Source organism: Indicator indicator, chromosome 32 (assembly GCF_027791375.1).
Source record: "Indicator indicator isolate 239-I01 chromosome 32, UM_Iind_1.1, whole genome shotgun sequence".
Classification (NCBI taxonomy): Eukaryota; Metazoa; Chordata; class Aves; order Piciformes; family Indicatoridae; genus Indicator; species Indicator indicator.
The window spans coordinates 525,450-578,138 of record NC_072041.1 but is presented as its reverse complement, the minus strand read 5'-3'; the positions used below and the strand labels follow the sequence as shown (position 1 = coordinate 578,138).

Below are 52,689 nucleotides of genomic sequence, written 5' to 3'. Positions count from 1 at the left end.
CACCTGCGGACGACCCAGTCTCTGCGAGGGGCACCAGGAACATGATGGCCAAGACAGGCTCAGACACAGGTGCCCAAGGAGCTGTGCCAGCTCCCCAGCCAGCTCCAGACACAAAGCCTGACAAGTCCTGACGGCCGCTCTCCATCCCTGGTTGGGAACTGCCAGGGAGACAGACAGATGGACAGACAGACAGACAGGCCACACTGCAGTGCATCCAGGCACTGCCTGAAGGCCAACTGGATAGACAGCACTGTGCATGGCAGCAGATGGACAGACAGGCAGACACAGGGACAGCCGCTCACTGTCCTGCGTCCTCCCAGCCCTGCATTGTCTGCCCGCAGGCTCCATCTTGTGGAAGATGCTCCCCCAGGAAGCAGTGGGAAGCTGTCCCTTGGCATGGGAGCTGCGTGGGTCCTCTTGGTACCACCAGCATGCAGGAGGCTCCCTTGCAGGCTGGTGGTGCTGGGATCCAGCTGGCACCCAGCTGGCACCATGGCTCCCCAGCTCTGCCTCCATGGGCTTAATGACACAGGACACCCAATCAGCTAATTGGGTAAATTAACACATTGGAATTCACTCCACAGATGGAGAGCAACCTTCTGATCTTCTTCTGATCTTCTGACCATTTAACCATCACATGAGCACATCCCTGCCCAGGTGCTGGTGTCCTGCATGGTGCTCGTCCTGGCACAGGGAGAATTTATTCTCTCTCCATTTGGGAGAATTCCAGTTTGGCAAACAAGAGCAAGGAATGAAACCTGGTGGCAAGTCCTGCCATGCCATAACTGCTCACAACATGCCACAGCAGCTCTGTGGCTCTGCCACAACAGAATCATAGAATCACTGAGTCTGGAAAAGACCAAGATGATAGAGTCCAACCATTGACCCTACTCTGCCAAGTCCCACATCAGAGCAGCCTTTTGCTTCTTGCACCTCTCAGCACAGAGCTGTAGGATGCTCATGGCTGCTGTGCAGCCTGCTGGCAGTGCCACCTTCCCTGGGGTTTATTCGCCACGTGCAGGACACAGAACTGTCACAGTGTGACATTTGGCAGCACGTGAGGGCAGAATTCATCACTGGCAGCAACACTCGCTGAGGTCTGGCACGAGGAGCCCTGCTCCATCCCTCACCACTTGGATCCCAGGGGATGCAGCCCCTCAGGGGGTGAGGATTCAGGGAGCAGAGGCAGCTCCTGTCACCAGTGGCTTTTGGCACCCCAAGAGGCTCCTTTGCAACCCGGCTGTGCCCCGAGGCTGGGGACACGCTTGGAGGGATGCACTCAGAGGCCACACTCAGCAGGAAAACAAGATCTGCAGAACTCTCCAGAGCACCTGCAGTTTCCACTCATTAAGACATAATTTCCATCATTTTAATTACATAAAAGGCAGATAAACGGCGAGTTTGCTCCTGCCTCTGCCTGCTCTCCTCATCATTAGTCCTTCGCATGGGCTGGGCGGCAATGAATCAGCCTCTAAGCCCAGCTCAGTCGGAACAGGTTCTGCTCTGAGTGATCTTGTTGGGCAATCGCTCCCCAGAGATAACAAAACAAACATTAATTAGCACTCCAGCGGGTGCAATCTTCTCGACAGCACTCGAGGCCACTCAGATGCGATCGCTGCCTCTTGCTCAGCTCTCGGAGGGGTCGGGGCGAAGGGAGCTGCACAGGTCGGGATGTGTAGACAGAGCCCTGACAGGTGCTTGGGAAACACTGGGAAAAGGTGTAGACATGCAAAGGGGAGAGCCAAGCCTGCTGCTTGGTGGCAGATCTGGTGCTGGGTGAGTTGCAGCAGGGGTGAGATGGTGTTGGACCCACAGGGATCCTGGCGCTGGGCTGGGCTGGACTCGAGGCTGCCAGTGAGCAGCTGCAGGCAGAGTGACCATTGCCAGCTTGCAGAAGGCTTCTTTGGGTCTTGCCTTGATCGATTTGGAACATCTTGTGTACCTGCAAAAGGCAGCTCCTAATCTCCAGGGCATTTCCAGTGCTGTTACTGGAACATCCTGAGCAGCACACCCCACCGGGGGATGATGCTATTGCGTCCCACTGGTGCCTCTCGAGAGCATTCTAGACCTTCCCTGCCAAGGGAAGGGAAGAGTAGCCAGGGTGACTCCCTGGTTTTCTTCATGGGTTGTAGCTGAGGTGCTGTGTATGGCCATAGCTTCTTCCTGCACCCCTGCCCATGGGAACATTGGTCCTGGCCTGCTGATGTCCCCAGGACAGGGGTGGGCACTGGGCTGGAGGATGCCAGCCCTGAGAGCCTGTGTTGCCTCTGGTGTTTGGGCTTTTCTGAGAGCAAGGAGGGGTTCAGCTCAGTGTTTTAGCTGGGAGAGGGAAGAGGCATGTCTAAAGCCAGCAGCAGAATGACATTTTTCCAGCCAGTTGAAGTTCAACATCATTAGACATTCCTCCTACACACATCGAGGCACAGAGACGCTCCGGCAAGGTCTCTGCCTGGCACAGTTGCCTTCTCTGAAGCTGCTGCCCACCTCCCTCCCTCTCCTCCACTGCACAACTCCAGCCCGTTGGGGTTTCTCTTGAGTTACTCAAAAGCTGTAAAAATGAGGGCAATTTCCCTGGCCACAGCCCGGTGCCAGCTGCCTTTGCAAGAGGATTGCTGCTTTTCATTAGATGCAAAGCTTCTGTCTGAGAGAAATCAATTCCTGAATCTTAAAGACAAAAATCAATTGTGCTCAGCTCTGCCAGTGTGGGCTCCTGCAGACAGTGCTGGAGTGGCTCGGGCAGCCGCGGCGTCCGGAGGGACCCTCAGGACCGTCGTGATAGGCATCTGCAAGCACCGAAATCAGACAGGAATGCAAAGAACAGGCAGCTCCGCTCGAAGGTGCAGCTGCTGGAGCGGCCAGTTCCCGTCAGCGTGGGAATGTGCCCCAGGGTAGTGAGAAATGCATCATCTGGGCAGGTTTCCATGGAGAGCTGCAGGATCCAGGCTCACCCTGTGTCACCAAGTCCCAGGTGGCTGCTCAAACACAAGTACCTGCCACAAAGGAAAGCTTTGAGCTGCCCAAATGTTCCTTACCTGTTCTTTATAAAGCCTGGGCTGGCATCTGAGCAAGAAAAAGAGAATCCAAATAAACTTTTATATGAGAAAATGGCTTCATGGCATTTCACTAACATCCCACCCACCCCACACAGACCCTTTCCCCTGAGCATGTGCCCATAGCCAGGCGAAGGGCCGAGGAGGAGGAGGAGGACACAACGCTCTGTGGATAGAGCCATATGTTGTCAAGTTAATAAAAGACCTTGAAAAGCATAAATCCTCTGTATGCTGGCTGCTGGCCCAGGTGCATAATTTCCTTGCCATCGGGGGAAGCAGGCAGCATCTGTACAGCTCCTGGACTGGGAGCTAATGAAGAACCCCTGGGATGGGAGTGAGCTCTGTGCTCCTCATGAGAGCTGTGATTTCTGTTGGCGTAGAGCCTGGCAAGCTTGAGTGAGGCTTCCTCCCACTCCCTGGGCCAGGGAAAGATGATTCCTGCTGCTCCCAGCGCAGATGAGCATCCAGAGGTCCTACATGGCATAGTATGGAGAGAGGTATCTCCATGGGGAGCAGGAGTGATCCAGGACCTCACCTGTGGCACAGAGGGCAGGGAGCTGCTCCTGCAGACCGGGAGGAAAGGCCATGCTGCTGCTGCAGGTGTCTGACCTGCAACCCCCCACTGCTGTGGAAAAAAAGCTTTGGATGCAGTCAGTGAGATAGGTGAGGAGGGGAGGAAGCAGCAAGGGCTGCAGGACCCCAAGACCATCACTGCCCCTGCTGGCTGCTGCTCCAGGCAGCCCTGGGCTGTGCCAGGCTGCCAGATTTATTCTGAGAAACTTATTTTTGTCAGTAAAACAGATTCCCAATGACCCACCTGAGGCTCAGGAGGAGCAGGGAAGCTGTTGTGTCTGACTCAACCCTGATGCAAAGCCATTTCCTTCCTCCTCTGCCTGAGAACTCAGCCATACCCAAATTAATGAGGGTGATTATGAAGCTCATTAAAAGAACTGTTCTTTAGGGGAACCATCTCCCCCACTCCCAGCACCATGTTCTGTTTGCCAGCTATTAATCGATGCCAAACTGTGAGATCCTCCTTTCTCTGCGATGAGTTTGTGCAGCCTGATGTGCCCCGGCTGGTGGCCTCTGTGGGTGCTTCATGGGATGGTGGAGCCAGAGCTGGATCTTGCACCCAGCCTCTTGTTCAGCTCCATGGGGACTGAGTCCCACACACAGCTGAGGCTCCAGCTTTGCTCAGCCATCCAAGGGCAGCATATCCACTTTGCCTCCTGCAGCTGCTGGGAGGATGCTAGACTCATGAGAGAAATAAACACCAGGCTGTTTTTTCTCTCCTCGTCCTCATGTGGCTTGAGCCCATCCAAGTGTTCATCCCTGCCTAAAGTAGAGAGCTGCTGCCGCATCTCAAAGCCTCATTTTGCCTTTTGCCATTAAATTACATTAAAAGGGCTTTCATGTTATCTCCTAAGTAGGTGCTTTTCATTCCAGCCACATTTCCCCCTTTACTGCCACTTTTCTCTCCTCAAAGCAAGAGCTTCCCTTGCATCCTTGCAGAAGACATCTCAGCTCTTTCTCTCACACAGGTCTGGGACACACCGGGCTGCTCTGACCGAAGCCACCACCTCTTTCTCATAGGAATGCAAATAGGGCTGCTCTGCTCTTACCCCACTGCTGCAGCCTAGGGTGTCCCCCTCTCCATCCCCTGGGAGTTCAAGTGCTTGAGATGAGCCAAACACCAACGTGTCTGGAGCCACGTTTGCTTCCTCAGGTGGATGCTTTCCTGTCACACCATCTCCAGCAGCAGTGCTGCCAATCAGGAGCTGGCTGTGCATCTCTCTACATCTCCCTAGGAAAGGCTCTACTCTCCTTGCAGGCTTTGGGGAAGCAGACAGCGAGCAGAAGGGTCCTGGTGGGCTCCTGGTGGACTCCTGGCAGTGTGTTCGTCTTGGTCTTGGATACTGGGAGAAAAGGGCAGATTCCCTGGCCTCTGACTGTGCCAGCACTGTGCTGTGCTGCAGGGCTGTGTCCCCATTACCTGCTGCTCCCAGGGGATGGTGCCAGTGGGGAGACCAAGGCCACCACTGATGGAGTCAGCAACTGAACAGGTTGAGGAGGAGGAATGGCTGAGATGGTGACCTAACAGCAGAGAAACCATCAAGCCAGTCTCCCTGGTCCCTCAGTTGCCCAAGAACATCACCAACTAATTGGGAGTGATGCTTGGCCGGAGCCCCATTTGAAGCCTCAACAAGATTTTTTTCTTTAACAATGGACAAAAAAAGTCAATTTTCAAGAAGTGCATCAAGGCCTTAATTGGGATTTTAATTCCTAAATGGCAGCAGGTCCAGCAAACCTGGCTCCCCAGGCTAATGCATCCTGGTTATTAGAGAGCAGATCCCCCTTGAATGAGGAGAGGCAGCCACATTTGCATAGCAATGAGGTGTTCTGGCAGCTCCTGGAACCAAAGTTGATTTCCTTCTGCATCTAAAAGCAGACATGAGTGGTACTTATTAATCTGAGTCCACCTCTGAATGCACTTAACGATTCAAGTCCAATTAGTTTTCAGAGTGGCCAGGTAGGAAGTAATCATTAAAAACATGTAAATTAAGTTACTGGGGAGCTTAATAGATTAGTCATTGACTTTCTAGCTTATGTTGGCTCTTAACCTTCAGCTTAAATTAATCACCAACAATTTCTCTGAACTGGCTACAAAAGGTTAGAGTCTGGGGGCTGCAGCATCACCCAAATGAGACCTGACCTTGACAGTGGGCAGAGCCTCCCCAGGGCATCTCCCTTGGCTAGAGGAGCCTGTGCTGGGGACCCCTCTGCTCCCCAAAGCAAAGACCCTTGTTGCTGGGAGCACTTCATTCATGGGTAATCAGCTTCTGTCCCCCAGCGAAGAGGCTTTCCCTGGGCAACAGAGATCATAGAACCACAGAAGTGTAGAACCTGGAAGAGACCTTTGAGAGCACCAAGCCAACCACTCACCCAGAGCTCCCAATGCCACCACTGCTGCTAAGCCACCACCAAACTACATCCCTCAGCACCACATCCACCTGTCCTTGACACACCTCCTGGGATGGTGACTCCACCAGCTCCCTGGGCAGCCTGTGCCAGTGCCTAAGAATCCCTTTTGGGAAGAAATTTTTCCCAATATTCCAACGTGAACCTCCCCCGGAATGACCTGAGGTCATTTCCTCTGGTTCTGGCACTTGATGTATGAGAGAAGAGACCAACCCCCACCTGGCTCCAGCTTCCTTTCAGGGAGTTGTAGAGGGCTGCTCCTGTGCTCTGCCCAGGCCCAGATCCCTACTCCATGTACTGTATGCAGGAATGATCTTTGTAGTAAGTTATGGACAAGGACGTGCATCCCAGCTCAGTGCCTCAGGGATGAACTGCTTCCAAGTGCAGGTCCCTCTCCCATTCTCCCACTGCCATCCCTGCGCTATTTTCCCTCTATATCTCACTGGTTTCTTTCCCACCCTGCAACAACCAAATCTCACCGGCAACTGGAATTAACCAGTTTTAATCTGACACCGTCTGGGGACCCTCAGGAGAGTAGGAGCTGCAGTTTCCCAGGGTGTCACAACCCTCCTGGTCTGTGGTAGGGCAGCAGCTGCTCCCCCAGGGCATCTCCCACCACCCCTGTGGGCAGCAGCTCTGTCACAGGGTAGGGAAAAGGAGGGAAATGACTTCTCCAGAGACATCAGGCTGTGAGCATTTGGCAAAGCTATTTCTAAACTTGCAATTACCAGGAAAGAGAACAAATTACCACTCCAGGGCCTGTCACACATGGCGAGGCAGGGCCTTGGGAGACAATCAGAGCAATGTACTCCGAGAGCATTACTGCTGCTGGAGCACTCTGAAGGAAAGGGCACAGGGAGAAGCTGGAGGTTAGTAAATAGGAAAATGCAAGGCTCGCTTTAGTGCCCTGCTGATTAGAGTCCCTTTGCTTACCACCACATCAGTCACCAAGACACAGACACTGCAGAGCAGCATCCAGCACAGGCTGCTAGGAGTTGAGGTGATAGGAGCTCCTGAACCCCTCAGCTGGTTCCTGCTCCAGACCAAATACTTGCACTGCTGGCCTGGGAAGCAGGAGCTGGGCACTCCTCTCCTCCTCATGCCCTTGAGAAAGCTTCACCTCTGAGATGTGCCTCAACTTGTGTCTGCAGACCTGGACATAGAAGCATTAAGTTTGGAAAAGACCTCTGAGATCAAGTCCAGCCCCCATGGCTACAAGGTTCTGGGACCTCAGGGGTCCCACAGCTCCTGGGCACAGACTCTGCATGTGCTGCCTTTCTGCTGCTCATCTCACTTTGCATCAAGCTCTTGATGTTTACTGATGGTACCAACCACCTCTAAAGGCCAGTCCAAAGCAGGAGGAGTTTTCTCTCCCCCAAACTCAGCGCGCGTGTGACACAGTGGGGCTGGCAATCACCTTCCATTCCAAGCCTTACAGAGATGACTTTTTGTATGGCAGGGGTCTCTTTCCTCCCATTTTGTTGTTGTAGATCATTTGTAACACTGTGCCAAGCTGTTGAGCTTCCCCTGGCTCCATCCAGGATGTTTCCAAGGGCTTAAAACAGAGATACAGTGAGAGACCTTCCAGTGTGGTGCAAAAACCTGGATGAGGCAGGAGGTGATGGTGCTGGGATATATCCTGAGCCCCTGTGGTGCTGAGTAGTGCAGGCACAAACCTGGGGCTGGGGGGAGACACTCAGCCTCTGCTCCCCTGAACATCCTCAATGGGATACAGGATCCAGCTGAGCTGAAACAGGAGGCCAACCCAGCAGCACCCAGCTTCACCAGCAGCCCCCAGCTCCCGTCCCCCTTCCTCCCTGCCCTGGGGAAATACTTGCCTTTTAGAAACAGGGGAAATGGGATTGGTTTAGTGCAGTGACATCTCAGAGCATGAAGTGGCACTTTCACACCCCCAGACATCTGAAGGCATCAGCACAGCCCATTCCATTTCCACAGGCATACGGAATGCTGCAAGGAGGCCGTTTGACATCCCCATTCCAGCAGCTATCATTGCTGCTGCAGATAATACAAATGCTTCACAGGAGCCATTCCAGGCCCTGCTCCCCCTCCCAGCTGTGCCACTCTGCTGCTAAAGAGCTGCTGGGGGTTGCTCTGGAATTTCTCTGTGTCACAGCTGAAGATGCTGCCCTTGGGCAGCGCACTTAAACCAAAGTGTCAGCCACATCCACAGCTGATGTGGTCCAGCACCTTCTGGGAGATGTTGGAGCACCTTGTGGAGGGTAGGTTTAGGCTGGACATCAGGAGGAAGTTCTTCACAATGAGGGTGGTGAGACACTGGAACAGGTTGCCCAGGGCTGTGGTTGAGGCCCCATCCCTGGAAACATTCAAGGTCAACCTTGATGTGGCCCTGGGCAGCCTGCTCTAGAATCATGGAATAGGTTGGGTTGGAAGGGACCTCCAAAGAGATCAGGCTGCCCAGAGCCCTGTCCAGCCTCACCTTGAATATCTCCAGGGATGGGGCCTCAACCACCGCCCTGGGCAACCTGTTCTGGTGCTCCTTCAGTTGGAGGTGTCCCTGCTGAGTGCAGGGGGTTGGACAAGATGCCCCTGGAGGGTCCCTTCCAACCCAATGCAATCTGTGTAAGCTGGGGAACATTTTCCATTGCTGCTTCCGCTGCTGCCGTGCTGCCGTCGTCATCTTTGTGCAGTTTCCTTATTGTTCCTCGGGGCCTGCTCAGCGTTGCTGCTCCTGCTTCCACCCAGCTCTGGAGCTGTTTTCCTGCGTGTGAATTATTCCCTGACACGGATTTGCAGTGCTGGTTATATTTAGAGAGCTCCCTGATTGGGCCAGGCCTTCTCATTTTCCGTGTGGCTGGCTGAGCTCCTCTGCTTCCTGCGTTCCGAATTTCAGGCTCCAGTTGATGTTTGCTTGCTAATTACACCCTGGGATGCCAGATGAGGCTGGCTCCTGCTTCCTCCCAGCTTTTGCAGCAGTATTGGGTTGTGATAGCGCAGGAGGCAGCCGTGGGGAGATGCAGCCCCTGCGTGCTCATCATAACTGCAGCTGCTTGTGCTGGGTCAGCTGAGAGAGGCTTTTCTGCCCTGCAAAGGGCAGAGCTGCTGTGCCAGGACCCAGGTGGCTTCATTGTGCTCTCTGGCTGTTAAGGGTTCAGCTCTCTACTGGCTTCTCTGCGTTTCACATCCCCAGCCAAGCACAGCTCTCTCCAGGGCTGGCCAGATGGATTTGTGGGATGTCTGGAGGTTCCCAGTCCCTGGAAGTGTTTCCCTGGGGGCTTCAGCAGTTTGTGTCCCCATCCTCACCTGGCTGAGTGCTTCCCCTCCATCCTCATCCTCCTTGCACAGGCTCCCATTTCCCCAGCCACATCTCTCACCTCTTTACCTTGATCTATTTTTAATGCTGCTCCTGTTTTTACCTCTCCAGCCTTCTGCCTCCTATAAAACGCTTGACTTTTCACACTGAAATTGGCATTTTATGGGTCCTTCTCTTGCAGGTGCCCTGGTTCCCTGACCCCCAGCCCTGGGCTCTCAGGAGCATCCCAGCAGCCCCCCACTCCCATCCCCAGCTGCTCACCCAGCATTGTGTGCAAGGTGACCTTGCTCCTGCCAGCAGACCCTGTCACTTGGTGGTTTTTGTGACCAGCCCCTCTCTTGGAGCTCCTCATCTGGGCCCAGCAGCCTTCAGAGAGGATGGCTAAGCCACTGGAGCCATGCCAGCTGCAGCAGCTGGAGCCTGGCTGAATTAAAGTCTTAATTGCCTGTGATAATTAAAAATCTGAGGAAGTTTCCCCAAAACATGACGCTGAGTCCTAGCCCCATCCAAGCCTGCGCAGAAAGAAGCCTCATTTGCGCCTCCAAAGCAGCCTCAGGAAGGCTTGGGGAGGGTTTGGTTTGTGTGTCTATCGTCTCCTGTGACTCATTAATGACTCTGCAGGCAGGGCAGTGCCATTGGGGCACAGGTATCCAAGTCCTTTGCCAGCAGTTTGGCCCCAGGTGCTGTCAGGAGCAAACCGAATGAGCCATGGCCTAGGGAGGGAGGGTGGGGATGGGGATGGACCTGGAGCCATGCTGGGGCTGACTCTTTGCTAGCCAGGACCACTCTTGGCTAGCTGTGAGGGAGGTGGTGCAAAGAGGGCTTCAATAACCATCTTCAGCCGTGTGCCTGCAGTTAACTGCAGCAGCAGATTTATGACTCTAATTAATTGTGTGAGCAAATTAGAGGCACCCAGGTGAAACCACAGGCAGAAGACATTTCCTTCATGGTTTCCCTTCCTTGGTCCTGGTCCATCCCTGCACAACCCTTGCAGGGGAGTCCAGGTTCCTGCACAGCTCAGTCTTCCCATAGCAAGGAAGGCATTGGATCATGCAGAGAGGTGGGAGATGCCCCAGCCCTGGAACCACTCCAGGTCAGGTAGTTTGTGGCTCCAGTTGCAGATGTCCCTGATGACTGCAGGGGGTTGGACTGGGTGACCTTGAAAGTCATCCTTGGGATTTTCTGACACTGCTGTTTGTCCCCAAAGGCTGATACTGCTCCCCAGGATGAGTCCCCCTGGCCCCAGCACCATTTCACCATTACTCTCCTGCCTTTCCCACCGCAGGAGGGTGACCTTGCCCTCCATGCTCCTCACTCCCTCTCCATGCCGTTTCTTCCCGGGAGAGAGCTCCATCAGCGCTGCCGACAGCGCATCCCAACTCCCAGCCACTGAGCAAATCTCATCAAGCTGCCTCCTAACCTTTGTGCAAAGGTTGTGGGAAATGCCAGGGTCATATTTCACCAGAAATACGAGGCCGAGCGGTCCCAGCTCGTAAAGTCTCCAGCAGGAAATGGGGCGGCCGAGCTCTGCCCGCTGCAGGGTGTCCCCAGCCCCTGCCGATGCCGCAGCAGCCACGTGGGCACCGTCGGTTTGGCAGAGGCCGGCTGGCTGTGAGGGATTAGAGGAGCCAGGCTTCCTCTGCCGCCTTATCTGCCCAATAATTGAAGGCAATAAGCTCCCTTATCTCTCCGGGCGGCTTTTCCCTGACAGTCCTCTTATCTCACAGCCCTTGGAGATTGTCAGCAGCCCTCCATGCCTCTCGTCAGGGTGCTGCAGCCATTCACTCCTGACGGGTTTGGGCATCACAGCGCTGTGGGGAGCAATGTCCTTCATCCCAGGGCTGGTCCTGATGGAGGGCACTGGCTGGTGGCATATGCTGGGCTCTGTGGGGGCATCCCCACTCGTGTCCCTGCGGCTCTCTAGGGACATCCCCAGATGATAAGGGCACTTCAGGAGCAAGCTGAGCCCCTGGGCTGAGGTAGCCCAGTGCCCCCACACCTCCTGCCCTCCGCTGAGCCGTCCCAGGAACCAAAGGCACAGGACACACCATTCTGCTCTCTGTTTGTGCCCCGGAGCCATGGCACGGCTCTCCTCCAGAACAGAGCTCTGCAGTGGTGGGCATAGGGGGTGTGGTGGCACCGCGTGGCATCAGCCCGCTCGTACTTGAGTCCCTCAGGTGAACGGCGCCGGATCGAAGGTGCCTGCAGCTGCGCTGTCTGATGGACCACGAATGAGACAGCAGCGTGAGAGCTGTTGCCCATTAACCTGATTGAAGCAAGGACGCTGCCGGCTTCGTCCTTGTACCGGAGCCGCTTCTTCCCCTCAACGGCTGCTGAGGGATTTTGGTTTCCTTGTGCCAGGAGACAAACAGCCACGGGAGCGCTGGGTAATCGCGGGGCAGGGCTTCTCCGGGCCGCCCTAATCCTGCCATGGATTTAGCTTCAGTGCGAGGGTGGATTTTCCTTAAGAGCAGGAAGGAGAACGCTGCCACGCGTTAGAGGCAGAACAAACGAGTCCTGAGCGCTGGATTTTCGGAAGCTTTCCTTCCGTGATGCCTAACTCAAACAAGCCAGTCCCGGTCCTAGCCATGGGATCAGGGGATCAGCCGTGATCCCGACCGTGCCGTGAGCTCTTGAGAAAGTGACCGCGCATGGGAAAACCTCTTGGCCGGTCCAGCTCAGGGAACCTCCGCACTTGGGAAGCCTTCTCTTGGGGCTGGCTGGGCAGCAGCCAGGCTCGCTGCTGGGAGGGATTGGACATCCCCAGGTCCCTGGAAAGGGCCATCCAGCAGGGTTAAGCAAGGGTTGCTCCTCAGCCAACCCTCCAGCCCTCCCTCCCCGGCCCTGGCACTGGCACAGGTCAGCCGGGGCGCTGCGGGAGCAGGCAGATGTGCTCGTAATTAGGATGCATCAAATCAGTAAAAGCTAAAGACAAAGAAAATTAGAGAAAATGAAGAGGAAATGAAACGGCTCGCACAGATGGAGGGAAAATATTTTTAGTCCTTCTAAGTCCACGGCGTCTGTTGTTTTTGAAGAGACCGCGCCGGAGCCTCCCGGGACTTGCTTCCTTCCAAACGAGGTTGCCAGCTCCCAGCGCTGCAATTAGCCGTGGCCGTGCAGCTCCTCTTTGCACAAGCCAAGCACTTAATTTTCATTAAAAAGCTGACATTGGAGCGGTGCTGAAGGGCGGGAGGAAGCAGGGCTGCCCGCGCCGCCGGGCACCGAGCGGGGCTCCAGGTGCATAAATTACTCAGCTCCTCTGCCACTTTGCTGCTGCTGCTGCTCCGCAAGAAGACCGAGGAGAGGGTGGGGAACTCTCCTGCTCTCCCCCCGTGAAATCCCATTTACATCCGTGTTAGCTAACTCGGTGTATCCGTGCGTTAGTGTTGCACAGGAGCTGGGTTTAGGGGAGTGCTGAATAATCTGCTCCTCATGGTTATTCATGTCCCAGCCCGGGATCCCCATCAGAGGGAGGGGAAGCTGCTGAGCACTCACAAAAAGGACCCCAGTAAGGTTCCTCCAATTTGCTGTGGGCTGGTGAATGGTCACAGAAAGGACCTCACCATCCTGACACACCTCACTGGGGTCCTATCAATTCACTGGGACCCATCACGAGCTGGGCACTGCCCAGGAGGCAAACCCAAAGGGCACTGACAGAGCCCTCACTCTATTGTAGCTCCCTGTAAGGTGGGAGGTGGTTTAATGGCCATGGTGGTGAGAGGTTGATGGTTGGAGTCGATGATCTTAGAGAGCTTTATCTACCCAAACAATCCTGTGGGAGGTACCAGGGCTGCATGCAGTTCCCTCAGCATGCTGCCAGCATGAGTGCTGCTCTTGCTCCCAGAGCAATTCCCCATCCTGGAGCAAGCCAGGGATGCACTCAGACCATGGCTGCCACACACCAAACCCACCCCCATCCCGCCACTGTGTACCAACACAGCCACACTCTTACTGTGCCTTTTCTTGCCCCTGCCAAGCCATTGCTGGTTTGCCAAGCATGGAGCCCTGCCTGGCTGCTTGCCTTGCCAGGGCAAACTGGCACCCCGCTGGCTCACCCAGCACCACAGCAGGTGCCCAGCTTGCTGCATAACACATATGCCAAGCTGCAAACCACGGCATGGCCACACTGCCCACACAGCCACGCTGGGCATCAACAGCAGCCCTGGGGCTGAGAGCAGGGCTGGATGAAATCAGAAGCATTTTTATTTCTGGAGTTTTCCATGTTCATGGAAGCAAAGATTCATGGGGCTGAGCCTGAAGACAAACTGCTTCAAAGAGCAATTTTAATTGAAATGATAATGATGGAAGTTGTGCAACCAAAACTGCAGCACAAGTGTCCCCCCCACACTGCACAGAGCACCCACGAGCAGCACTAATAAAAGCATGCTTCAGTGAGAGCCCTCTGGCCTCGGTCTGTGAGTAGGGACAGCTTCCTCAATCCATGCATTATCTTGGATAATCCCTGGGAGAATCCCGGGGCTGCAGAAACACCTCCAAGGTATCTTCAGCTTTGCTTTTCCTACAAAAGGCTGCAGAAGGGGCGGGGGGAGAAGGTGAGAGGGAAGCCTTCGTCTGCCCCCGGGAGGGGAGCAAGGGAAGTGATCCTGAGCCGAGCAGCTCTCAGCTCTCCTCTGATTTTGTGAATAACCATCAAAGCCAGCAAGGATTCCATGCAGGGCTGGCACTGGGGAGTTAGGACTTTGGTTCTAGGGGATCTGCATCCAAAGGATGCTTCTCCTGCCATCCTGTGTGGGCAGCTGCCCTCTCGCTGCCAACATCCCCCAGGGATGCCCAGCACTGCACTGCTGTGTGGTCACTTCTCCAGGTAATCTTCGCTGGTTGAAAACTACCCCCAGCCTCTTCCCTCCACACCCCCCCCACACACCCACCCGCCCCCCCCCCCCCCCCCCCCCCCCCCCGGTCCCTCATGGTGCCACATTCATGGCACATTCCTGTGCAACATGTGGCTGTGCCCTGGCAGGTTGTGCTGCTGCCAGGTTTAGCACCACTCTGCCCGGTTGGCAGATGAAGGTGCTGAGCTGCCCAGGCAGGATGCTCTGGGATGCTCCCCTGGGATGGGCTGGCTTCCAGCAGGGTCGGGACAGAGCCCCAAGGCCGTGCCCCCTGGCTGCCCGCGGCCCTGGGGGATGAGGATCTCCTCACCTTCTCAAGCAGAAGGCAAGGGCTGGTTCCCTCTCCCCAGCATTAATCTCTGTCCCTCCTGGGAAATTCCGCCACAATCAATCCTGATTGCTGCTGATGGCTTGCCAGCTTCAATAACGGCACCGCGGGCGACGGGCGAAGCCGGCCAGCAGGAGCGCGGCCGCGGGAGGCTCCGCTCCCTCTGCAAACATCGGCGGCCGGCGCTGGTTTGTCCTCCTTCCCCAAACCCTGTTTGCCCATCTGTGCTGTGGGGCCAAGTGAATAACGACTTCCTCACCAGATTCAGCCTCCTCTTCATCTTCGGGCATGCCCTGCTTTCTGGGATTTATTTGCTACCCACACAGATCTGGACGGTGAGAGGTGCAGGTCTTAGCCCTCCCTTCCCAGCGATGCCCAACTCACTCTCACACCCACAAACAAGGGCAGAAGAGTAGGTCCCTGCTGGCAGAGTTCCTGAGCCCTGCCCTGAGCCAGCTATATCCCACCTCCAGCCCCGGCACAGCCAGGCAGCACCAAGGGTTGGCAGCTGCCCAGTGTCCCACCGCGGCTGGTGGGATGCTCTGCCACGGAGCTCAGCGATCCCAGCTGGCCGCTGGGAGGACAAAAGGAGGCACTGCAGCTCCTCACAGGGCTGCTCGGTTCCTTCAGCTCCCTGAGGGTCTGGCAGCACGGCGCCGGGGTTTGATTGTTTGCTAACTCAATACAAACCCTTCGCAGAGCTGTGCATGAGAAAAATGGAATCTGTGCTGCACTCCCTCCACACCACCTGCAAAGGGGAATAATTCTGTTTCCCCTTATTTGTGGAAGTGACTGAACAGCCAAATCCAATTACTCCTGGAAATTCTGCTGCTATGCAGAGAGCAGCCAGAGCCCAGAGTCTGTTTTCTGTGGAGCAAGGTTCCCACTGCTCCTGGTGAGCCTCAGGCTGCTCAGAAGCCAGGCTGTACTCAGCTGCCCAGGTCCCTCCTGCTCTTCTTAATGGAACTTAAAGGTCTTTTCTAAACAAGGTGCTCCTGTGATTCTCTCTCAAGAGGAGTGCAGTAAGGATATACACTTATGGCCAATGGAAATGTGACCTGGCACTGGAACAGGCTGCCCAGGGAGATGGTGGAGTCCTCATCAAGAAACCTGTAGCCATGGCACCTGGGGACATGGTTTGATGGCAATGGTGGCTTTGGACTGATGGTTGGACTGGATGAGCTCAGAAGACTTTTCCAACCTACACAACTCTCTGATTCTGTAGATGAGGAATAAGGCAGAAAGATGATGCAGTAGGAGGAAGAAACATCTCACCAGGAGGGCCATGAAAGTTGCACTGAGCTGCTGTGCATCCCCACGCCGAGGGTCTGTGCCTCCTTTCCCCTACACCCACCAACACAGCTTGGAAAAATGCTGCCAAGTAAACCCCAACACTGAGATGCTGCCCCCCTGATGGATCTGCAGAGTGCTTGTAATGGCTTAAAGCACATCCCATGATAGCTCACAGAATGCCAGGTTGGAAGGGACCCTGGAGATCAACCTCAGTGGAGTTGAAATGAGCTGGCCAGCAGCCTGCCAAGCTGAGGCCTGAAACTGCCCAGTATGGAAGACTCCACTGCTTCCCCTGGGAGATGATTCCAGTGTCTGACTGTTCTCATGGGAAATGTTTCCTTCTGGAGGCCAATGGGAATCTCCCCAGCAGTAACTTGTCCCCATCACCCCTTGTCTTTTCCATGGGACTCCTTGAAAAAGGGAGTCTCCATCCTCCTGGTGGCCTCCCTTCATGTACATGGAGCAAAATGGGCGCGGGGACCCCTCACCCAGACCCCTGCCCGAGTGTCAGCCGTGTTGGTGGGGAGTTACTATAGAAACTATCGCAACTCTTCTTTCTCTGCAGCTTCACTGCTGCTAATAAATAGCCTCATTATTGTGAAGGAAAAAAAAAAAAAAGAGTGCCTTGGAAGGCAGCAGCAGGGCCTGGGCCAGCCCAGAATTAATGATGGAGAATGGTGAGGCCATTTCTCTGGTGCTGTGTGAGGGGCAGGCTGGGGCTGCCCTCAGGCAGAGCTCTCCCTCACTGCTCCCTTCCCCTCTCCTGATGCTTTGCCCATTCAAAAGCCATTGCAGCCAGCACTGCAAACCTGATCCCCACCTCACACGAGGAACCAGGAATGTGGTTCCAGCATCCCAGCTCCTCACTGTTTCTCCCCCACCCCAAGAGGTTGGGGTGCTGGAGCATGTCCAAAGAACAAAGCTGGTGAATGGTCTAGAGCACAAATGAGGGTCTGGAGCGGCTGAGGGACCTGGGATTGGTTAGCTTGGAGAGAAGGAGGCTCAGGGAGACCTTCTGGCTCCTGAAAGGAGCTTGGAGCCAGGTGGGGCTTGGTCTCCTCTCCCAAGGGGCAAGTGATAGGACAAGAGGAAACAGCTTCAAGTTGCCCCAGGGGAGGTTTAGATTGACCACGAGGAACAATTGCTTCCCCAAAAGAGCTGTCGAGGCCTGGCCCAGGCTGCCAAGTTGGGTGGTGAGCTCGTTGTGCCAGGCAGCAGGTTCCAGAGCCATGCTGGGGAGAGGCACCACTGTGCTCCAAAAGGGTCTGGGGAAGGGGCAGCTCTGGGCAGTGCCTGGAGCAATCCTTGCCCTGATTTCTCAGGGCATGAGGCTTCCTCCATGGCTGGCCCATGTGGGAGGTGCTATTGTGTGGTGCCTCCAGCATCCCCAGCACCTCAGGTGAAGGATGCCACACACGAAGCCAAATCCACTTCATTCCTATTATCAAGGGACTTCAGTCCCTTTCCAAACCTTCTATTGCTGACAGCAAAGCAAGGAGCTGCTGACACTCCAGCTGCTCTGCAGAGCCAGCCTGTGCCCATTATAAGCACCCCAAACATGCCAGCATGGCAATGTGCCCTCTGCTCTGCCCCCATGCTCCTTCTGTGCCTTTTGCTGGCCCAGAGTGGCCCCAGGAGCAGCAGCAGCAGCAGCTGCTGGATGCTGAGGAGTTAAGGGCCTGGCTCTCCACTGCCACTCTCCCTTCTCCAGGGAAGACAAATGCTTCATTCTATTCCCCATCATTTTCTCTGCTGCCTGGCTGCCTCCCATCGAGATGTTGGGGCTGCGCTGCCACCACTCATTACCAAGACCACCACCGAGAGCCACACAGCTCCTCCGTGCCAGGTGATTCATGCCAGGGGCAAACTGGGGTGAGCAATTCTGCTTTTCTTTACAAAAATGCCTACATGGAGACACGGCCTGAGAACACAAACCACGGCTGCAGGCTTGGCCTAGGCAAAGGATGGGCAGGTCTGTGGCCAAGAAAGGCTTTGCAAAGGGGTAGCAGGGAGAAGACGCCTGCAGACACCATAGGGCATGGTGCCTGCCACCACCTAAAGTGATCCTGAGAGAGGGACAGCCTGGACTGAGTCCTTGTCAAGCAGCAGCTCAGCTCCTGAGCCAGGAGGGTTTTTGTCATGACCTGGATGGGTGTAGGAGAGGATCATTCATTCATCCCTGTGGGTTTGTGTTTGCAAAGCCAGCACCAAGGTTGCTCCTCAGGTCCCTTTTATATCCTGACTACCCTGAGTCACCCAGAGCTGCTTCACTTGCTTGGTGAGGGTCAGCATGGGGGAAGACCATGGACAGAGAAGGGAACTGGACTGCCCCAGATGGCCCCAAAGTTTCTGAGGGTGCCTGAGCTGCTGATGGCTGGGAAGGAATTAGCAGCTCCCATTTAATCAACTCTGCTCAGTGTTTTGCATTGAGAGAATTAAAAAGCTTTCAGCAGCACACAAGAACCATGGGCCCAGCTCTGCTGATAAATGGTCCTTGGAACCCTGGCACAATAAGGGAGACAATTAAACTCAGAAAGGTTTTAATTGTATAATGTCTTTAAAATGTATCAGCTGAAAGAGAAGGGAGCAGAGGACTTTCTCCTTTGTTATTTTCTTAAGAGGAGTTGATGCTAGAGGCAGATAAACACCACCTAGCAAGCTCACCTCTGATGTGTCTGCTCCAACCAAGTCAGGGAATCATGGAACTGTTTGGGTTGGAAAAGCCCTCTGGGATCGCTGAGTCCAACCATCAGCCCAGCGCCACCATGGCCACTAAACTATGTCCCAAAGTGCTACAGGTTTCTTGAACACCTCCATGGATGGTAACTCCACCACCTCCCTGGGCAGCCTGTTCCAGTCCCTGACCACTCTTGCAGCTAAGAAATTGCTCCCAATCTCCAACCTAGACCTCCACTTGGGCTGAAATCAGCAACTTCCAGTGAAATCTGAGGCTCAGCCAGGTGGGAATTTCCCTAAGTTTGGTGGTATCAGAGGGTCCCATGGTGGAGCAGGCAGCAAGAGCAGAACCAGTGGCTCTGCAGCAGTGGATTTAATTTCTGGTCCTGGCTCCTCAAATCCTCAATCAGAGTCAACATTGTCCCTGAACAGCAGAGACCTGTGGGGCTGGGCTTGGGGCTGGACCATGCTGCTTCTCACAAGGCAAAACAGACACCTCAGCTCCCCTGTCTCTGACGATTAAGGCATTAAAGCTGCTTCCCTGCACTCAAACACAAGAACTAATCAGTCTGGAGCAGTTTTATTAGCACAGACACCAGTGGCCTTTCTTCTTCTCAATCAAATGTGACTTGGCTTCTTGCAGTCCCCTTCTGCACTTTAACTCAGCCCATGCTGGGATGAATCAGTCTGAGAGCAGAGCTAAGATTTGCAATTTAAATAGGGCAGCTGCTTGAGGAGCATGAACCCAGCTCCGCTCCTGGCACTGCCACCATGCCACCACAGTGCCCACCACTCTGCCTTCACCCCAGAACCTGCCAGCCCAGAGCTTCCCAGCCCTACAGATGGGTGCCACTAACCACCACACATCTCGAGTGGGAGTGGCAGGGGGCAGCACAGCACATAACAGCCCAAGGATCTCCCCTGATTATTGCTCTTGCCCTAATTACCAAAGCCATAGGTGCCGAAGAGCTGCCGAAGGTCCAAGCACTGATGAAGGAACTGTCCCACAGGCTGAGCGCTGGGAAGAGCGCTCCCAGTTCAGAGCCAGGCAGTACTGACTGGGATGGCAGCATGGGAAGGGGGAGGGTGCTTTGGATGCCCAGCACGGGGGAAAATCAGCATGAAGCCTGGAGCAGAGGCTGGGGGTGGCCATCACACTGACGGGTGGAAGGGAGGCTTCAGTTCACCAGCCTGAAAAAGAATTGGCACAGGCTGCCCAGGGAGGTGGTGGAGTCCCCAGCCCTGAAGGTATTCAAGAAACCTGTGGCCACAACACTTGGGTTTGGTGGCTATGGGAGTGTTGGGTTGGTGGTTGGACTGGATGACCTCAGAGGGCTTTTCCAACCCAAACAATTCTGTGATTCTGTGAAGGAAAAAGACCAAGAGTTTCCATTTCCAGGCACCTACCACAGCCCATAGCAGGGATGTGGCCAAAATTCCCTCCTGGCAGGCTGCTGGGGGAGCACATCTCTGCTCGAGCTCAGGGGGCTCCCCGGGAGCCATGCCTGGCTTTGCTGCTTTCCAGCCCAGTTGCTGCTGGGGCTGTTCTCACCAGGTGCAGGGCTCCCCTGGGAGGTCACCCCCACGTTAGCAGGCAGCCGGCACGGCCAGCACCCAGCGCTGCAGCAGCTCTCATTAGCCGCAGGTCCGACCTTGGCTTTAAACTTGGCTTCTCGATCTTTTTGACAGCTTAATCTTTATTTGCTGCTGACAACAATGTCTGTAATTGCAGCCCTTGACAGCCCAGATGGAAAGAGCACTCAGGCTCAGTGAGGAATAGAGGGGACCACGTGGAGCAAGCCCAAAGCTCTCCTCTTGAGACAGCCACGAGGCCTGCTCCAGGGGCAGTGAGTGGGCACCGCCACAGCGTGCCCCTTAGCCCAGACCCCTCCACGGGGGCTCAGCTTTCCCAGCCACGGGAAACTGGCATTAAATCCAGAGGTCCCACTGGATTCCCACATGCCCCATCAGCTCCAGCAGTGCTGCAGAGGTTCTGAGTGGGAGCCTGGGATGTGCCTCGGGATGCCGAGCGGCCGCTGCCTTCCCCGGGCTTTATGGCTGTCTCCTGATCGATCTTCCTGCCAACAGCCATGCCAATAACCCTAATTCCTGATAAATGGCAGGCATGAAACTGAGCTATTGTGTTGCTAAAAGAAATTTAATTAAGGGTGAACAGAAGGGATCCATCACTCGGCAGCGTGGCTGTTGGAGGCAGCTGCTCGTCCAGCCCCCATCAGCTCCTGCTGGTGCTGATGAGTCCCCAAGCGTCCAATGACTCACCCCTGGTCCCGAAACCCAGCCTGCTCCCACCCTATGCCTCCGTGCCTTAGGCTGCTGTACAGCTGAGCAGGTCTGAAGCACCCCCAGCGTCCACCCCAGAATCCTCCTGTGCAAGGGCACATCCCAGCCCTGGGGACTTGGTGCCACCCACGGCCACCTCCAGCTCCCCACAGCCACAGGTCCCTCAGTCCATGCCCTGGAGGTGCACGGGAAGGTTGTTGTTTTTTTTTTTTTTGCTGAGTCTTTAATTCCCTCCCCTTTTCCCTGGGACGCTCTCCGTGCCTGATTGCTCTGGTGACACAGTCAGGGTTTCCTCCTCGCACGCAGGAAGACTTCCTCCGTTAGTTGCTAGATTTCAGCCCCCAAAGAGCAAATTAAGAGACATGAATATGCAAATCCACTGTTGCTAAACTGATGGCGCTTCCTCCGAAGGGGATCAAAGGCACAGTGACATTTGGCTCCCAACAACTTTCATGCCAGGGGTGGGGCTTTGCACTTCCTTTAATTTGTTTTTTCTTTTTGTTGTTGTTGTTGTTGTTGTTTGGGTTTTTTTGTTTGGTTGGTTTTGGTGGGGGTTTTGTTGTTGTTGTTGTCTTTGTTTTTGTTTGGTACTGGAGAGTGCTAAAAATAAAACTTCCCTCACAGTTGCTCCTTTGGCTGCCTGCTTTTGTCTGTTTGGCCTTGTTTGAAACAACACTTGCACAGGGCTGACAAAGCTGGGCAGGGCCTGCTGGAGGGGTGGGGGAGCTGAGGCTCTTCCAGCCTGCACTCAGCAGCCAGCCCAGTGATGCTCTGCCCAGGCCCCCTTGATGCCACAGCAGGTGGAGGTTGGTGACACAAGCAGGGCCACCACAGTGAGTGGCTGGAGCACTGGGAACAGCTGGGGGATGGGATAGATGGCAGGGGCTGGATGGCAGGGGCTGGCACAGCATCACAGATGGTGTCACTGTGGGCTGCAGCTTCCCCAGCTGAGCTGTTTTCCCCCTTTAAGCTTTTCCAATTCCATCCCTGGGAATGCTGCAGAGGAAAGAGAGGAGGCAATTCAAGAGAGGAGCCAATTCAGACCCTCACAGCCCACGCAGGCTCAGGCTTCTGTGGGCCACTGGCAAGCTCCAAATCCAAAGTCATTCCACAGCTCAGGCTCCCAGATGGAGCTTTTCAAACCCATGTAGGTCAGAGGTGGGTTCTGCCACCTGTCAGCACTGGCACAAACACCCAGTGCCAGGCTCAGGTCATACCCACAGGCAAGGGGCAGGGTCTGTCCCAAGGTACAGCCACATGCCACCTGCTGTCTCCATGTCCCTGCTGTCCCCACATGCCCTCTGACCAGTGATGCTCCTCCTGCAACTTTAAGCACAGCAATAAGAGCAAACACCTCCGGAGGGAGCAAACAAGGGAATGCTGTCAGGAGGGGAGGGGGAAAAGATGGGGAGGAAGGTTAACTTCTGCCCCTGGGGACAGAGGGACATTTCTAACTCACCCTCCATTAGCCACCAGTAGGAGCTGGCATTTATTTTTAGCGTGCAGAGTGCTCAGGGGGCTCCAAACAGCTCCTCACACCCCTTTGAGCCATGCTGCCTGCAAATTAAGAGCTCTGCCAGAGCAGCCCCCACCTCCATGAACCTCTCCAGAGCCCCTCCTGAGCCTCCCACATTCTCCCAGCTGGTGGATCTGGTGTGGTACCCACTGCTGGGGGGGCTCAGGGAGCCTCTGCATGGCCCTGCAGCATGTGGGGAGCATCCTCACCTACCCACAGTAAAGATGGGGAATCAGGGGGGAGCATCAGGAGCTCCATCAAACTCCCCAGCAGAAGCAGCTCCTGGTTCATGAACCACCCCCAAGGGTTGGAAATGCCCTTGGCTGGTATTCACCCTGCTCTGTGCCAGCCCAGCCTCTGCTAATAAGTAATTAGGAGATAATTAACATTTGTAGCATACAGAGGGAAACATCTGGGCCTGATAATGTCTGAGGAGCCTTCCAGGGTGATTAATGGGGTCAGGAGGAAGGAGAGCCGTGGGTGGCTCAGCAGAGCATTTTGCTGGAGGGGCCAAGCTGGGGATCATCAGGGACAGGCTGGGAGAGTCCAGGGATTGCTCTGAGGGTGAAGATGGGGATGGGGAGACCCCTTCTCACCTTCCTTCCAAGCAAGTGTGGGACAGCAGCATCACTGCCCCTGTAAAGAGGGTTTGCCAGTCAGAGCTGATCCCTCAGAAGCATCCCAGGTAAAGCAAAAGGCATTTGGTGGAACTGGAATTTATTTTGTGTGACTCCCACTTAATTAAGTACTTAATTTGCATAACCCTGTGCAGCTCCTCACTCCTGGCATCAGGAAATTCAGCCATGTGCAGACAGTTAGCAACAACAACCTCCAGAACTCAGACTCATGGCTGTACACAACATGGTCAAGCAGCTCTGAGGCACAGCCCAGAGCCATTGCCCATCCCCTTCCAAGAGGGCAACAAATCTCTGCCCTCATTCCCTGGCAACTCTCTAAGGCTTTGCTTGGCTCCACCAAAAAAAAGCTTTCCCCTTCTCTTCACTCCACAGAGCTCTGCAGTGAAGGGGATGCTGTCAGGCTCCCCACAGCCACTCACACCCTTACTTCCCTCTAAATTAGCACAGGGCCAAGCCAAGGGGTCCTCAGGGGCTGCTGTGACCTTCTCAGCCCCTCACAAAAGTCACCTGCAGCCCTTCCACCAGCAGTGCCTGTGTCCAGTGATGAAGCAGGCCAAAACACAAATCTGCTCTTACAGAGAGGCATTTTTAGGACTGCTCTGACCTTCTGCAGCTTGCTGCTGTCCTCCTGGTGTGACAGCAGAGAAATATCCCTGGTGACACTCGGCAGCCACTTGTGCTGTGCCAGCTTGGTGGCTTTCAGGTGGCTGCTGCAGCCAGGAGGGTTTAGTGCTGTGGGATGCTTGGCAAAGGCAGCTGACAGCTCCCAGTGTGACACTAACAAAGGTAGGCTTGAGCCATGAAGGGACTCTGGAGGCACTGGGGAAGCAGCTGGAGTGTCCCTGAGGTCCATCAGATCCTGCCCTGCTTTTTCCTTTCCTCGCCCACAACAGAGTGATTGCAGCCTCTGTCCCGGGGCACCATCCAGCCCCTGTCCCAGGGCCGCAGCACATGGCCCTGTGCAAGCCTCCTGTTCCCACCCACTGCTCCCCAGGCTCCTACCACCCACCAGCAAGCAGCCATGCTCCAGCCTGGCATTTCTAGGGCACCCGTGGCTGCTAAGGACTGACCACCTCATGGACCAGTGCTGCAGCTGAGCTCTCCCCCAGCCTCAGGAAGGGCACAGCATGGGGCACAGCTTCATGCCAGGCAGCAGCTCTCACCCATATCTGGAAGTTTCCAAGGTGTTTGCAGTTTTAAGGTGCTAAGCATGAGTAGGGTCTGGTTGCCAGCCTGTGCCAGCCCTGCGTGGCTACAGGTTAGAATCACAGAATCGTTGATATTGCAAAAGCTCTCTGAGAGTCTCAAGTCCAACCTTCTGCCCAGTGCCTCCACAACCACTAGACCATATCCTGGTGTGCCACGCATTTTCTGAAGACCTCTGGGGATGGTGACTCTCCTGGGCAGCCAAACACAGGCCACCCAGGACAGCTCATCTCTGGCTTCACTCACCTGGAGATCCTGCTGGACCATACTCTGGAGAGCAGCCAGGCCTGAGACGCCTGATGGGATGCATTGATGGTGCTGCACATGAGCTGCTGCTCTGACTCACCTCAGCAGAGCCACAAGCCTCCTTCTGGTCTCCCTCCTGCTCCTCTGCCCAAGGACCCACAGGGCTAGAGGGTCCCACAACCTCCTCTCCAGCCAGGCTGGATTCCTGCAGTGGAGGAAGGAGAATTCAGAGTGTCTATGAATACCCAGGAAGGCAAAGGCATTAACCTCACCCTGCTTCCAGTGTCATTACATCAAGCCTGGCTCCTAAGCCAGTGAGTACATTAATAACAATTTTGTGCAGTAATTACCACAGCTCTTAGCTCTGGCAGCTCTTTGCCAGCCCAGCCGCAGGTGCGAGGGCACTGCCACCGCCGGAGCCCAGCCCAGCCCTGGCCACAGCTCGGGGCAGCGCCCAGGAAACCTGCTCTGGGACTGCCGAGATGAGCTAGAGCTCAAATACAGATGCTACAAACGAATCAGCCTGAGGCTTGTCCAGTGGGGACAGTGATTGCTGCTGTCCAGGCTCCACGGGGAGCCAGGCAGGATCAGCTCCCATGGGTGAAGACAGCACCAGCCAGAGCCTGGGCCGGGGGGATGTGCCTGCAGGAGCTGCCCCCCTGGGACGTGCTCGTGTGGAGCAAAGCACTGGGAAAGGGGCAGTGATGCAGACAGCCCTCGCAAGGAGAAAGCCTGGGAGCTCCTCTCCATCTTCCTGACCTCCCTCCTGCTCACGCACAGCTCCAGTGCCGGTAGGGACAGGCACCAAGGCCAGCAAAGCGCAGGCGAAGCAGAGGAACTGCAGCAGCACTGAGACCTCAGTGGCAAACGGGGCTTTGGGGCTGCTGGATGCTTGGGGACACCTCCAGACCCACCCCCAGACCATCCCCGGGAGGGTCCCCCTCCATCGCGAGAAGGAAGGAGCATCCCGCTCGGATCTCCATGGAAACGCAGGGAGCAGGGGAAGGCTCTAATTGGAAGTGTTGATTTGGCTGTGACCTGAGAGCCATGGGCAGGAGATGAGCCACATTAAGCAGCAATGGGGGCAGAATGCTGCTCCGAGATGGGTGCCAGAAGAGTCTCTGACACCATCAGGCTCAGGAAACCTGCTGCTGGCAGCAGGGAGAGCCCCCACAGCCAGGGACTGATTCATTTAGCCCTCTTTCTCCTGTGCCCAAATTATCCAGGAAAAGAGATGATTTTTTCCTTTTTTCCCTGAATTTGTTCATGAATCCGAAGCGTGGCAGAGCTGGATAGATGCTCTGTGGTACATGGAGCTGCACAAAGCGACACTGGCAGAGCCCTGGCCTGGCCCCCTGGCATCTCCTGTGCCCATCTCCCACTGCATGCTGGAGATAAGCAGGAGGCTGCAGCCTCTGAGGTTTTTATCCCAGGACTTCCCATCTAATCCAATTACTGGAGCCTGGCTCCCTGCGATAGGGTCTGGGTGACATTTGCTGAGCTGTGCTCAAGCAGGCTGGGAGGTGAGGGCCGGCTGGCAGCACTCGGCTCATGGCAGCACTCAGCTCATGGCAGCACTCGGCTCATGGCAACACTCGGCTCATGGCACCCCTAAAACCGGGTACCCTCCAGCTCTGAATTCAAGGGCCACTTGTGCACATTTGCTTTGGAGACCCCAGCCCTGGCCTCCCACCCCTGAGCCAGGCAAGCCTGCCTCACTCCCACAAACTTCTCCAAATCCCAGAACCCAGCATGTGGGGTTGGAAGGGACCTCAAGAGCTCACCCAGTCCAACCTCCCTGCTCCAGCAGGGCACGTACAGCAGCTTGCCCAGGATCCCAATGTCCAGGTGGGGTTGGAAGCTCTCCAGGGAAGGAGACTTCACGACCTCTCTGGGCAGCCTGCTCCAGGGCTCTGAGCCCTCACAGGGTAGAAGTTTTCCAGTGGGAGCTGCTGCAGAAGCAGCCCCCCCAAAGGTGCTCTCCTTGCCCACAGCCCCCACCCAGCTTGTTTAAAAACCTGGATGCTGGGAGCAGAGAAGCTTGGAAGTCACAGCAAGCCCCTAGTGCCTCTGATCTTCTTGAGGGTGGCTGCTGCCTCCCACTGCTGTACAATAAATTAATTGGTAAATGAGCACCAAGCCTGCAGCCCTCATCAAATGTCAAGCCTGGGACAGGAAGAGGAGAAGTGATTTAGAAAGACCCAGCTCTGTAGATGCTACAAATGGCTCATGATGGAGCTGCAGCCCTGCCCTGGACCCCCCACAAAGAGTAGCCAGGGTGGAGAGGCCTCTGATGGCTGCACAAGTCCCACCAAAGACCCCAGGCCCTTTGGAGCACTGCAGACAGGGAAGCTCCACTCGACTCCAGACCCAAGCAGGAGTAGAGCTCCGCAGGGAAGCAGCAACATTCCTCAGGGAGGGTCCTGAGGAGGATCTGTGAGCACTGCCCCAAGGGCAGCCACCTCCTTCCAGGCAAGGCCACTCTTGTGGTGTTCCACCTCGGAGCCCAAAGAGATGGCTGTCAGCAGCCTCCTCCCAGCAGGACACGGTGGGGAGCAGGGACAAGGTCTGGCATTGCCCTTCACATCTCATCCATCCCGGACGCAGCTCCGAGGCCTCTCCTCTGCCAGCAATGCTAATGAAGAGCATCTCCTGCAGCCACTGCTGGAGCCTGCAGTCAGGCTCTGATGGAGTGCCCTTAATAAAGTTGCTCTTACTGGAGAAAGGATTTTGAGCCTGGTATTTGACAGCCTTGATCTCAAAGAAATCCATGAAGAGCAGCTTTAGCTGCAGGGTTATAGCCATTCAATCCGGGGTTCAGCAAGCTCCTGTGGTGCTTTCAGGGATGTGTGTGGGAGAAACAGGGATCAGCCTCCCAAAATCCCATGCCAGGGCTGCTGTACCACACCTGGGCCACATCTGAGTGACCCCATGGGGATGTTCTCTGGGGATGAGCATCTTGCACCTTGGAGAATCAGGGGTCTGAACTTCGGGGTGACAAGAGGGAATCAGAACTGGATTAATAAATATTCCTGAACAGATTCCCTCTAGAAAGCAAACACCAGGGATCACATCTGCCTTCAAACACCCACTGGGCAGGAGCAGCTGCTTGGACAAGAGGTTCATGTCCTGCTGGAAGCACCTTTCCTTCCTCTCAGACAGGAAAATCTGTGATCCTTGGAGCTAAAGCTGCTAACCCACAGATTGTTCTAGAAGACCAGAAGCTGGCACCCTCCCTGGGGTGAGCTGGAGCCAGCCATGGGAAGCTGGGATCCTGGTTGCAGCCAATGGATCCTTTCCAGATTTTCCTCTGGAAAACCCTCCCGAGGAAAGGGGAGGGCACAGCCTGGGCTCAGTTTGCCCAGCCCTGCCCAAGAACCAGCACCCCCTGTGGGGAGCATCTCCTCTGGGGTCATTTGCTCAGCCTGAAGCCCTGGACCCTTCCCTGTCAGCAATGAGTTCTTCGCCATGAAGACCAACAGCTCCCTGGAGGAAGGGTCTAGGGGTTCTCTAAATCATTTTTTGAAATAGAGAGCAAAGAGATTCCAGTGATGCTGAAAGGCAGGCTGCAAGATCTCACCAGCACCCTGCCAGCTGCTTGGCATGGGAGCTGGTAGGGCTGAACAGGTCACCTGTGCCACTAACAGCAGGAGAACATGGAGATGATCTTAACACTGGCCAGCAGCCCCCACACCTTCCCCTCACTTTCTGGCACATTTCTGCACTTCCCTTGCAGTCAGAGGCAATGGGAGGGTGATGGGGAGAGGCACAGCCAGCAGAGCCCACTGCCTGGCACTGCCCACCACAACGATGGCCCACACCAGCAGGTGAGTTACTCTCTGCCTGCCAGAGCCAAACACTAATCCATCCCTGGCAGGTGAATTAAAGTATTTCATTTAGAGCTTGACCTTTCCAAAGAAAATGAATAATGCATTTCAAAACAAAAACTCATTTCAGGCTGCAGAATCAAAACAGCTCCTCTGGAAATGCCAGCATGATGCTTTGCAGCACCTGGCACCCCTGGCTGCTCCTGGGGGCAACCCTGCAGGGAACAGATTCAGCCCCAGAGAGGCTCAGGGTGGGGGGATGCAGTTAGGGGGCACCTGGGCTCCAAAGGGCCCATGCCAGCCATCCTGTGCCAAAGCCAAACCTCAGCAGCAGGTTGCAGAGCATTTGCTTGGTGCTGTGGTGCCACTTTCAGACGTGCCCAGCAGGTTCCAACTTGGCAGAGACCCCAAGTGCTCATTTCAGCCAACAAAGGAAGCTGGTGCCACCGCAGTGTGAGTCTGGCAAGCTCCCAGCACAGACTATGGTGAGCCTGGCTCTAACTAGAGGGTGCTTAGGCAGTTGTAATCCTATCCTCACAAAGGGAAAGTCAAGCTGGGTTTAAAAGTTTGAGGCTGAAGCCTGGGCAGCTCTGGCACCCATCTCCCAGCCTGAAAGGGGCACTGGGCTGCTGCAGAAGCCTTGGCACCCAACTGCCCTCTTCCTTTCCATTTATGTTCTTGTTTCTTTGTCAGTTTTCAGCAGTCCCTCCCTGCCCTGAGCACAAGGCCAGGAGCTGAGGGGGCTGCAATTCATTCATCTGTCCTCCTCCACTGCTGCTCTTGCAATGCCTCCCACCTGCCCCTCACCTCTAAGTCCTGTGCCAAACGTTGGGGGCCAGGCAGCCAGCCCTGCTCTGGGGGAAGGCAGCTTCCTGCCTGCTCCCAGCATACCCCCACACAGGTTGTTTGCTCTGAGCATCAGCAAAGTTCAGGCACTGCAGCAGCAGCACAGGTCCTGTCTGGGTAAGCAAAGGGCTTTGGGATGAGGTTTTTCCACCCACCCCAACCAGGGTGGGAAATGCCAGCACTGGCTTGGCAAAGCAAGCAGCAGGAAGAGGAGCCAAGGGGGAACCATCCCAGAACAGGTCCCCTGGTCACCTCCTCACAGCTAGAGAGGGCAGATGAAGGTGGTGGAGCAGTGCCACACCTGTCAGCACCCCCTGGGCATCACTGAGGCAAGGGCAGCCCACACCCCACAGTGCTGGATGCCTCCAAGGGGTCCTGAGAGTTATGGAAACCCCAGGAAGTGCTTCCCAGCCTTTCCTTCCCTGCATGCTTGGTGAGGAGATGGAAGCCAAGATTTTGAGGGTGAATGAATTATATCTGGAATCCAATATTCATCCTGCCATGAATGAAATGGGAAGAGAAGAACAAGCTGCATGCAGGGCACGTGGTTCTGTTTGTCATTAGTGAGATGACTTCACTAAGCAACTCAAGCCCAAGAAGCAATTCCAGCACAGCCTCTGCTCCTGCAGCAGCAGCTGCAGATGTTCCAGGGCCTGTGGACCTCATACTGTGCTGCTGGGCTCTGGGGAGCTCATGGCACACCTCACAGCTCTGGAGGGTCTTTGCTGTCCCGCTGAGATCTCATTGCCCCAGGACTGACCATGCCCTGGGAAAGATGTCCTGGGCTGGAAAAGGTCACAGAGCTCCTGCCTGTTCCATCCCTGGAAATGCAGGGAAAGGGAGAACTCCAACTGTGCCACCACCTCACCCTGAGCAGCTCCTGGTTTCCTGCACCTCCCTTTAGCTGCAGAGCTGCAGTCACCCCACAGCAGCATCACCTGCAGCTCACAGCAGCTCTGCAGTGGTGTGGACCTGGGGCTCTGCAGAGCACCTTCCCAGCCCCTCACACCACTGCATCCTCACCCAGCTTCCCAACCCAGCCCTGCCAGAGGCTTTAACTCACCAGCCCTTGCTCCTGGCAGCACCATCCAGGTGGAGTGCCATGGGTGCCCAGATCCCTCCTGCAGGAGCTGGACACAGAACACCTCCGTTCCCCATGCAGAAGTCTTTGCTCCTTTTCTCAACAGCCAGGCTGCAGGTTTTGAGCCCAAGCCCTGCTTTGCAGGGCGGGGGGGTGGGGGTGTATGTCACATTTAACAGCAGCATGGCTCAGCTCAAGTGCCCAGGCCCCCATCCCCTGCCCCTGGCACATCATTTACCAGCAGCTGCAAACTCCTGGCACTGGAGCTGCCTCCCCAGCCCGGGGTGCAGCAGCAGCTCCCTCAGCAGCCTGCAGAAAGATCCTGCCCTGAACACATAATAAGAATTATTCAGCTAATCCACTTTAATCACCCAGCACTGCCACAACCAGCACTGGTGAAGGAGGAGCTGCCAGCTCCCATCAGCACAGCCGGGCTCCGGCTCCCAGCGCCCCAGCCATGGACCTGCCCAGGGGAGTGACGTGGAGCTCCCAGGAGCACCAAGCTGGGGACCCACAGCCCAGGCACAGCAGCAGAGGGGCAGGGAACCCCTTCATGGAAGAGCCTCCCCCTTTTGCCTGACTCATCTCCCTTTATCATGGAATGGATTAGGCTGGGACCTTAAATCTCATCCAGTTCCAACCCCCTGCCATGGGCAGGGACACCTCCCACCAGCCCAGGCTGGCCTTGAACAGCTCCAGAGAGGGGACAGCCACAGCCTCCCTGGGCAACCTCTTCCAGTGTCTGCTTACCTGCACTGTAAAGAATTTCTTCCTCATCTCCAGCCTAAATCTCCCCCCATCTAGTTTTTTTCCCCGACCTCTCTGTTTTTTCCCTCTCCCCCCACCGAGCCAAACACATCCTGGTGTGAGAGAACAGCAAGAGCTGTGCTTTGAAGCAGTGAGAGAGGGGAGGACCTTTTAACACCCAACAAGTAAGACGAAAACATGGTGGGAGAGGCAAACATCCCTCAGTCCCAGAGGTGTCAGCCTGCAGCTCATTTTCCCATCACTCCCCTCCTCAGTCCCGTGCCCTGAGGTGACACAGGGCACCCCCAGCACTCCCTCACCACAGGGACCAGCGGCACAGCAAGCTCAGCTCTTGTCTCTGCAGGATGGGGACACCAAGGGGCTGCCACCTCCCCTGGAAGGAAATGCAACCACTCTGTCAGCTTTGCACAGCAACTTTAATTGCTCAAGAATGAGTAAAAAGTACCCAAAGCCTCCAAAGCTGCCTCCATGGTGCCAAACTCTGCAGAATACAAAATGCTTAAAAAAATACTCTGAAGAATATCGGCAAACAGTGAGTTAAAAAAGATTCTCAAGTGCCTAAAATACTGCAAAACCTTTGCAAAAAAAAAAAAATCAGAGAGCCCAGGGTCATGGCACCAAACAGTGGCTCTGCCCAGTTTGTGCAGCTGGAGCCACATGGCACTGCCAGGACTCATAGCATTGCTGGGCATCCCAACACCTGCAAGGGGAGCAGGCTCCAAGCCCTCCATGGGAGAGATGCTGGCATCCCCAAGGGGGAACTGCCAGCAGAGCCCAGCAGGCTCACTGGTAGAGGACCCTGACGCAGAAAGTTTCCTCGTTCTTGTCCTCGTGGTCGTTGATGTGGATCAGGATCTCCTCCTCGCCCAGCGCCTGGCCCGGGCCAAAGCGCAGGCCGATGCTGTACACCTCCCCCCCAGCCACCTGCAGGACAATGCCAGGGGAAGAGAACACAGGGCAGGACCTGGTAGGGACTCCTCCTCCTGCCTGCCCTCCCCAGCCCAGCGTGGGCCTCCCATGGCAGCTGTGAAGCCAGCACCGCGTGGGCTGCCTGGCTGGGGGCAGCAGCTGGCAGGGGGTACCTGGAAGGAGTCCTCCCGGAACCGCAGCAGGTCAGGGCGGTTGGTGCCCAGAAAGTAGAGCCGGGGCGAGGGGTAGGGGTTGGTGTAGGTGATGCGCTTGTTGCAGCTGCCTCCCAGGGGCAGAGAGATCTCAAACACCTGCAGGGTGAGCAGAAGCCATAGCAGAGGTTGCCCAGAGCATGGGGGAGCCATAGGCACTCCCCCAGACCAACCAGAGCCACCCCTGCAGAGAGCTATGCCAGGGCACCTCACCTTACATGTGGTCTCTGCCAGCAGGTAAAAAAAAACACCTGAGCCAAAGCATCCTCCTGGCACTGCCACCAGCACAATTGCAAAGCAATCACAAACCCAAAAGACAAAGGGCCAGGGGAACAGCTGGCACAGGGCAGCTCATTCCCCAGCTACTTCATGGACATCCATGGAGAGAGCTGTGGTGCCCACTCAGAATACCCCATGGCACTAGAGACAGGCTGGCAGTGGATAGTACATTGGTTTCAATGCCAGTCTGAACTTCCCCAGTACCAAGGGTTTCAGCAGAGCATTTTCAAAGCAGCTCAGCAGCAAGGCCTTCAACAGCAGTGCTGCAGCTTTAACCTTACAACCAGGAATGCTTTAGTGACTCTCAGCATGGCACTGCCCTCCAAACAGCTTGGAAGATGCTTTACTGTGACCCTCAGATTACTCAATCACCTGAGAGCTAAATGTGTGCCCAAGGTAGGAGGCACCAGAAACCGCACAGGTGTGAAGAGCAGAATCAACAGGAGCCAGCCCCAGGGCATCAGCCAGGCTGCACCCTCCAGTCTGGCACCATCTGAGAGCAACTGCCACTGTACCTTAGAGATGAGAGGCCGCCTGCAGGAGAGGCAGAGCAGCCAGGAGGACACCAGCTGGTGAGACTCCACATCCACCAGGTTGAGGTAGATGAACCTGGTGCCAGCCCTCCGGGGCCGCACACCCAGGTACAGCTCCTGCACTGCATTGGCAGGGAGCAGGAAGGCACCGCCTGGGTCCACCTGCAGGAAACACCACCAGGAGCTGGGATGGTTCCACCTGGAGCACGGAGCAGACCTGACCGCTCTTCAACGCCTGCACACCTCTGGAATTCCACTGCCATGGAATCCCACCCACAGGAACACTCCACCACAGGCTTCAGACTTCATGTCCAGAAGGACAAGACCCAGGTCCCACCCCTGGCCTGGAGATTTCCCTCTCCACAGCTCTGCCCAGGGAGACTTTAGGTTTGCAGGCCAGGCTGGAGCTTTTGTGCCCTCTCTTCACACCCAGGGCTCCCCCAGCTCCCAAGCCAGTGCCAGCCTGAAGCTGCTCTCCTTAAGGCAGGGAATTTGCCCTTAGGGGGCTTGCTGATGGCCCTAGCCAGACCATCACCACACCCCTTGGCACCAAATCCTTCAGTGGGCTGCCTCTCCCCTTCCTGTGCTGGTCCAGCACAGCTCCCAGTTTGCCATGCAGGGCTCTGCCAGCCCCATGCCCACCCACGGGGGTTACCTGCAGCTCGTGGGGATGGGAGGTGAATGCCTGCACCCTGCGGGGGGCCACGGTGCCACGCAGCAGCAGTGAGAGGCGGGCAAGCTGCCCAGCTGTGCCACTCAGGTCCAGGCGCTGCAGGGAGTGCAGGTAGAACTGCCAGATCTGTGTGGGCACTGCCAGCCAGGCATCCCTGTGGCACAGGTGGATGGTGCTCACCCATGGCTCACCACCAGCAGGCAAACAGTGAGCAGGTAGCTGAGGGAGGGAGCCTGAAACTGGGGTGAGCTTCTGAGGAACCCATTTTGGTGTCACGCATTCCTAAAGCATCATCCAAGGCAGAAAGAGCCCAGCTGGCTCAGGAGGGGTTGGGCTGGGATGCTGGGGAGGCTCTGGCCTCATTTGGAGGAAAAGAGAGGAACTCCATTGAGAGGCAGAGAACACTCTGAACCTGGCTGTTTAGAGGGGAAGAGGAAGGGGCACACCCTGATTACTGAGAGGGAGAAGGAAGGCTGCAAGCCTCTGTTTAGAGGAACAGAACAACCCAAACCTGGCTATTTAGAGGGAAAGAACAGTGTAAAGCCCTAATTATTAGGGGGGAAGAGAACAGTCAAAAGCAAACAGAATGATGGAAAACACTAAGCTGCAAACATTTTGGGAAGCCTTCTGCCCACTTCCTGCAGTCCAGCAGAGCCAGGAGCAAGGCAGGGGCAGTGTGAGCTCCCCCCCTGCCCAGCTGCACGCTCAGGGTTGGTGTTGATCCCTTTTTGGAGTCCTACTTACATATAAATAGCAACGAAGAACTTCTTGATCTGGGGGCTTGGTCCTCCAGCCACTTTTAAGAAGATGTCCTGCGGCTCACCTGGGCCCTGTGTGCAGAAATCAGAGCAACCTTCCACCAGTCAAGCTCCAGAGCCCACCAGCCAATGAGGACCCCCAGGGGCTCCTCCTCACCCACGCAGGTGGGCAGGCAGCTGCACCAGCCTGCAGCTCAGCTGTCATTAACTTCTCTCACAGCCTGGCTGAGCTCCGCCACTGCTTTTAATTACAGCAGGGGACAGGAGTTTTGATGCCTTTCCAGGTCTGCATCCACCATCAAACTTTGGCAAATTCTCCCCCAAGTTTTCTAACCAGCCCTGACCCACTCCCCCCAGGCACCTTTCTGCAGTGGCAATCAGCAGCTACCCTCCCTCACCATCTGCTCACAGGTGCCCAGGTTTAGGTGTCCTTCCCACCCACCTCCAAAGCAAGCTCAGGGACTCTGTGCTGGGCACAGAAAGCTAAGGCTGTGCTTGGGCAAGAAGCTGAGCAATCTGGGCTAGGCCTGGCCCATGGCGTGGCCATTCCCACTGCCCCAGAGTCACCCAGCACAGATCTCTGGCATGGGGAACAGGAACTACCCCTAGCAGGACAACACAACAGGCAGAGTGATGCCAAGGCATCACCAGTACCATGTTCTTGGTTTCACAAATTATGTTGGGGTCACTGCAGCGAACAAACAGCTGGGGCTCCTCTCCTGGCATCCCCACCGGTGCCCCTGCAGAGAGACCCAGGGGAAAGCCAACTCAAGGTCTGCCCTGTGCCTGCTGCCCTGAGCCCCAGGCAGCTGCAGGCCAGAATCCCTTGTGCTGGGCTACCAGGGGAGTGGAGAGGGGATCAGGTATCCAATTGGTGCAGGGAGGCACATGAGGAGCAAACAGGAGCCCAAGGCAGTGAAAGGGCAAAGCAGCAGGGATGTGCTCCAGGAATGCCCCCACTGATGGGCATCAAAGAGGAAGAGCCCAAGTCCCTGCTGGGCACAGTGCAGGCTCACCAGGGAGGGTGTGCCAGGGGGGCAGCCGAATGGTCTTCTTCAGGAAGGTGAGCTCCGGGTGGTAGAAGCGGAAGGTCTGGTCCACCACGTGCAGCTGCGGCTCCACCTGCACCCGCAGCAGTGCCAGGGGTTTCCCCCTGCTCCCCTGGAAGCAGACCTGCCCCAGGGGTAGCAGAGGCTCAGGAGCTGGCAGGAGTGATGCTGCTCCTTCAGGCAGCCCCCTGAGTGCTGCCACCCCATGCCCTCACCTGGATGTGCTTTGTCTGCCTGCCCTCCCTCTTCCCCAGGGTGGCCACATTGGCACCAGCCTCCAGCCTGGCTGGCTCCTGTGGGGTGAAAGAAGTCTGAGGCACAGCTGGGGCTGCACTTTGGTGGTACCACCCTGGCCTTGGCAGCAAACACAGCCGAGGACAGGAGCTCGAAATGGGGTCCCTGACCCACCTGTGCCATGCCGAGCGCAGGGTCTGCAGAGAAGGTCTGGTACTTGAAGGGGATGTGGAGGGTCTCGTGGGGGCGCAGGTAGACCTGAGGCTTGAGGTCCTCACACAAGTGGAACATCTCCTCCTCCACTGGAGTTGTGCTCTTGGTCAGCTCCTTGAAGTGGCGCCACTCCCTTGGGTCCAGGATCACACTGCAGGGGCAGCAGCAGAGGGGGAGCACTGCCAGGGGTCAGGTGCCACCTTGACATCTTCTCACACGCATGGAGGCATCGCTTCAGCTCCCACCTGAGCTCAGGGTGGTCGACCTCGATGGTCACAGTGTGCTGGACGCTGCAGGGGTTCTTCAGGGCAAACTCGAAGAACTCTGCCGTGCCCAGCACTGCGTGCACGGTGTGGGTAGCAGTGATGGCCTGGCTCAGAGCCTGGGCGATGCTCTCGCCCTTGGTGTGGTCCCGGTAGGCATCGATGATCTGCAGGTCCTGCATGTGCTGGGCACGCTGCTCCTGCCAGCCCTGCCAGCCAGGAGAAAGCCATCATCCCAGAGCCAGCCCCGGCACAGCTGGCCCCTGGCACCTCTCCTCACCGAGAGCTGGGGCATCCTCCCACCACTGGCATCCTCCTGCTGCCGCACCAGTGCCATACGCCGCAGCTTGCGCCGGCGAACGCCTGCGGCCTCGCCAAGAGCAGCTGGGGATGGCAGCCGTGCCCCTGCCTGGCGGCTCTGCAGGGCAGCTGCCAGCTCACCGTCCACCTCCACCAGCCTCCGTGCCCGCAACACCTGCCCACCTGTGGGCAGAGAGCAGCATGGCACTGACCAGGGACCCCCATGCTGTGGGGCAGGGAAAGGGAACAGATGCCCCACAGCTAGGGGTACAGCACAAGCACCATAGCGGCAGAGACTCTGCCAACCCAAGCCCCAGCCCAGCAGGACTCACCAGCAGCAGCATACCGGGGTAACCAGCTGCCAGCTGAGATGTTGGCAGCACCAGACACATAGTAGGAGCGGGACGGCAATGGGGATGGCAGCTGCCCTGGGGTCTCTTCATATGGGTGGCCTGCCACAGGCAGAGCCAGGGGTGAGGGGAAATCCCTGGATCTCATCATAAAATCCATGGCAAGATTTATCCCCTTCCCAGAGGGTGTGAGAAGCAGGAGCTGCTGTCTGCCTGCTGGTGGTGCTGTGCAAGCCCTGCAGTGCCCCCCTCCAGAGCTCCACAGCCAACCACCCAGACATGGAACAGCACCACAAGCATGGCATCTCCTTGCCAGCCCTGGGAGTCACTTCCATGTTCTCATCCCCAGCTGTGCCACAGACACATGCTGCCAGACCTCCACCCTCCTGCTGCCACCCACTCTCCTGGCAAAGGCTGTGCTAAACAGAGCTCTAAACCTGCTGGGTACTGACCCAGCCCTCAGCTCCCATCCCCAAGGGCTCCAAGCTCTCAGTGCTGGCTTTAAGCACAGCACTTTGGTGCTTAAAAGAAAGAGGAGAGGGGATAAAAATCCCAACCCCAGGGCAGCTGCTGTCCTGGAGGAGCTCCTCTGCTCCTTCTCCTTTGCAGGGTGAGCTGAAGCCTTCCCCAGGCTGTGCAGCTCAGCTTGTCCTTCCCTGGAGCTTATCAACCCTTTGCAGGCAAGGCAGGGCCAGGAGGGTTTCAGAGCCCTTCGAAAGGAGCTAATCTCTGCTCAGGAGATAAGATTTTGAATCTGGAGTCCCCAGGCTTTATAGGATAGGGAATTAGAGAGCTAAAAGCAGCTAGCAGGGGCTAGGGAGAGCAAGGTCCTCACAGCCTGGGTGTTTTGGTTGGGAACAGCCCTGGGCAGGTCTCTCACCATCCCATACCCAGCGAGTGCCTCAGTATGCAGAGCCTCAGCCAGCACTGGGGATACTCAGTGAGGGTGGCATGCTGTAGGGGACTGGTGCCAGCAGCCAGGTGTCCTGACCACGGGAGCCCTTACCAACATTGGCCAGGCAGAGGTGGAGGTAGCCCCTGACCACCACACGGACACCGAGGGGCTGCAGGGCTCCGTGCCACAGAGCCTCCCTGCCCAGCACCGCCACGTCCTGCTCGTACTCTGTCCTGGTCACCTCCAGCTCATGGTGGGTCCTGACAGCCTCCTGGCCCTGGCGCAGCAGGGGCTGGGAACAGGCAAGGACAGGGGAGAAATGACTTACTGGGGAGTATGGTCTGAGAGGTGAAGGGTGGCTCTGGGGGGTTTATCTCAAGAATCCCACAGGAGTTCCAGGGAAGTGGGGGTAAGTCAAAATTTTGCCATCACTGCCAAGGAGAAGACAACTCCCACCACAAGGAGCCTGTCAGGCTGACAGCAGCCTGGGTTACACAGAGGCTGAAGGAAACTCCAGCACTAGAGACAAGGGCAGCACAGAGGCACTCAGCAGGGCAGCAAGGGGAAGGGGCAGCTCCTGAACCCTCCTCACACTAAAGAGGGTCTCCTTCAGCAGCTGTCCTGGGGACTTAATGGGGAAGAGCCCCAGTACCTTACCTGCAATTTAACAGCAGCAGACCCAACGAGGAGCAGGGAGTCTCCATCCCAGACGTCGATCTGCAGGCTGTGCTCTGCCAGGTAGCGCAGGAACCAGCGCTGCTCCCCGGGCCGCAGGGACCCAGGATCCACCACATACCGCAGCTGCAGCCCTGGGGGGCCTGAGACCCAACAGAGATGGAGCTGCCACCAGCACAGCAACTGGGACAAGGACACTTCCTGCACCAGAGCAGCCTGCTGGCTCACCCAGACACCCTCCTTCACTTGGTGAACCCAACAGTCAATTAGCAAGGTCCAAGGTCCCCTGGGACTGGCACCCTCCCATGGAAACACTGCCTGGACAGACTCTCCCAGCTCCAGAGCAGAAGGAGCTTCACCAGCTACAAGAGATTGCTGTCTCTGGGGACCAGAAGTACAACACAGAAAGGAAGAGCAGCACTGAGCCGGGAGGGCAAAGCTGCTAGCTCCGGGCACTGCACTCCCACCTGTGGCCTTCCTTCTCCAAGGGCTGAGCTGCAGCAGGAGCCAGCAGCCTCCTGGTGCAAACCAGCCCAACCCTTCCCCTTGTCTGGCTTCACACAAGGCAAGGCAGAATTTGATGGCTGCAGAGCAGCCCCAGGAGGTTTCCAGGGCTCACCAGTGCTGAGGGTCCCATCCTTCTTGATCTGCATGAGGAGCTGTGCTGCACCCCCCTCACTGCTGACCAGCTGCAGCCGGGCAGTGGTGACTGGTGGGAAGCGATAGAACTGGAAGGTGAGGAATATATTCCCTGGCCACGTCCCCTCCATGCCATCACTGGTATCCCTTGAGGGAGAGGGAGGGTCAGGTGAGCTGCTGGAGCAGTGCTGCCTCCCCATCACGAGCTCCCCAAGAGTGTGGCACATGTGGGGAGGCAGAACCAGAGCAGCTCAGCGGCATCACAAGTGCCTGCAGCTCTCTGAAGGCAGCAGGCATATGGCCCTGCTCTGCCTTTCCAAAAAGCTTCATCATTCCAGCTGTCTCCCACCATATGCTGCAGCAGAGGAGCCCAGGGAAGGCAGCATTTTACCTCTGCACAGCACAAAAAGCCACCAGTGGGGCCTCATCCAGCCCAAGCCACCCCCACAGGTGCTGACTCTCAGCTCCACACACATGCAGAAACTGCAGTAAGAAGCTTTTCCACCATGCTGTGGTTAATGGATACAGTGAAAAATCCTGGGAATCTGATTTAAGAGTGCTTGGAAAGGATAAAGGCAGCACAGTAAAACCTTCTGGGGCTTTGCCTGCACAGCAGCCACCTTTGCAGGGACTTCTGCCACAAGCAGAGAAGCAGGTGGAAGATTTTGGGAAGGGATTCTGCCCCAGGAGGTACCCACAGAAGGCACCACACCAGGAGCTGCCACCCACCTGCCAAAGGCCAGGAACTGCAGGATGATTTCGTTGCCTTGCAGAGGATCAGCCTCCTCCAGCCGCAGGCTGAGGCTTGCTGGCTCCGGCGGCTCCGAGATCTCCACCGGCAGCTGGTGACGGTCCAGGATCTGTGGGAAGCCAGCAGCCTGCAGGTGTGCCAGGGCAGCAAGGGACAGCAGCCTGTGGGACCTGGAGGGGAAACAGGGGTGAGCCACAGGGAAGGGGCTGTGAGGGACCCAGCACCGGGGCTGCAGGAGCTGGGGAAGGGCAGCGGAGCATCACCTGCTTGCCTGCAGCCCCACAGCAGCAATAGGCACCTGCAGGGGGGCGAAGGGCAGTGCCTGCAGCTGGTCACTGGCACTGGGCTCTGGGTCCAGTGAGCCAAGGTCAGCCTCCAAGTGAGTGATGCCTGCAGCAGCCTCCAGGTGAGCGGAGTCATGATGTGAGCTGCAGCCATGTGGCACCAGGAACCCTTCCCTGCCCTGCAGTGAGGACAACAGCTCGGACACTGACAGCTGCCAGGGAACAGCCAGCCTGAGCATCCAGGGCCAGGCCATAGCCCTGCATCGAGGCACCAGCCCCACCTTGCCAAAGCAGCTCTGGTATCACCATGCCAAGTGGCACAGCTTGGCTGCCCCCCACCCCCAGCCCCAGTGCCCATTCAGCTGCTGCCTTTTCCCTGGCAGTGGGGTGACAAAACACAGCAGGAAATTCAAAGCACTTCAGGCAGCCTCAGGAGGAGAGGAATTTCCCCCCCAGATATTTGTGTGCATGGATCCCTGCCCCAGGATGCAGAAAGCACAGAGAGGGACCTGGGGACTCATGGCTCTTCTTGAACCCCAGCAGCTCCGTGTGCCACTGTCAGCAGGGACAGCAGCCCCCAGCAAACCTGGGCTGCCAAACCCAGCCCTGCCCTGCCAAATCCATCTGGGGTGGGAAAGGAACTCAGGGCAGCCTGCTCAGCACCTTCTGCACAGCATCCACTTTGCTGCCCCAGAGAAGATGGATCTGAGCAGGACACTTGGTGCCTCCTGGCCACAGCAGCCAGGAAAACCGGCAGCAGGACAGGAGTGGGAGCATGTCCTGAGTGGATGGCGCTTACCCCTGGTCCCCGTGGGGAGGTCATTGTTTGCAGAGGGGCTGCCAGACCTGTGGACAGGGACAGAAGAGAGGCTGCAGTGGAGTTGCCGGCCCTGGCCTGGCTGCCACAGCTGCATCCTCCATCAGGCCCTTTACATCCCAGGGGTAAAGCCAGCCCAGCAAGGGGGTCTCACCACGGCCCAAGCCCCGAGCTGGGTGATTTTTTCCAGTAGGAGTGCTGCCTGTGGGGTAATACAGCCCAGCTCCATCCCCTATCCTGCTGGGAACAGGGCTGACTGCTGCCAGCAGCAGCTCCTCCACCCCAGCCGGCACCACAGATCCCTCCAGCCACACGGTGCTGCCTACGGGGATGCTCAGTGAGGTGTGGAAGTTTAGAATACTTCAGATTCTCATCCCCCCTCTGCTATCTCCTTGTCACTCCCTGCTCCTGCACCCCAGGAGGATGAGAACTCTGCAGGTTAGATCTGGCTGTACACTGGTACAGCTGAGCTGGCAGAGCCACAGGTCCTGCAGAACAGGGCCACAGCTGCTCCAACCCCACACCCATGTAGCACTGAGACTCTCTTGCTTCCACCACTGCCTGTAGTTCAGCTCTGTCATGCTGACTGCTGTGCAGAGGAAGCCACCTCATCTCCCTGACATCTAAAATACTGCCTGCTCCCTGCTGGGATGGCTGTGGCAGCCTGAAGGGGACAATGGACAGAGCCACCAGCACCACTGCCAGCTGAGCTGACAGGCAACACTCAGCCCCCCTTGGCCAAACAGGGCAGCCATGTCTGCCAACAGAGCCCCCCAAACAGCTTGAACATTTCCTGGCAGCCTAGGGTGCAGGCAGGCAGCACCTCACAGCACAGCTCCAGGACCCTCACTGCACTTCCCAAGCTCTCTCTGATGCCAGCAGCTCCCCAGTGCCGGCTCATCTCCCAGTCACCCTGCCGGTGCCCCTGTACACTCCCCACAAGGCAGAGCACACCAGCCCAGTGCCAAGCTGAGATCTCACCATCAGCACATATCACTTCTCCCTTCACCACACTACAACTCCCTCGGTGCCCTGGCATCCAGGAAAACCTCCCAAGCAGCACCAGGAAGGTGCCAGCAGCTAACCCAGAGCATTCCCCATGCCCCAGAGCCCTTCCTTCCACCCTGCGCTCGTCCTTTTCAGCAGCCAGCCCAGCTCCTCATGGTGACAAAGCCATGGTTCCAGTGCCACCTCGTGGCAGGCACAGCACCACCTGGCACAGCTTGTGCTTTGCTGATCCATGCCCCTTGACCAGCCTCACCCAAGACTGACATCTGCCTCAGCCTGTAGCTGCCACATCTCCTGCCCTCACATCTGGAAAGCTCCAGGGACCAGAGACAAGCAATGGCACTGGAACGGAGCAACTCACTGCTGGCACAGCCATGGCACACGGGCTGCCCTGGGTGTGAAGCCCAAACACAGGGTGGCCCAGAGCGGGAGGGAGCTGGGGCTGTGCTGGAACCCCCAGGGATGCCACACGTGGCTCAGAGCTACTGTCAGAGGGGAGCTCTGCAGATGAAAGAGTAGGAGTTGAATTCAAGCAGCTGGAAGCTTGGCTCTGGCAGTTCCCAAGGGAGCACAGCAGAGCTGGGTGTTTTCCCTCCCCAGCACACAAGTGCCAGGCTCTAGCTCTGGCATGCCAGCAAGCTGGCACACACTCACCCAGCACCGGCGTGGGCACCGCCTCGGCCCTGGCACTGCGTAGCAGCTCCGTAGCACTTACAGAATGTTCCTCTGAGTCGGTGGCAACATGGAATTGGACAGTCCCAGACTCCACCTGCTGCTCCTGGAACTGCAAGGGAAATGCTTTCAGACAGCAGGCTACAGGCAGCCTGCCTCCTACCTCCAGGATGATTTTCTTGCCCTGGGGCCAGAGCAGTGGCAGTGCCAGCTGGGGGCAGAGCCAAAGGGCTAATACCTCTGTCCTTGAGGAGACAACCTGCCACCTTCTCCCACAGCCACCTGGCTTAATATCTCACTGAGCAGCTTCTGCAGACACTCATCCATCCAGCTTAGCACAGCTCTGTCTGGGCCATCCCACTGTGCCCAGCCCCACCCTCCTCCTGCTGCAGAAGGCTTGGGAATGAGGAGCTCACCTTGTGCACAAGCCCAGAATCATTTAGGCTGGAAGAGATCAGAGTCCAGCCATTGCACCAGGGGAGACTTAGGGTGGACATGAGAAAATTTCTCCCCCCAAATGGGTTGTCAAGGCCTGGCCCAGGCTGCCCAGAGCAGTGGTGGAATCCCCTTCCCTAGAAGGGTTTCAAAGCCTTGGAGCGGTGGTGCTGAGGGCCATGGTTTAGGGGTGCCCTGGCAGTGCTGGGTTAAGGGCTGGACTCCATGACCTGAAAGGTCTCTTGCAACCAAAACCTTTCTGTGCTTCCACGAAGCCAGGCAGCACCAAACACCAAGTACCACACCTGGCTGTCTATCCACCAACACAGCTGCTCATTGGCAGGGGCTGGGGGCTGCCACCCTCCTCTTCACTCAGCCCCCACCCAGCACTTAACCAGGTTTGGGCAAAGAGCCTCTGCCCAAGCTCCAGCAGCATCCCCACAAGCTCATGGCACAGGAGCCAGCCCTTACCTGTCGTGAGCTCCTGCTGCTCACAGGGCGCCGGTAGACCAAGGTTTGGCAGGGTCCACGGTGGGCACCACCACGCAGGGGCAGAACCACTTCAGCCTCTCTGGAGCCTGGCACTGGGCTCCAGACAGCCCAGCACACCGAGCACAGGTCACCCACCTCGCTGCGGGCACTGCCAGGCAGGGCCTGGGGAAAAAGGGAGAGCATGGTGAGTTCTGGGCATCCCAGATTGCCACTAGCATGGGGAGTGGGTGCCACCAGACCCAGGCTCTGGTACCCTGCAGAAACCTCCCCTCTGTTCTGGGGGCTTCCCACTTCCCAGCACCTCATTTCTTTTTGCCCTCCACTGACTGCACCTTCCTGCTCCAGCCACCTGCAGGCTCTGAGGAGCACCAAGAGCACTTCTGATGGAGGGGGACATGCTGGTCCCCCAGGACCATGAGACCCCTCAGTGAGAGAGGCTTGCAGGGCTCCCACGTTTGCTCCTCTCCCCTCTGCAGGCAGCACTATGGACAGAACCAGCACCTCCACAGGGCTGACCACAACCTGGGGGCCACAGCTGCAAACCCAGCACCACCCTTCCCACATGGAGCCTCTTTGGCCCCACAGATCAGCCCAAACCAAGGCAGATAAACACAAAACCAGGATAAAATAATTCTGAAGAGAAGCAGCCTTCACCCCTTGCATGCATTCAGCACTTACCAGCAGAGACAGTCACCAGCCCCAGGGCTGAAGCCCCCTCCACTCAAGCAGCATTAAGGGATGGGTGTTTGACCCCCCCAATCCCTGGCAGATGGAAAAGGCAGCACAGAGGCTTCCACTCATCCAGGCACATTCACAGCCTCTCCTAACTGAGACAGAGGCAAACTGAGATCCCCACCAGCATAACCATGCTCAGAGCCTGCTAATTATGGCAGGAGAAGGTGAGCACATGAGCAGCTCGGCAGACAGCTTTGGATTAACCTCTGTGCCCCAGGAACCAGCTCCCAGTTAGAGCTCCCAGCACAGCCACACAGATCTGTGGCTGGAGCCCCAAACCTCCTTGACTTTGGCTGTTCAGAGCAGTTGAACCCAGCAGAGAATTTCTGATAGCAAAGCTGAGCTCCTGCCCACTCAACCCAGATACCACTGGCCTGGCACATGTGACAGTGACAGACACCCAACCCCCAAGTGTCACCTTGGGCAACTCTGACAGGAGATGACACCTCCTGCATTTTCAGTGAGCACATTGGGACACTTGGAGCCTCCTAACCACCATCAGCCATGCTCCAAGCTAGGAGGAGCTCCAACAGCAAAGGGTCTCTAAAAGGGACAGAGGGCATCCACCAAGCTGGGGTTAACACAAAACAGTTAAAATCAAGCACAACTGGTAAGCAGGAATGGTCTCTGCAGTCAGCAGAGGCCTCCCCTGACTTGAAGGGGTGGAGAGCATCAGGCTGAAGCTCCCAGAGGAACCTCACCACTCAGGAGGAAAACCACAGAGCAGGAGGAATTAACTTCTGAGCAGAAATGTTACAGTCTGAAGAAAAGCATTTTTGAAGTTAAAAAGATGGAATTTTCTAAATGAGCTTGCAGAACATAACAGGACTGCTGCAGGCTACATCCTCCCCAGCTATGGTGGAGGTGGAACTAGGTGCAATTAAAAGGAGTCCAGGAGCCCAGTGCAGGGATCCTGTGCAGCACTGCAGGCAGCACCTGGCCAGGGCACTGCAGTAGGCAGCAGGGTGGCCAAGTGGGACGAGGAGGGAGTGCACAGCAGGGCCTGCTCCCCAGCCACAGATCTCCACTCTCCCTTTCTGGAGAAAGACGCTGAGGGGAGACCTTCTGCCTCTCTACAGCTCCATGAGAGGAGATCAGAGCCAGGTGGGGGTTGGTCTCTTCTCCTGAGTGAAGTGGTAGGACAAGGTTGCACCAGGGAAGATTTAGGTTGGTCATTAGAAGAAACTTCTTCCCTGAAAAGGTTCTGGAAAAGTGGAACAGGCTGCCCAGGGAGGTGGTTGAATCCCCATGGCTGGAGATGTTCAAAAGCCACAGAGCTGTGGTGCTGAGGGCCATGGTTTAGCACCAGCCTTGGTAGAGTTAGAGAAGGGCTGACCTCCATGATCCCAGAAGCCTTTTCCAACCAAAATGATTCCTTGGCTTTAAATTCCAGAGATGAGGAGCACACCCTGCCCAGCCCTACCTTCCCGGCAGCTCCTCCGGAGCTGCAGCAGACATACTCCAGCTGAAAGCAGACCCTGAAGGCTGGGTGAGGAACCATCTCGCTCAGGTGGATTCGGCTTCTCAGGACCAGGGCTTGACCCCTGCGCCAGGACAGAGAAGTGGCTGTGGGCAGCGCCCAAGCCAGCAGGGAAGCAGCACCAGAGGGTCACCTCTTACCTGGCTCCAGAGCTTGGCACCTGTGGGCAGCTGCCCTGTGCTACCTCAGCCTGGGGCACCAGCAGGGCAACCTGTGGCACCTGCAGGAAGCGGAGGCCGTTGTGGACACCAACATGCAGCCGCCGCTCACGCACCACCAGCCTGGCACCATCCGGTGCAGCACTGGCCTGGCACAGGAGAGAGACAAGTTAACAGTACCCCTTATAGGAACCCCCTGACACAGGGCCCCACTTCAGCAGCTGAGGGACATTAAAGGTTCATCCTTATAGAATCTTAGAACTGATTGGATTGGAGAAGACCTCTAAGATCACTGACTCCAGCCAGCAATCCAACATCACCATGACCAAACCAGGGCCCCAGGTGCCATGCCCACACATTGCTTGAACACCTCCAGGACTGGGGACTGCATCTCCCTGGGCAGCCTGTTCCAACCCCTGAGCACTCTTGCAGGACAGAAGTTTTTCCTTATGTCCAACTAACCCTCCCCTGGCAGCATTGGTGCAAATCTTGCAAGCAAATGAGGACTTGGCCAGCAGTCACCACACCAAATACTGCTGCTCCTAAGGAGGCACAAGCAGCACTGCTACAGCTTTGCATTTTCCACAGCAGAGCAAACCCAGCTCCTGCTTATTAAAGTCCAGTTGCCCACAACAAACCCAGCAGGAGCACCCAGCAGCAGAGCCAGCACAAGCTGGCACAGCAGCAGAACTGGAGGCTCCAAGCAGAACAGATACTCAAGCACCAGCAGGCCCAGAAGCAAAGCCCCCAGACCTGCAGCAAGTGATCGCTGTTCAGCAGCTCTAGCAGCTGCTCCTCGAACTCTTCCAAGGAAGGGGCCAGCTGCACAGAGAGCCTCTCCAGGTAGCAGGTGACCGGTGGCAGCAGCCGGGGCTTCTGCAAGCAGTCAGCTGCAAGGAGAATGTGGTGGCCCCAGGTCACACTGTGGCTGAGGGAGGATATTACTGGCACCACCACCCCTGGGGACCTGCAGCAGGGAAGGGCAAGGAGCCCTTACTTGTGACTCCATGCACCGGCAGCAAGCCGGGGAGGGTCTGCAGCCCAGACACCAGCAGATTTTCAGGAAGGAGGTGAAATACCATCTCCAGGGGCTGGTGGGTTCTCAGGGCATACTGTAGGTGGCTTTTCTCCATCACCATCAGGTATCTGTTCTCTGAAGGAAACAGCCCAAGATGAGCAGAACCAAGGGAGGTTTCACAATGCTGCTGCTGAAGGAATCCTTATCCATGAGCACACTCACTGGGAGCCATGAAAGAGCTGGGTTTGCCCAGCCAGGCTTTGCCCAGCTGGCAGCAAGACAGCACCAGGGCACAGACCCTGTGCCACACCAACCAAACACAGCCTTCATTTGGAAAAGAGAGGCCACCAAGAAAGCAGCAAGATACAACATCCTGCAGCTGCTTACTCTCCATGGGGTCATGGAAGCGTGGGTGCAGTAAGGCACGTGGTGTCCCATGGTATAGCTTCAGCCTAAGAACAGAGAGCACAGATGCAGCAGGCAGTGATGATGCACATCTTCATCTTCCCCAGTGCCTCTGCTCAGCAGCAGAGACCACCCTGCCACTCTGTACTCACAGTAAAACCCCACCCACAAAGGGCAGACATCATCCACAAAGCAACCACCACCTCCCCAGCACTGAGGAATTTCAGGTCTCTAGACACCAGCTTTGTTCCTGCAGCCCCAGGACCAACCTTCTCTCCCCAGAGCCATCTTTCTGCCCCCCAAAACAGCCATGCATGGTGCCACCCCAGCTCCCTGTGATGGGCAGGCAGCAGAGGGACCTACACTCTGTCCTCAGTGGCCAGGTCTGTCACCTCCAACCTGCTGCTGAAAAGGGGAATGAGTCCAAAGCCACAGGAGAGATGCTGAGAGCCCTGGTCCCCTTTCCCAGCCACTGCCACCACTTCCACGACAGCAGAGATACCAGGGTGGTTCAAGGAGGTGTGGAAGTAGACAGTCTGAGATGGGAAAGGAGAGAGAAGACGGATGTCAGAGCTGGCAGAGCTATACCTTCTGCATCTACACAGCCAGGGGCACAACCACAACATCCACCACAGGTTCCAGACAGTGGCTTGTGGCAAATGACCTCTGGCACTGCTTGGCAGTGGTGGAGTCCCCATCCCTAGGGAAATTTCAAAACTGTAGATATGCAGTGCTGAGGGACATGGTGTGGTGGTACCCTGGCAGTGCAGGATTGAGGGTTGGACTCAATGATCTAGAAAAGCTTCCCCAAGCTTCCATGATTCCATGACTCCAGGTTCCGCAGACTCATGCCAGTCTGTGCTTCATAAACTTCTGGCTGAAAAACTGAAAACATGATTCCAAACCCCAGCTGCCAGCACATGGGATGATCATAGGGTCACACTAGTGGTCCATAGACGCCAGCCACACATCCCCAGGTACCCACCTCGTTGAAAGCTGCCCTGGCTGGGCGCAGTGGGACCATGCAGGCAGCTCGCTGGGCACTCCTCCAGGTCCTCCCAAAGAAGTGGTGGTAGGTGGCATCGAAAAGGGAGAGGCGCAGCTGATACTCAGCTCCCTGCAGGACATGGCAGGACAGAATATCAGGGAAAGACTGCAGGTAACACTTCAGGAAGTGAGGACAAATAACACCTGGGTGGTTTATGCCCAAACCAGGCATGGAGCCATGCAGTTTCCTGCACTCTGCAGGACCTGTCTGAGAGGCAGAGGTTAAACATGCCAAGAGGTGGGACAGGTGGGTGTCACACACAAGATAAAGGGATGGCAGCTTCTGAAGTACTGCCTGGAGAGTATTGGTGCAAAATGCTCATCTAAACGAGCAAAAGTTAAAAAACAGTTAAACACTAACTCAGATTGGTAGGCAGAAATGTGTGGGGCTAGGCCACAGCTTTGAGTTGTGTTTCTGGGAGATTTACCTAATGGCTCACCTCAAAATAGTGACCTTGTTTTGAAACCTCCACCTCCGTGAGCTCTGGCCCCTGAGTTCATCCTACCTGGGTGAGGACAGCTCCTTCCAGGTACTTCAGCACGCAGCAGAAGGCAGTGGAGCCTGGCCAGCGAGCACGTCTGCGCTGGCAGTGCGGGGGAATGGTGAGGTTCTGCTCAAACACCCTCTGCCACTCACTCATCTCGCCCGCACGAGAGTCGCCTCTCCCGCCCGGCGTCGGTTAGGATGAGCACTTGGCTGGGACACAGAAGGGAAACACACTGCACAAACCACCCAGCCGAGTGGTCCTCCAGCCCCCGCCAGCTGCACCTTCAGCCCCAGCAGCCACCCACCCGGCTGCACCTCCAGCACCGCCCATCCCAGTGGGCCTACAGCTCTACAGCACGAGACCCCTACAGATCGGTGCACGCGTGGATGCAGAGGCCAACATGGGTGCGTGCAGGTATCCATAGAGACGAGAGACACGGACACAGAGAGCGGGACACACGTGTGTGTGCGGACAGGGCACCCAAACACACCCACGGACCGCAGCTGCCACAGCCGCGAGTGGCTACAAGCAGCACCGCAGCTGTGCAGGGGAGAGTCTATACACCCTACACCGGCCCCATACCAGTTCTATACACCAGCCGGTGTGGATGCGCACACACGGTTGGGTAACCCACCGCGGGGTGAAACCCCGGGCCACCAGCAGCAGTACGGCCCGTCCGTGCCCACTCAAGGCCTGGACGCGTCCACAGGCGCCCACGCAAGCACCCAGAGGCGGCCCGGCCGCCGGGCCAGCCCCCCCCGCCACGGGCACTCACCGCGCCCCGGCGCCATCTCGTCGGGCACCACCACACTCACTCCGGGCCAGAGGGGATGACGGCCGAGCGTCCACCGCTTACTACACGGGCGCTCGCCCTCCTGCGGCAATTTATCGGTGGGCAGATGAAGGGACCGATGGCAGGGCGGGGCCACGACCGGGCGAGACGCCGTAACGGCGGCGAGGGAGGAGGCGGCGACGGGACCAGCCCCCCCCGCGCATGTGGTCGCGCCCGCCTCAGCATCGGGTTACTAGGGCAATGGTGCCGCTCCCCGGGGGGCGGGGCAGAGCCGGCCCCGCCGACGCTGCAGCCAATGACAGCGGACCAGCGCAGCCGGCGGCGGGACAGGCGGGTGGCTTCACCAATTGAAGGCATCGGGGGCGGAGCTTGCCCCCCACGAGGGCGCCGCGGTGGAGCGGTGGGGAGCGGCGGACGGCGGCAGGTGCGGGACCGAGACCGGGACCGGGACGGGGAGGGCACGGCGGAGATCTTGGTTGGGGCGGTGATGGGAGCGGTGATGGGGGTGATGGAGCTGGGCACGGTCGCGGGCTCAGCTACGGTGAGGACACGCCGCCACACGCCCGCTCCCGGTGCCCCGGTAAAATCTGGCTGATAGCCCGGGAGCGGCGGTTAGTAGCCCGAGTGCCCCAGCTCGCGGAGGAGCGATCCGATCGCCGTCCCGGGTATTCTCCAACGATGCCGGGCGGTCTCGGGGCGGCGGGCGCAAGCGAGGGCCCGGCGGTGCCCGCGGGAACGGGGCGGTTGCGCCGTTGTGGTCCCCAGCCAGGCGAGAGCATCCCGCAATCAGTGTCCTGGCTGCTGCGGCCCGGTGAAGCTGCAGCGGGTAGACGCAGCACTCAAAGCCCGGTAACGCACAAACCAGGAAGCAGGAGCACAGAAATGTTGTGGCTTTTCCCCGCAGTATCATCCTGGTTTCTAATCCGGGCCCCGTTGTGCGCGGCGGAATGAAAGCATCACGTTTTGTGCACGAGACAGCGGCTTCGTTAACCGAAATGGCACGTGGGGCTGTTGGGAGCGAGGACCGGCTCCCGAGCTCTGTTCCTGAGCCCTGCTAAGAGCTTCTTGTCCCCCGGTAGCTGCTTCCACTGCTCACTGTGAGCATCCTTCTTCAGACCGGGGCTTCCTTCGGCTCCAGGCCCCCATCAGTCCCCACTCCTTGGGGCGGTTTGCCATGTAACAGGGAGCCCACTCAGCCAAGACATCGAGCTGCCACAGCTAATGGAGGCATTCCAGGCTATTGGCGTGGGCACCTGGCCTGGTGAAAGATACTGGGTAGAACAGACACGTGCCTCTCACCACTGGCACCTAGACTGGCCTTTCGTGGGGAAGGCACCCAGCCAGCTGCCAAACCCCAGGGGCTTCTTCCAAAAGCATCACTTGGAGCCACAGTGCTGTGCCATGGGGCAGCGCCAGGGCAGGCAGGGTGGGTAACAGCCATCCAGCAGATAATGCATCTCTCTCTGTGCTGTACATATGCAGTGATTTTCTGGCCTATTAACAAGGAATGTCTCTGCTCATGGCTGCTAATGGGAGACACTCAAGAGCTGCTGCTTTAATTATTATTTTTTATTGCTATTTAATGAGCAGGGTGGCAGGGCTGCCCATTGCTCTCAGTGTGGGGGTCTGTGGGTTGGATGTATGGCAGAGCAAGAGCAGAACTTGGCATGTGGTTTCCACCCATCTGTTGTGCCAGTTCTGGGGAGTGCTCCCCAAACGGACAGGGCCTGTGGCCTTTCCTGCCTGTTGCAGCTGTGGCATGGAAAGTGGGCAGCCTGCAGGGGTCACCCAACCAGGCCATGATGAGAGGGTCTCCATCAGTGTAGGAATGGTTCAGAGCAGGCAGCGAGACAGCTGTGCCAGGAGAGCAGGGGATGCTGCCTTGAGGTGGAGTGGGACACATTGGATGGAGGCTGACTGAGTTTTCCTGATTTATAAATGGCACAAGAGCTGTGGCACACTCCCTGACCCCTTGTGCTGCCTTGGCCTCTGCTTTTCATCTCCAGTCTGGCTGTTTCGGTGCTGTTATCACTCCAGGATCATGGTGTTGCGTTTCTGCCAGCAACCAGCATGCTCCAGTTTCCAGGGTGACCCCAAGCCACACACTCCGGGGTGGGTTTTTGGCCCAAGATGGCGAAAAGGCACTGAGAAGGAGCAGTTGACACACACAGAGGAGGATGGGTCAGCTGCAGGGACACGACGGCCGGGCTGCTCTTGCAGCACTGTCTGTTGCTGCCCTGGATTTATCCCTTAGGCAAAACTCCCGGCATGGCATTTCCACCACGGAAACGTCCAACAGCCACCGGGCCAGCCTCCTCTCGCCGGCAGTGGATGGCAGCCTCTCGCTCGCCCGCGCGTGCTGCCGGTGGTGGGCTGTGGCACCGACACGGTTAAGGCACCGGTCGGATCGGGGCGCCGGGCTGCATGCCACGGCACACGCCACGGCTGCACGGAGCCAAAGTTGCCGAGTCAGGATGTAAGAGCGGCAGGGACGCGGCTCTGCAGCATCCCTGGGTGCTGCTGCATCCCGGGGCGCGGAGCACTCGGCCGTTCCCGGGGACGGAGCTGGAATGGGGTAGGAACTGGCACCCGCTGTGTTTGTCACAGCTGCTCCGCATTGGCACTGGCGCCGCTTCCCGGAGCCTGCATTGCTGCCAGCTGGGGCTCATCTCATTTTTTCTGCCTCCTGACTGCACATCGCCGTTCCAGCACCGGAGCCAGGTGAGTGCAGTGCTGGGGCCGCCGATGCCGCGGATAGTGGCTCAGCCGTGCCTGGCTGGCAGCCCTGGCACGTCGGCGAGGCTGCCCAGCGGATGTCTGGGGAAGGGGCACACGCTGGTGGTGCTGCACACCAAGGAGCCGCGGGTGCTCGGTGGCCTGATGGAGCCTCTTAGTTGGGCGCTGGTGTACGTGGCGGCAGAACGGGACTGGCCCTGTCCGTGTGCGGCTTTGGGCTGTGTCATTGGCTCCAGCAGCCGAGCGGTGCCGGTGCCAGCGCTCCAGCGCGCACGGCACCATCACGGGCAGCTTCACGTGTCGCAGCTCCCTCCCCACCGCCAGCCTTGCTCCTTGTGGGAATCGCTGGCCAGTAAACAGCCCCGAGCCCACCGCCCGCGGTCGGAGGGATACCGCACCGCGGTGCCAGACTGGGGGATGCCAGGCTGGGGACCGAACGCTGCTCTGCAGCAGCAGCAGCTTCCCCGGGCAGAGAGAAGGGGCAGGGC

General features: G+C 57.1%; 1 protein-coding gene across 1 annotated transcript; it reads right to left on the bottom strand.

Annotated features, from left to right (window-relative positions):
- Positions 1-31,683: 31,683 nt before the first annotated feature.
- NPHP4 (nephrocystin 4) lies at positions 31,684-48,825 on the bottom strand. Its single transcript, XM_054394817.1, has 28 exons — positions 48,691-48,825; positions 48,123-48,254; positions 47,501-47,673; positions 47,120-47,184; positions 46,712-46,867; positions 46,468-46,604; positions 45,697-45,863; positions 45,500-45,620; positions 43,321-43,503; positions 42,397-42,520; positions 40,717-40,763; positions 39,897-40,129; positions 39,612-39,803; positions 38,863-39,029; positions 38,226-38,386; positions 37,680-37,860; positions 36,656-36,775; positions 36,427-36,506; positions 36,006-36,232; positions 35,722-35,911; positions 35,529-35,606; positions 35,281-35,437; positions 34,919-35,004; positions 34,251-34,336; positions 33,489-33,660; positions 32,816-32,995; positions 31,983-32,120; positions 31,684-31,824 (listed from the first exon to the last, which is right to left on the bottom strand). Exons 1-28 carry the CDS (start codon positions 48,823-48,825, stop codon positions 31,684-31,686), a joined length of 4,029 nt encoding a protein of 1,342 aa, XP_054250792.1.
- Between the last annotated feature and the right edge of the window lie 3,864 nt (positions 48,826-52,689).

Excerpts from the sequence above, each read along its gene's own strand:
- NPHP4 (XM_054394817.1), bottom strand. The coding sequence starts at position 48,825 with ATGAGTGAGTGGCAGAGGGTGTTTGAGCAGAACCTCACCATTCCCCCG. Across the intron at positions 42,521-43,320 it reads GCAGCAGGAGCTCACGACAG|GAGCAGCAGGTGGAGTCTGG; the intron begins GTAAGGGCTGGC and ends TTGCAGTTCCAG. Across the intron at positions 37,861-38,225 it reads CTGCTGCTGTTAAATTGCAG|CCCCTGCTGCGCCAGGGCCA; the intron begins GTAAGGTACTGG and ends GCCTGTTCCCAG.